The sequence below is a fragment of the Pantherophis guttatus genome, chromosome 8 (assembly GCF_059756535.1).
Source record: "Pantherophis guttatus breed Tessera chromosome 8, ASM5975653v1, whole genome shotgun sequence".
Classification (NCBI taxonomy): domain Eukaryota; kingdom Metazoa; phylum Chordata; class Lepidosauria; order Squamata; family Colubridae; genus Pantherophis; species Pantherophis guttatus.
In genome coordinates, this window is record NC_142070.1 from 15,085,581 (window position 1) to 15,157,669 (window position 72,089).

Below are 72,089 nucleotides of genomic sequence, written 5' to 3' on the forward strand. Positions count from 1 at the left end.
TCAAATGGGCTGACCCATTGGGGGATTTTCACATTGAAATAATTTTAAGTAATTTTTAATTGGATTTTTAATTTTTATGTAATTTTCGAATTTGTTGAATGTCTCTTTGTAAGCCGCCCTGAGTCCTTCGGGAGAAGGGCGGCATATAAATTACATAAATAAATAAAATAAATAAATAAACTTCCAAATCCATAGGTTTATCAAGGAGGAAAGTATATTCGTCAGGAATAGTGCAGGGTTGTTAGAAAGACTTTAATGGCATCTAAATCTGTTTGCTCTATTGCAAGGCTTAGTGCCACGGGTAGTCCCTGATTTTTAACAATCTGCCAAAAGTAGCAAAGCCAACCAGATTACCACATGATGGAATGCAACCCTGATCCATTGTTACTACTTACTTAAAAGGTAGCCTCCATCCAGGCAAAAGCAGAGAGTAAGTAACAACATTGCTGCATCTCATTCATCGCCTGGCCAACCTCATGTATTATTCTGCAGGCAGCATTGCCTGATACTCCAAGTCTACATTGCAAGAGTATACAGACAAGGTATCTTTTGGTTCTTGTTCATCTGATCGTTGTATGGGTTTCATTTGCTGGGGTCAAATTCAGCTGGTCTTTGTAGATATGCAGGTAATCAAACAAAAAGAGACATTTCTTTTATCTGGGAAAGAGGCTTTGCCAACTCTAGAAGAATTTCATTAAAATGCAGCGTATTATTCATGTGCTTCACACACACACAGCCACACGCACTCGCATATAGGGTTACCGTGACAACCACAAAAAACTATAGGTAGCAAACTTTTCGGCCATGGGAAGGCAGGTTTTCAAGAAGGCACATGAACCCAATAGCATGGCTGCAAATAATCTTCAACCATGAATAGTTTGGGTCAGTGGTGAAATCCAATTTTTTTTACTACCGGTTCTGTGGGCGTGGCTTGGTGGGTGTGGCAGGGGAAGGATATTGCAAAATTTCCATTCCCACCCCATTCCAGGGGAAGGATACTGCAAAATCCACATTCCCTTCCTACTCCTTGGTAGGGAGGGAGCCTTGGTAGTACAGTGGTCTAAGGCACCCTGTTATTAAGCTGGTTATTAAGACCAGATGCCTGCAATTACTGCAGGTTCGAATCTCGCCAAGGCTCAAGGTTGACTCAGCCTTCCATCCTTTCTAAGGTAGGTAAATTGAGGACACAGTTTGTGGGGGCAATAAGCTGACTTTGTATAAATATACAAAAGAATGAAGGCTATTGCTTAGCGCATTGTAAGCTGCCCTGAGTCTCCGGAGAAGGGCGGCATATAAATCAAATTAAAAAAAAAAAAACTCCTGGGGGAAGGATACTGCAAAATCTCCATTCCCACCCCACTCCAGGGGAAGGATACTGCAAAATCCCCATTCCCACCCCACTCCAGGTGAAAGATACTACAAAATCCCCATTCCCTCCCCACTCCTGGGGGAAGGATATTGCAAAATCTATTTGCCGAACTACTCAAAATTTCCACTACTGGTTCTCCAGATCCTGTCAGAACCTGCTGGATTTCACCCCTGGTTTGAGTGATGTTTACCTAAAAAGTGTGGGGATGAGGGGAAGATTCATGTAGCAAAATGATAGCATTGCTCTCTTCTCGGGGATAAATGTTTCATATTTTCCAAAGGCACTTGGCTGAAAAGAAAAGGCAATAGAATGACAACTCAGTAGCACCATATAGTAAATAATTAATTGATGAGATCTTCCAACATGTTGGGGGCAAAATGCATTTTATTTTCTGCATATGTTTTGCCTAGGGGAATGTATTGCTGTGCGGTAACTAAGTTTGCCAACTCTTGTGTCCAGAAAATGTGTTAAAGTAGAACATGGCCAAGGCTGAATATACTTCTATTCTGCTTTATTAAATATTAAAGTGATATTTCCTAACAATGAAACTTTTATGATAAGCTAAGTTGTGTACTTGCGTAAATCATCTTAACTAAACACACATTTAAGAAGAACCCTTGTGGATCAGTCTGATGGGCCATTAACATCATGATTTGTGATTTCTACTGTAATCAGCCAAATGTTTCCAAAGTTGCTGGTTACAAACAGCAGTAAAGGCAATTACGCTCCCCGATTCTCCACCAACTGATATTCATTTATATTCTCCCTTTGAAGGAGATTAATGCTACAAAAAAGGTCATTATGAATGCCCTGTTGGGCTAGCAATGATTAAAAACTATTGATAAACTCCTCTACCAACATTTATCTTGTATTACGAAAGCTATTAAACATCCAATACACCTTGTCATTTTACCCGCTGTCATTTCACATGCTGTTTTTCAGTTTAAGGCTTTTAAGCTTTTTAAACTATGAGAACTGCCTTCAGACTATTGTTTGGAAGAGAAGTGGAGTTAAGAAGGGCTGATGATAGACATCAAGGCAAACTGGCGCCCTGATTTATTCCAACATTAGTTAGATAGGTAATCCTTGATTTACAATGGGTCAATTTGAAATTGTGACATCCAGACCAGTGGTGGGTTGCCCCCGGTTCGGACCGGTTCTATAGAACTGGTAGTAAAACCAGCGGGAGGCTCTGCCCACTGACCCTGACGTCATCCGAAGCGATCTGCGCATGCACGATCCTGTTGCGAACCGGTAGTAAAGGAAAGTAGAACCCACCCCTGATCCAGACCTCCCCTGTGGTCATGTGACCAGATTTTGGGTGCTTAGCAACTGCCTGCATTTACGGCCCTTTTAGCATCCTGTAATTGCGCTTTACGTTTGGTCCCCCCTCCCCAGAAACTGGCCTTCACTTCTAGGTTTTGGGAAAAAAACACCATTAGTGTTTTTTTGATAAATGATAAATAGGTTCACTTAATAGCCTCTTTGTTTGCTTAATGGTTGCCACAAAAGAGGACATGAAATCAGATGTCATCATATGGTGACCTGTCATGACTTTTAACTGACATTGTGGGCTCAATTACGGTCATAAATAGAAGACTATGGAATCTGAATTAGGCCTTCTGTAATCTCTGTTTTCCAAAAATGAGCTATAGATGATGATAGATAGATAAATAGATAGATAGATAGATGATAGATGGATGGATGGATGGATGGATGTAGGGGGAGAGAGATGATAGATAGATAGATGATAGATAGATAGATAGATAGATAGATAGATAGATAGATAGATGATAGATAGATAGATAGATAGATAGATAGATAGATGGATGGATGGATGGATGTAGGGGGAGAGAGATGATAGATAGATAGATAGATAGATAGATAGATAGATAGATAATAGATGGATGGATGGATGGATGGATGGATGGATGGATGTAGGGGGAGAGAGATGATAGATAGATGATAGATAGATAGATAGATAGATAGATAGATAGATAGATGATGGATGGATGATAGATAAGAGATAAAGATGTGTGTATATATGTGTGTGTGTGAGAGAGATAGATGATAGATGATTGATAGATAGATACAGATGATAGATAGATAAAGATGTGTGTGTGTGTGTGAGAGAGAGAGATGATAGATAGATAGAGGTGTATGTATGTGTGTATGTGTATTGTGTGTGTGTATGAGAGAGAGACATAGATAGATAGATAGAAATAGATGATAGATGATAGATACAGTAGTGGCCAAAATTGTGGAAACCTTTTGGGAAAAGTGTATGTTTGAGGTTTGATGGCTAATAACACTACTGTTGTTTGGAGAAGTACCATAAAATTATATATCATTGGAAAGATAATTTAATCAAGAATGTAATGCTTTTCAACCTTTGTTTGAGAGATAAAAGTGGCTTTTTTCGTGGAAGTTCTCTGTGTTCACAGCAGCCAACCTGTACTGTTATTAATTTGTGTGTGAAACTAACTTAGGAAGAACACTTTGGGATGGGAAGGATGAATTATTCAGAGCCAATTTAGCAGTTCCTCTTTGAACAGTCAATGTGTTTTATTTATTCCAGTTGGCCATCTTTATTTACAGATACAGGTTAGTAAAACCTATCACAAAACAGTAATAGTCCACAGTTAATATTTATAGGTGCATAGTTCATGCTCAGTTACTTTATATATATGTATATATGTATAGAAATATATTAACAACTTTCACAATGAGGTCATTCTCAGACAGCGAAGAATGACCATAGAAAACATTTTAAAAACTTCCATACCATAAACAATACTAAATTACCAATGATCTATCAACAAAACATTTACAGCTTTCTAAATAAGGAGTAGACACTTAGGTGTTCTTTAAATTGTTTTCGGTGTTTAGAACTTGAAGCCACAATATCCAGACAACAACAATGGTTCTTGGACCCAGGCTCCATTTCAGGCGGAGATTGGTCACAGACATGGAAACTGAACACAATTCTAGATGCTCCATTCACTGTGGATGGAAAACTTCAAGACACTATAAAAACTATAAAAAGTAGTTTACACATTGGAACTCAGCACTTGTAACAGGACAAGATGTTTTCGTTGACAGGGAGCAAGAGATAGAAAGAAAGAAAGAGAGGAAATTCAAGCTTCCGGTTCATAATCCTGGTATTCTTCCTGTTGGAAGAGAAAGAAGAAGGAGAAATTCAAATCTCAATCCAGAGTAAAATGTAGTTGTCACTAAACGGTAGATTGTCAGATCTGAGGTAGATAGAAGATTGGAAGAACAAGAGATCTGTAAATATAGACCTCTTCTCCGTAGGTCTCAAACTGGTGGAATGAAAGGTAAAGTTGGCTTGTTTCTGTTTAGTCTTTATCCTGAGATAACTTTTTCATCCCTTGAACCAGTGGTGAGTTTCAATTTTTTTTACTACCGATTCTGTGGGGGTGGCTTGGTGGGCGTGGCATGGCTTGGTGGGTATGGCATGGCTCGGTGGGTGTGGCAGGCTTGGTGGGCATGGCAGGGGAAGGATACTGTAAAATTTCCTTTTCCTCCCCACTCCAGGGGAAGGTTACTGCAAAATCCCCATTTCCTCCCGATCAGCTGGGACTTGGGAGAGAATAGATGGGAGTGGGGCCAATCAGAATTTTTTACTATCGGTTCTCTGAACTACTCAAAATTTCCGTTACTGGTTCTCCAGAACTGGTCAGAACCTGCTGAAACCCACCTCTGCCTTGAATCCTGTAGAACCTTTAGGAGAACATGGAATTGTCTTGCTAAGAAAAATCTATGGTGAAAAACCAAAAAAACCCTCCAAAACAATACTTTGTCTTTGCTTCCCTACTAGATAGTTTCAGGATTTAGTTGGGTACTTATACAGTAGTGGCCAAAATTTTGGAAACCTTTTGGGAGAAGTGTATTTTTGAGGTTTGATGGCGATTAACACCACTTTTTTTTTGGAGTTTCAAGATAATCATATTCCACCGCTGGAATGGCCTGGGAATAGGCCAGACCTTAATCCAATTGAAAGTCTGTGGAGCCGACTAAAGAAACTTGTTAGTCAGAAGTGACCCAGCAATAAAACCCAGTTAATAGAAGCAATCCTTCAATCTTGGTTTCACATTATAACAGCTGCAGAACTAAAAGACTTGGTTCACTCCATGGGAAGACTTTGTAAATCCGTCATTCATGCTAAAGGTTACCCAACTAAGTATTAACTGATATGGTGAAATTTTTTGTATATCTCATTTTTTCTATGTTTCACTTTTCCTCTTTATACTGTAACTGCTATTCTAATATCAAATCCTTCATAAAAGTTATTGCATTACATTCTTGATTAAATTATCTTTCCATTGATATATAATTTTATGGTACTACTCCCCCCCCAAAAAAGTGGTGTTATTAGCTAGTTTTAGAAAATACATTTTTCCCAAAAGGTTTCCACAATTTTGGCCACTACTGTAAGTTATTGCTTGCAAAAAGGGGCTGATGTAGATTCAAGAAATATAATTCCTTGTGAATCTGAGATAGGTCAAGTTTCCTACAAGATTTGTAAGCTGTGGAGAATAGTATGTGTATGTGGACACATCTGAGGGACATTTAGGAGAGACTGAAACAGGACTCCTTTCTTTTAATGCATGTGTGTGTTGTTGGCTTGTGTGTGTGTGTGTGTGTTTGTGTGTGGTACATAATGCATACTAAGGATCTTGGAATGAGAAAATCTGTCCTAGTTGTGCCTTCTACTAGGAATGCGACCAATGAGATTCAGGTTCTTATTCTCTTCCCTGAAATTCCTTTTGGCTTTCTCATTTCTTTGAGATAGGCTAGTAGAGGAAGGTAGATTAACAAAACAAAACAGAGTCTGGTAGATTGAATATGATATCTCCACCCCATAGTTAGCAATCCATTCCATGAAGAGGAAATGCTTGCTTCTATTCTTGGCTATGGCAATGCATTCTACATGGGCCTTCCCTTGAAGACCACCCAGATGCTCCAGAAAGAAGTAGCATGGGCGGTCATTATATGCCCAGGTAATACCACTACTTTGCAAGATTGCCTGTTGACTTGTGGGTATGATTCAAGATGTTGGTCACTGCCTATAAAGTGCTACATGGCATAAAGCCTAGTTACTTTGTGGATTGCCTGTCTCTCCTAGTATTTGCCTGATTGATTTGATCGAATATAGCTAGTGTTCTCAGGTTTCTTTAATTAAACAATGCCATCTCTTGGGACCTCGGAAATGCGGCTTCATTCACGTAATGTCTGCCTTCAGGAATACCCCCTCCCCCAATCCATATGCTTCTGTCAGTTATACAGAGGAGGAAAAAGATAAATGCCTTCATGCATGATAAATATACACTCCTGAACGGTGCTGGTCCTTTGAAAAATGCTGTAATGCTCTCATTCACAATCTTAAAATCTCTCATTTTGTATTTGGAGGCAGGATATCTTTGTGAAATATTGCTGTAAGAAAGAAGAGGTGAAAATGTTTTGTCGAAATCTATCGTCTGAAACAGCTTTCAGATGTGGCATAATTCGGGTTGTAGGATTGCATCTATATTTCCACATTTAATGGTTTAGAAATTGTGTTGTGGTGGCATAAAGCTGAGACAAGATTCTCAAATTGTTATTGGATTTCAATTTCCTGTCAGTCCCATATGGAATAGTCAATAGTTCAAATGAAGGGATTGTAATTCAACAACTTCTAAATTACTTTGTCTACTGGCTCTACTGTAGTTACATTTTTCATAGAGCTGCATAATTTTTGTTGTCTCCAGAGTGAGTGTAGTAAAGATGTCTACAAAATGTTTAGCTTATTTTTTTTTTCTTTTTTTTGCAGAAAGTCTATTTGCATTTCTAAAATAGAACCTTGGAATAATAATGCACATATTTTTTAAAAAAATTCCATTCATTTCTTGTTTCTATTTCTCTACCCAGTCTACCCAATTGTCTTTTGAATCAAATAGAACTTTTGACAGCAAGAAATAGATTATTTTTGACCATAATTGTCATTATGGCAATTTATGAGCTTCCAGAGATTAGAAATTTCACTACTTGTATCAAAGCTCCACTTGCTTTCCTCAGAGTTCTGGAGATGTTTCTCCTGAACATCCATTTCCAAATTTATTGAGGGTGAATTCACCAACTCAGGCCTTATCAGCTTTCCCCCTATAATTAAATGCCAGAGAGGTTTATTCCCAAAATACAGGTAGTCCTTGACTTACAACAATTCATTTAGTGACTGTTTGAAGTTACAATAACCCTGAAAAAAGTGATTTATGACCTTTTTTCATACTTACAACTGTTGCAGCATCCCCATGGTTACATCCCAAGCATCTCAAAATCCAGATGCTTGGGAACTGACTCACATTTATGACTATTGTAGTGTCCCGGGGTCATGTGATGACCTTTTGTGACTTTTTGACAAGCAGTCAATTGGAAAGCCAGATTCACTTAACAATCATGTTACTTAGAAGAGCCTTGGTGGTGCAGTGGACTAAGTGCTGTTATGTAGCACTTAGCTGCCAGCTGCCTGCAATTAGTGCAAGTTCAAATCTCACAGGCTCAAGGTTGACTCAGCCTTCCGTCCTTCCGAGGTAGGTAAATTGAGGATCCGGATTGTGGGGGCAATAAGCTGACTTTGTAGAAACACCGCTTATGGGGGCCAAAAGCCCTAAAAAGCAGGTATATACAAAAGAATGAAGGCTATTGCTATAAGTGCATTGTAAGCCGCCCTGAGTATTTGGAGGAGGGTGGCATATAAATTGAACTAATAAATAAATAAATAAATACTAAGTTGAACAACCACAGTGATTCACTTAACAATTATGACAAGAACAAAATTCACTTAAATGTCTCACTTGACAACAAAAATGTTGGGCTCAGTTGAGGTCATAAGTTGAGGACTACCTGTATTTCCATCAGAAATAGACAGTGCCACATTTTCTAGTTAGGCAACCATTACTGGAATACTCTGTGGGAAAATGTCAGCAACAGATTTACCTCAGGTGGCATTTCATAGGCCTCGTTTTCTGGATCTGCTGGATCTGTGTTACCGATATTTCCTTCTTCATTCTATGATTAAAATAAAATGTACATATATAAAGATACATATCTCCTCCCATTGCCCCGTTTTCAATACAATGTTTTGCCATTTAGCATGAGAAATGGAGTACTGGACATAAGTGTTATGTATTTGCCACATAGAATGCCCTGTTTCCCCCAAAATAAGACATCCCCTGATAATAAGCCCAATCAGGCTTTTGAGTGCATGGCAATAAGGCCAAGCGCTTATTTCAGGGTTCAAAAAAATATAAGACAGGGTCTTATTTTCAGGGAAACATGGGTAGGAAACATAAAACATTCCCAAAAATGACAAAAAAAATCAACTTTGAGTAGAAGACTCATAAATATATACTGAAATTCTAAGAAGACTAAAGCCTTGATTGCATCATAGCCTTTCTGAGGAGCCATTAAAAATGATAAATTGCCAAGAATGGTGGTTTGATGATACACGAAGTCTAACAATGTACTTCCGTTATGAAAGTTAAAACCATTGTCTTAATGGGACCCAGACTCTGGCTGTTTTTCACTGAAATCCAATTAATGATGTTCATTTTTTATTTCAGTTACTGATATTGAATTTTCTGTTGTCTTAAATCATAAATCTGGAACCTCCTGATAGAAGTATGGATCTTTGGTAATATATAACACTTCTCAGAATCAATTCCCTTATACCCAGAGTCTGGCTGAACAACAAATTACAATTGAAATCTTATCTTACTCACTTCCCAAATGAAATTGGTTAATGACATTCCTTATTCTGACAAACACATGTTTCACATCCTACAAGTACCACATACTTTGTAAGAAACTCTTGATTTACAAATGTACACATTGATCAATATGGAATAATGTATATATTCTACAGTGTGGATTACAAGAGCTTTTTTTCACATCACAACACTAGGATTCGCTTATTAGAAATTCAAATAGACTTCAAAGGAATGAGAATCCATTGATCATTAAAAAAAGCAATTAGCGAGGTGAGGTCAACTTATACAGGGTAAACAGAGACATTAGCAAAATGTTGAAAAGCAACAATTACAGATTTAAAAATATTCTTTAGCTGTAGAGTCTAATGAGCTATTAGGTGCAGTATTAACAAATAACGTATATTTATTTGCAGAGGAGTTCCTGATACAATAGGTTGAATAATCTTTCCTAAACCATCTTCTAATACCGGTAATATATGATGTGAAATAAGAAGAAAGAGATTGAAAATTGGTAGAAGAGTATATTAGCTCAGATTTGAACTGTGGGGTCCTTGGTGTTCTCTGAGTTTGGTGAGGAGATTTTGAAAAATATGACACGCGCACAAAAACCTTGATGTAGATATTGGGGACAAAGAGCCGTATAATTTATAATTTATTTTAGATGAATATAATTAAAGACATGAACCAGAGAACATCATTAAAAGACTACATGGGGGTTTCACCTACAGAGCATTTAGCTGCACAATTAGTCAAATCAATGTGATTCAGAAATATTACGTATGTTCAATGTTGAGCAGTCCAAATCAATTTTTTTTTTGGCAAGAAAACTGAAAATGGCTTTAAATCAGGAGTCTGGAAGGACCATTTCTGATTTACATACATTAGCATAAACATTGCTGAGCTGTTATCACAAGAATGTATGCATTTTCATAAAATGTGTCAGTTGGAAAATAACTATTACCAGATTCATTCTCTCATGACTTTTTGCCTAAAATAAATACGGCATTAAAGAATACATTTCCTTTAGATATATCACCTATTCCTTTCTCTTTAAGTCTCCTGTGCTGCCTCAGCAAGTACATTACAGAAAAAAACAGCCATGCTTTGTGGAACAACAGTGGTTATTGTTCAGTGTATCATGGAAGACACAAGTTAGTATAATATCAACATTCAAATTCCTTTAAAAAATTGTCCTGAAAATGCAATGTCTATATATACAGTATGCACTATACTATACATATATACCACACACACACACACACAATTTAAAGAATGTGGTTGCCATAGCAACAAATACTACTTTTTAAAGATTAGCTGTTTTTAAGATTTAGAAATGTTAAGGAATTTTCTCTCCCAGCAAACTGATCATTTGGCTTGGATATATTGGATATCAATGCTGCTACTGATCATGAAGGTAGCATGATTGCCCTCCTGCATTATTACAGAACAGATTCTGGTTTTGGTTTGTTAGCAATGGAGTAGATCCAGCAAAGCATGCCTATGAAATGTCGTTTGAACTTCCAGCATAAAAAATGTGTGCTATCTATTGCAGTCAGTTGGAATGGGACAACTCGCCACAGCCAACTCGCCATGGCCAATTGACCATAGTGTTGGAGCATTTACAACTTCTGGAGGCAAGTTGTTCCACTGATTAATTGTTCTCACTGTCAGGAAATTTCTCCTTAGTTCTAGGTTGCTTCTTTCCTTGATTAGTTTCCATCCATTGCTTCTTGTCCTGCCCTCAGGTGCTTTGGAGAATAGCTTGATTCCCTCTTCTTTGTGGCACTCCAAATATCTGAGCATTCACATGCCTACAGCAGGGGTGGGTTCTAATTTTTTTTACTACCGGTTCTGTGGGCGTGGCTTATTTTGTGGGTGTGGCTTGGAGGTCATGTGACTAGGTGGGCGTGGCTAGCTGGTCAGAGTCATTTCTGGAAGGTCCTTGCACTTACGACCAGTCCTCACACTTACGACCCGACTCATTTGTTTGCTTTTAACACTGATCAGCTGTAGGGCGGCCCTTTGAAGCCCCGCGGCAAGAGTTTAAACAGTTTTTTTCCCTCTAGTCATCAGCTGGGACTCAGGAGGCAGCAATAGATTGGGGGTGGGACCAAATAAAAGGTAAGAATAATGTGGGTGGGTGGGGGGTGGGAGAGCGGGGGGGGGAGAACCGGTTCAGTGACATCATATCATCACCGTTACCAGCTCGGCCGAACCGGACCGAACCGGGAGGAACCCACCACTGGCCTACAGTAAAAGCCACCTAAAAGTCTAAAACGTGCAACTCTTGTTCCACGTTTGCAAGGTTGTAAAAAGCATGTTTCTGTTTCTGGTTTTCCAATCTTTCTATCCAATTTGCTTTCAAATTTCATTTAGGGATGATTTTGCTCTGGTTTCATGTTTGTGATGTTAAAGAGTGGGTGTTTTCAATTAGACATTCCTTTTTCACACTGCAGACTTCCGAGTTCACCCAGTTTTCTGATCTGTAAAATCCCAATGGGAGGTCTTCCTCCACACTTTTGAGATTTAAATTCAAACATAGACATTAGATGGGGGTTGCAGATTGTTACCGGGTTGGTAGCATAGCAAAACAGAGTCTAGTCACACAGAAATTCCCTTTGATTACACTGTATGCCTGGTCAATGCATTTGACATCCTATCAATGAAAGTCCCAAAGGTGCTTCTTCAAGAGGCAACTGGACCTTCTGGTTTTTCTTATGAAGATATTTCGCTTCTCATCCAAGAAGCTTCTTCAGCTCTGACTGAATGGTGGGGAATGGAAGGATTTATACTCCTTGCAGACAGCTGGTCATTTGCATTCTTTTAGCAAATCATTAAGGCCACCTGGAGGTTTATCTCTGTCATTAGGGTCACCTGAGGGGTGCAAATGGGTGTGGAGCCTTCTTCAAACTATTGAAAAGACTGTATTGTAGATTGGAGATAGATGATGCTGTATCCCTCCCCCTCTGTTGAGGGAGGACCGTTCAATTTTGACATAGATGGCCTCTTTGACCTCTCTTTCAAACCAGCAGTCCTTTCTGTCCAAAATGTGGACTTTGCTGTCTTCAAAAGAGTGGCCTTTGTCTTTTAAATGCAGATGGACTGCTGAATCTACTCTTGATGGGTTTGTTCTCCTATGCTGTGCCATGCCTTTATGAAGTGGTTGTTTTGTTTCCCCAATCTACAGATCTTTCTTGGCTCATTGCAATGTACTGCATATACCATGTTGCTCAGTTTGTGTCTGGGAACTTTATCCTTGAGGTGAACAAGCTTCTGCCTTAGTGTATTCTTGGGTTTGAAGTGTGCATATATGTTGCACATATGTTCCATTCTCCACCAACCAGTCAGAGCTGCAGAAGCTTCTTGGATAAGAAGTGAAACATCTTCAAAGAAAAACCAGAAAGTCCAGTTGCTTCTTGAAAAAGCACCTTTGGGACAACCATGACCTGGATGACTGAGAATCTCCATAGACATCTACCAATGAAAGGTTCAATTAAATATTCTCAGTCCCATACAAAATAGCCATCCATTTCCATTACATTTGAAATAACTGAAAAACTGCACAAAATAGATTTTGACAGATTACTAAACCTAGCACTTAGCAACAAATTTTCTTCCCAATATGCAGTGGTTTTTTCCCCCTAGAATATAAAGGAGTATTCTAAGATTGAATCTCCAATTAAGCTTGATGGCCTTGGAAGTTCTCATCTTCAAGTGGCTGCACGTGTTAATTCGTATAAGCCATAAACATATAGAAATGTTTTTTTCTGTCCACCAAACAAGCAGGAATTGCATCATGCCTATCTACTATTTTATGTTTATTTCCATTCATACCACGATCTTAGTAACAGCATGAAAGCAGCAACAAAAACCATCAATAAAAACCATTACGACCATCAGTGGAAAAAAACAATGAAATGAGAATTCCTACTTGCTTCAGTGACCATCATCAAGTCATAAATGCTTCACACATTAGCTTGGTTATAGCTAGAGGCAGAAATGTCAAAAGAGCTGCTGGTAGATGGGGAAGTTTGGATACCCAATTTTTAGATAATTTATGACTTGCAGAGGAACATGCTGCTCTAAATTGGTCCAACAATGAATAGTGTGCAAATACTGTGCACTTTTCAGGACTGGTGTGATACGATTCTTGATAGACATTAAGTACAGGTAGTCCTTGACTTACGTCCTTGACTTCATTTAGCGCCCCTTCAAAGTTACGGCACTGAAAAAAATGACTTGTGACCATTTTTCACACAACATCACCATGTTGTGTGAAAAATGGTGATGTTGCAGCATCACCATGGTCAAAATGTGATCAAAATTCAGAAGCTTGGCAACTGACTCATACGTATGACGGTTGCAGTGTCATGTGATCACCTTTTCTGATCTTTTGACAAGCAAAGTCAACGAGGAAGTCAGAGTCACTTAACAACTGTGCTTCTAACTTAAGAACGGAAGTGATTCATTTAACAATGGTGGCAAGCAAGGTCGTAAAATGGGGGAAAACTCACTTAACAAATGTCTCATTTAGCAACAGAAATTTTGAGCTCAATTGTGGTTGTAAGTCAAGGACTACCTGTATCTAATCTACAGTCTATGAGTTTCCAAATCATGTCCTAGAGTTGTCTCACACAGAACAACCTTCTATTTAGAACACAAATCACTATGACTGTAGTATTTCTGGGTGTAGCAGACACATCAGCTAAAACTGTGCAAGATGCTTGCTGTCCTGTGCAAGGACAACACACAAAGTTCTTAAAAGATATAGAAAACTGCACCAACATACAGCACATTCCTTTCTGACCCAACCAGTCAGCTGGAACTCAGCAGGAACATATATATGATTTTGTGCTAAATCTTGGGGAGAGAGATGACTCCCTCCTGCCTTCCAGAAACCAGGTGATCAAGACTGAAGTTTCATCTACTTGACACTGATCTCTTAGAACCATTTTTTTTGGTGCACTGAAAGAATACAGATCCATATCTTCCCAAGCATAGCAGTTAATATGTTAATGTGGCTACGCTATATATGAGGTTGCACATACAAGCTTTGATCCTTTTCTGTCAAAAGCAGGGGTGAAATGTAAAATTTGTTACTATCAGTTCTGTGGGCGTGGCTTGGTGGTGGTGGTGGTAATGTGACTGGGTGGGTGTGGCCAACTTTTAAAAAAAAACTTTTCAAAGCATTTTTTCTAATGCTTTGAAAAGCCTCTGACGATCAGGCAACTCAGCTGGGATCGTCAGAGACTTTTCAAAGCATTTTTTAACCACCTCTTCGGCCAAGAGGTTGCAGAAAAAAATGCTTTGAAAAGCCTCTGATGATTGTGCGGCTCTGCTGGGATGGTCAGCAGAGCCGCGCGATCATCAGAGGCTTTTTTTTTTTTACTTTTAAAAGCATTTTTTCGTTGGAAGAGGTTGTAGAAAAAATGCTTTTAAAAGTAAAAGAAAAAGCCTCTGATGATCATGCAGCTCAGCTGGGCATGGGGCGGGGACAGGGATTTTTGCTACCGATTCTCGGAACAACCCGCCGCCATTGCTACCAGATTGGGCGATCTGGTCTGAACCGGGAGCATTTCACTCCTGGTCAAAAGTGAAGCAATGCAGATCACAAGAATGAAAGCTTTCACAGAATAATTAGGTCTGGAACATCCGTTTATGGGTGCGGACTTTACGTCCCCTCTTTTAACATAGTTTAGGCCACACGCCACATCACGTTGTCATTGTGTGACGTTTCGTGATGTTTTTCCCCTTCGCAGAGCTGGGGTGGGCGTGGCCTATGCATGACCCATCCAGCCCGCAGGCCGCTAGTTTGACACCCCTGGTTTAGACCCTTCTTCTGCAAATCATCTGAACTTTTTCTTGAATCCCAGCTTACAGATCATTATGTTTGTGCATAGCATTATTTATGAAACTTTCCTTAACTTGGCAATACAATTCTGGATGTTGCAGACTCAGTGTTTTGATGGAGGGTTGGGGGAGAGCATCAGATTGTATGCACGTTCACCTGTGTGTTTTTACCTGCTGAATCTGACCGTAATTTAATTTCCCTAGTACAGTATTAAAATCCAGATCTTGACTCTTTGGATATTGTCGATCATAGCTATTTAATGAATATTGCTTAATATTGTGGAAAAAATAGAATACATTTTTACATGGGTTAGCCTTTTCAAACTTTATTCTGAGTGAAGAAAGAAGCAAGGAGAAAGAAAGAACAGGATGCAAAAAACAACAACTAAGAACAGGAACATGGGAGGTGGTAAGGAAGGAAGAGTGGGGGATGCATGTAAAAAAAGAAAGAGGCAAGCTTGGATATGTAAGGGGCAATGTGGACTGTTCCCCTTTATAGAGGTGCCCCACCTTGGCACGAAGGAGAACAAACAAAGGCATCTCTGCTCAGAGCAACCATTTTGGCTACTCACCTGCCTTTCCTCTTAGTAGTAGCACAATCAATCAGGAGTAGCATAGTATGGCACTGTTTCTTCTTGCTTATGGTTTGCTTTTCCTTCAATCACTATCTCCTCAACTTTTTCTATCTTCAAAGCTACTATACCCTCTAAGGAGCTGCTGATATAGTTTTACAGAGAAATTATTGAGTCTGTCATCTGTACCTCTATAACTGTCTGGTTTGGTTCTGCAACCCAACAAGACAGACACAGACTTCAGAGGATAATTAGAACTGCAGAAAAAACAATTGCTACCAACCTGCCTTCCATTGAAGACCTGTATACTGCACGAGTCAAAAAGAGGGCTGTGAAAATATTTATAGACCCCTCACATACTGGACATAGATTGTTTCAACTCCTACCCTAAAAACGACACTATAGAGCATTTCACACCAAAACAACTAGATACAAGAACAGTTTTTTCTCAAATGCCATCACACTGCTAAACAAATAATTCCCTCAACACTGTCAAACTATTCACTAAGTCTGCATTACTATTAATCTTCTCATCGTTCCTATCACCCATCTCCTCCCATTGATGACTGTATGACTGTAACCTTGTTGCTGGTATCCTTAAGATTTATATTGACTGTTTCCTAATATGATTGGATTGCTTATTTGTTCCCTACGACTATCATTAAGTGTTGTACCTTATGATTCTTGACGAATGTATCTTTTCTTTTATGTACACTGAGAGCTTATGCACCTTGTGTGTCCAATCATACTTGGCCAATAAAGAATTCTATTTTGTACCCTCTTTCAAAATGAAAGCATCCCTGAACTTTTAGCTTTTTAAAGATTCCAGCAGGATGGGATGTTCTAAAACTAGATTTGTCTTGAGAAATTCCAGACATGGGATAATTCTTTTTATTACATCCTCACAATAGTGTGCATTTCTTAAGAAATCTATGGCAGCAAAAAGCTAATAACAAATTGCTTTAAATAAGAAGTTACATGGAAAGAGAAGATGCCATTTCTTCAGTCATGAGATCAGAAGAACTAGCATAATTTCTCCCGAGAACTTAATAGAAAGCTATTTTCCTTGCAGAGTTTATAATAATGTCCTATCTCCAGTCGTGGCTTCCTGGTATGCACTGAAATATTTAACACCTTGATGCAGCGACAAGTTCAGACCTTACTTAATGAGGCCATTTCATTACATCTTCCAATAGGGACAAATTAGATGTTCGGTTGTGCTTTGAGTGTCACACATCAGATTCTAACTGCCTCATATTCTAATTTAACTTCCAGTCCAGGTCTAGTTTTAAGAGAGAGAGGTCTGTAAGGCTCAAATCCCAGAATCTGCAACACCACAATGTCTAAAAATGTCCAACACCTTTATCATGTGCTTTCTCTACTGATATACTTATAAATAGGTGAAAATGCCACTGAGCATAAAAACCATTAAGATTGCATTGCCGGTCACTAGAACTAAACCAAAGAATTTGGAATGGACAGGGCTTATTTTAAATTGAGGTAGTATGAAACTTTTCTCATTACATTTGGTAAAAAACTTTCATCTTTGTACAAAAGGCCATTGTTTTGGGACTCCTTGCTTCCTCTTCTTTGTTCAGCTCAGTCTTTGTTTCCATCTTCTAATGAACCTCAGTTCCTTGTTTTTATATGAATAAAAATCAGACCTTAGTCTGAAACTATAACTTCTTACTATGGTGAAATTACATCCCTTAGCATTCCAGCTACCAATGTCTACACTGACTGGGAAATCTGCAGTTTTTACTCCAAAATAACTACAGAGTATGGGATTGGAGAAAACATCTTCTCAGGCTAAACTACGAAGTTCCTGCTGAAGAAAAAAACAGCCAACCAATTTAGGCAGTTATAAAATTCCCAGCTGGTGCTAAATATCTACATACAGTCAAAATACATCAAAGTTGAGCAAGGTTGATCTTAATCCTGATAGAGCAGGCCTGTCATACTGGTGGCTCGCGAACCAGACAAATTCCTTGTGTGGCCAATCACACTTGGCCAATAAAGAATTCTATTCTGTTTTGTTCTGTTTTGTTCTGTTTTGTTCTGTTCTGTTCTGTTCTGTTCTGTTCTGTTCTGTTCTGTTCTGTTCTACTCTACTCTACTCTACTCTACTCTACTCTACTCTACTCTACTCTACTCTACTCCACTCCACTCCACTCCACTCCACTCTCCACTCCACTCCACTCCACTCCACTCCACTCCACTCTATTCAGATGTGTCATATGCAGGCCACAGCCACCCTGCCTCTGCGAAGGCAAAAAAGTCACGATACATCACATGATGCAATTGAGTTTGACACATGTGTGATAGAGGAAGCAATCCGGAATTGGTTTGCCTGGGTTCAGGATTGAGTTTTATGCCAAGCCATGGTTCATTTATAAAACCATGGTTTGATAAGCTGCAAACCTGGGCTCATACACATTTAGCCCTAGTATGGATAGCCGTGATATCAAAAAAGTAATAATTGACTGCTTTGCTACCCTCATGTTAAATAGTAAGTTACAATTTACAGAATTCATACAACACACTAAATCAAGTGCTCAGAGACCAGATTATATTTGAAGGCAAAATATAATTAGCCTCTGGAATAACCCTGATAGAAATTGAATTCAAAATATAAATATACACTTCTGATCTCTTCTCAGCAGTGGGTTGGAGGCAGGAAGGAGAGAGGAAAACCTACCATACTTGGTGTGAACTAACTTTCACACATGACTGGATTATTACCATAACCTAGAATATACCAGCAGTTTTTCTCTCTGTCTATCTCAGACCAAGATCACTGGGGGGAAAAAAGCAGGACAAAACATTAATAGAAATGCATTTCCAAAGGCTAAGATTGCCTGACGTGCCCCATCTGCCTGAATGTTATTTGCTATTATTTGTAATTGTGCTTCTCTATGATTAATGGGAGGCAGGTTTTTTTGCAGAGAAAGAGGCTGTAAACTGAGCTAAATTGGGCCACACAGCGGAGTACTGTATGCTTGATTATACATTTATTAATGTCACCAGCAACACCCATGTTTCTTGCTGCCAGGCATGATTAACAGTCCAACACATGAAGCATTCATTACCAATTTTTAAGGATTAAAAATTGCAAGAGTATTTACATCTAAATAGTATTTTCTTTTTTTTCCCAAAATTGCATATTAGTCTCCCAATTTTGTATCTGGTTTTGTTTTTGAGTGATGCAAATGGCTGAAAGTATCATATAGAACAGGGGTAGGGAACTAATGCCCTTTTATGATTTATGGACTTCAACTGAGTCCCTTCGGGGAGAAGGGCGGGATATAAATTTAATAAATAAGAATAAGAACTCCCAGAATTCCTAAACCAGCGTGGCTGGCTCAGGAATTCTGGGAGCTGAAGTCCACAAGTCACGAAAGGCCCATAGTTCCCTACCTCTGATAGCATAACAGAATGGTAGATTTGAACAATGGCAGAGTTGTTTAGGACCGAGTTAAAAACATTGGTTGGTTAGGAACCCTGGATCCTAATTTTTTTCTTTTTAAATGCCAGAATTTCTCTAATGGAGACAGCAGAGCTGTCCAATCCACTTTGTAAAGTTAAATTTCACAACCTCTCTTTTAAAGACATTTTAAAAAATAATTGGCTTAATTGACAAATAAGCCAATTTCTGTAATCTTCCTCAAATTCTATGAAATTTCACAAAATGGCTAGAATCTGATGAAATTCTGGCAATTGTCTGAAAACAAAAACTGCTTCTTACATGGGAAGTAATACATGTTCAGTGATAGCCTTCTCCTCAAAAAAAAAAGGGGGGGTCTCCTTCTCCAAAATTTAGTAACAATTGCTTCTGGAATTTCTAGAGAATTCCTTGCAAGACAATGAGCAGAGGAAAAACAAGGTTCATTGTAGCATGACAGTTAAGGTGGTAGACTTATTTATTTTATTTATTAGTTATATTTCTATGCCGCCCGCTCTCCGAGGACTCTGGGCAGCTTACACCAAAGACAGTATACTAAATATACTGCCCCCAACAATCGGGGTCCTCATTTTACCCACCTCGGAAGGATGGAAGGCTGAGTCAACCTTGAGCTGGTGAGAATTGATCCACTGATCTGCTGAACTAGCAGTCAGCTGAAGTAGCTGCAGTACTGCACCCTAACCACTGCGCCACCTCGGCTCACCTCGACTTTGACTAAGAGACCAGTTGACAACTCCAGCTGACCTTCTGATGACTTCCCCAGACCTTCTCCAGATAACTCTCTAGCTGTCAGCTTGGGGAGGATGAACCAGTTCCTGGCACGTCAAGAGCTGAGTTGATTGATGGCTCTGAGCAGCCAGCTGTGAGGGTGTTGGCTGAAGTGTAGCTGCAGCAGAACCAGTGGTGGGATTCAGCTGGTTTAGGCCGGTTCGGGCAAACTGATAGTTAAATTGCTGGCTGGCTCCACCCCACCCCTCCTTGCCCCTTCCAGGAATCCCCTAACATTTCCAATGTTAATCTCTTTGCAAAGCTGGTTGAGGAACTCTGGGAGTTGAAGTCCACAAGTCTTAATGTTGCCAAGGTTGGAGACCCCTGATCGAGATAATATAAATGTGACAGAAAGCACAGCAAAGTGGAACAAGGCTTTCTGTTCCATCCCCTGATAAATTAGAACAGCTACATCTATTAGAAAACAGCCATACTACCACATATTTGTTTAAACCTGCACTACTTCTAAGGAAAAAATCTTGTTTCTGAAGTGGTTTCCCTGCGGTTATTGACATTATTAGCTTCTTTCTCAATTACTTCCAAAAGTATTTTACATACACCACCCTCTACCTAGTGAGAGTTTGTTCAAAATTTACAGTATATCCGTTGGAAGAAAATTCAACACACAATTGGAGAAAAGTACCTGTGCTGATTATTAGAATTCAGAGGGTCTCTAAAATTGGTAAAACATAACAGACACTCAATGCAGTGAGTAAACAAGTGAATAATCTCTGCATTTATTAATTTTTTGAAACAGCACATTCACAGTTGGAGCTATGCTGTTTAAGGTTAAGGTAAAGGTTCACCTCGCACATATGTGCTAGTCGTTCCCGATTCTAGGGGACAGTGCTTATCTCCATTTCAAAGCCGAAGAGCCAGCGCTGTCCAAAGACTTCTCCGTGGTCATGTGGCTGGCATGACTAAATGCCAAAGGCGCATGGAATGCTGTTTCTTTCCCACCAAAGGTGGTCCCTATTTTTATACTTGCATTTTTTACATGCTTTTGAACTGCTAGGTTGGCAGAAGCTGGGACAAGTAATGGGAGCTCACCCCGTTACACAGCACTAGGGATTCGAACCGCTGAACTGCCGACCTTTCAATTGACAAGCTTAATTCTCCTTATTCTTATGAGCAATATATGAATTTTTTAAATTTTGGGAAAAAATTATCAGAAGCAAACAAAACAAAACCTTCTCTTCTGGGACATAAATGAAACAGGACTGAATCTCTGATTGCAGTGTACAGAATCTAACAGATCCAGAGGTGGGTTTCAGCAGGTTCTGACCAGTTCTGGAGAACTGGTAGTGGATATTCTGAGTAGTTCAGAGAACCGGTAGTAAAAATTCTGACTGGCCCTGCCCCCATCTTTTCTCTGCCTCCCAACGCCCAGCTGATTGGGAGGAAATGGGGGTTTTGCAGTAACCTTCCCCTGGAGTGGGGTGGGAATGGAGATTTTACAGTATCCTTCCCCTGCCGCGCCCACCAAGCCATGCCCACCAAGCCACGCCCACAGAACCGGTAGTAAAAAAATTTGAAACCCACCACTGATCAGATCAGGAAATATCTTTGCTGAACATTTTACTCCTGACTTCTCAATTGCAAATTTTGTTTCCAGTTCCTCTCTGACAGCAGGAACCGTTCACAACAACTCCTAGCATGTACAATTTCCCTGACAAGAAGCTGCAACCAACATGAAAATACAAGTATTAGCAATGACTCTCAGGTAATTTAGGAGATGGCTTCTACAGCTTTAAATAACCAAATATCATTCCCTAGGTCCCTATTAATAATGTAACAGCATTACTGAACCAAAAGGACTATTTCATGTTTCATCAATCAAAACTGCAGACATGAAGGAAGAATAAATCAAGCTTCCCAGATCACAAGTATGATCGGGGCAACCTAAGGATAATAACCATAGCTTTCTCTCCACCCAAGTAACATCTGCGACTAAGTTAATGAATACTGACAAGCTGTCCAGAATTATGCCAAAACACTAGCTTTTAAGAGATAATTGGAGCTATTACAGAACTGAAATTAGCTATGTTGCTCCACATATAAAGGAGATTTATCGGCCGCCCCTATTTATGATTGATATAAGTGCTCTCAAACGTTCAAATTGTTTCAACAATGATGGAATATGTTTAGAATGGCCTGGTGTGTGCTTTCACAATGGTTTTACAAGCATCTCTTGCTAGCTCAGTAAACTTTTTGGAGCAGTTATGCTTCATAAAACTAAAACTAAAAACCACAAAATTGCCATGACACCTATCTTGGATCGCTTATCTTGAGTGTTATGGAACCACATTCAGCAAATATCATTTTGACTCCATGCACATGGAACAGTATAGTACTTATTAACCGGGGTGGGTTCTACTTACTTTTACTACCGGTTCGCAGCAGGAGTGCATGTTTCTGCGCATGCGCAGATCAACCATGATGATGTTGTGGCGGGTTGGCGGAGCCTCCCGCCGGTTTTACTACTGGTTCTATAGAATCAGATAGAACCGGGAGCAACCCACCACTGTTATTAACCCATTAATATATGCCATTTCAATCCCAACACAACCCTAATATCACAATCAAGTAAAAATAGCTAAAAACAATGGAATGGAATCAGTAAAAAAATATATTGAAGAGGAGAAATAACACAAACATGCCAAGCTTCCCTGGAGATTCAGGCAGTCCAAATGAGTATAAAAATTTATTGCCAAGTTTAAGCTCTCTACAAGAATCTGACCAACTGGCTCAGGGGTGAAATCCAGCAGGTTCTGACAGGTTCTGGAGAACCGGTAGAGGAAATATTAAGTAGTTCGTAGAACTGGTAGCGGAAATTTTGAGTAGTTCGGAGAACTGGCAAATGACACCTCTGGCTGGCCCAGAGTAGTATGGGAATGGAGATTTTGCAATATCCTTCCCCCAGGAGTTGGGAGGGAATGGGGATTTTGCAGTATCCTTCCGCTGCCACGCCCACCAAGCCACACCCACCAAACCACATCATGCCCACCAAGCCATGCCCACAGAACCGGTAGTAAAAATATTTGAATTTCACCACTGAACAGGCTGTTAAGGGAAATGTGGAGAGGCATTCAAAGTAGGCTGGACTTAAATTTCTTGCGGGCACGCAGGGATTCGTGACTTATAACATGTTTGACCCCTCCCTTGGGCTCAGCCTGGTCATCTCCTACATCAGTGGTGGGTTGCCCCAGGTTCACAGTGGTTCTATAGAACCGGCAGTAAAACCAGCGGGAAGCTCCGCCCACTGACCCCGACGTTATCAGAACGCTTCTGCACATTCTGCAGAAGAGCACGTGGCCCCATTGTGAACTGGTAGTAAAGGTAAGTAGAACCCAGCCCTGTCATACATCCATCTTCCATCATGCAACAGATCACTTACTCCAGAATCAGTTGAAAGAACCAGAACTTTATGGCTTTATAGAAGCAGGAAACGGTCACTGTGTGGGAAAAGGTTATTTCAAATTCAGAAGGATGCCTTTATACAAATTAAATGGGACTCTGACGCCAATGGCACCTTCACACCCAATACCAATGCAAAAGTAGGATAAACAAGATTGTAGTCTTAGTCCCCTCCAATAAACATCTGTGCTAATGGACTCATACAGACTCTCTCGAAATGTCAATTTTACCTCCTGCGCTAAGTCACGTTTTAACTTCGTGCTTCTTTACACAAATGATATGACAAATTTTTCTTTGAACTAAGGTAGCCTTTGTCATTCCATCCAGGTATCAGGAAAATAATGTCAGGCCAAGGGACTGAAATTAAATAACTCCAAAATGAAATTGCTAAGAGACATAGGCAGTATGAGAGAGAAATTAATGGTTTTCAAATCAAGCAGGTACAGATGTCCAAATACTTAGCTAGTCCCATCCATTCCTCTATTCTCTGGACACATCAAAATTATGAGGTCACAGATTGGGTTCAAAAGGCTGTAAACGCAATTATTACCTTTTGCCAGCTGCAGTGGGAATATTTTGGTTTCTGCTGCAATCAAGCTATTTAAAGAGAAAAGTTCTGAGCTTTTTGTTGTTCAGTGCTCAGCTTTGCATTGTTTTACTTTGAAGCTAGTTAATATTAGTGTTCTATTGCAAATCCCAAACACCTTCCTTTAAGATAGAATTAGGGTGCCTCTCTGTAGTAGCCCAAAGGAGAATCTGCCACCTAAAATATTGGCTGACACAATCCTCTTTTGATGGTACCCTTATCTCTGCCTGGTGGAAAAAAAACAAACTGATAGCAAAGATCTTTCATCGATTTTCTAGTCTATTCTCCATGTTGCTTGGTCTCAACAGAGCTATGGATGGAGTTTAAAAAAGAATCCTTCTTCTGGATATGCCAAATGACGCACTAAATTTCCCTCTGTTGCTTCAAGGACCTCTCTCATAGTTCTCAAGTATCTGTACCAGTGGTGGGTTTCAATTTTTTTTACTACCGATTCTGTGAGTGTGGCTTGGTGGGCGTGGCAGGGGAAGGATACTATAAAATCTCCATTCCCACCTCACTCCAGGAAAAGGTTACTACAAAATCCCCATTTCCTCCCAATAAGCTGGGAGGCAGAGAATAGATGGGGGTGGGGCCAGTCAGAGGTGGTATTTACTGGTTCTCCGAACTACACAAAATTTCTGCTACCAGTTCTCCAGAACTGGTCAGAACCTGTTGAAACTCACCTCTGATCTGTACATTGCCTTCATTGCAGATAATCCTTGACTTACAACCATTTTTTAAAAAAAATTGATTTATATGCCGCCCTTCTCCGGAGACTCAGGGCGGCTTATAATGCGCTAAGCAATAGCCTTCATCCTTTTCTATATTTATACAAAGTCAGCTTATTGCCCCCACAATTGGGTCCTCAATTTACCTACCTTAGAAAGGATGGAAGGCTGAGTCAACCTTGAGCCTTGGCGAGATTCGAACCTGCAATAATTGCAGGCAGCTGGTCTTAATAACAGGGTGCTTTAGACCACTGTACTACCAAGGCTCATTTGTTTAGTGACCATTCAAAGTTACAACAGCACTGAAAAAAACCCTGACTTTTTTCCACAGTTAACAGCTGTTGCAACATACCCATAGTCACGTAATCAAAATTCAGATTCTTGTCAACCGGTTTCATATTTATGACAGTTGCAGTGTCCCTTTTTGATGAGATCACCTTTTTGCATCCTTTTGATGAGCACAGTCAATGGAGAAGTCAGACTCACTTAACAACCGTATTACTAATTTAACCACTGCAGTCGTTTACTTAACAACTGCAGTCATTCACTTAACAAGTCTGGCAAGAAAGGTCATAAAATGGGGCAAGACTCACTTTTGACAATGGTCTCGTTAGCAACAGAAATTTTGGGCTCAATTGTGGTAATTAGTCAAGAACTACTGGTACTTACAGAAGAGTAACCTTTGCAAGTTAGCAACCTTAATATCATTTAACAAGATTTCTGTAGGAGATGCAGTGGTGGGTTGCCCCCAGTTCGGACCGGTTCTATAGAACCGGTAGTAAAACCGGTGGGAGGCTCCGCCCATTGATTCCAACGTCATCAGGAAGCTTCTGCGCATGTGCAGCCCCGTTGCGAACCGGTAGTAAAGGTAAGTAGACCAGGTTGAGCCCGAGGAAGGGGGTCATAAGTCACAAGTCCCTATAAGCCTGCAAGAGATCTAAGTCCAGCCCACTCTGAATGCCTTTCTTATCTCCTGCTCATTTCCCTTGACTGTTAGTTGGCCAGATTCTTGTAGAGCAGGGATTCCCCAACCCCCGGTCTGTGGACTGGCAATGGTCTATGGCATGCCAGAAATCGGGCCACGGAAACAAGTGAAGACCCATCTGCTGGATGCAGCAGCACATGAAACCATGCCTCCTCCAGTCCGTGGAAAAACCTCTCTCCATGGAACCAATCTCTGGTGCCCAAAAGGCTGGGGGCTGCTGTTGTAGACAGCTTAAGCTTGCAATAAATCTTTACACTCATCTGAATTGCCTGAATCTCCTGATTTCCCTGGCGCTTGACAATTTCCCATTTTATATTTATTCTGATTCTGCTATAGAGTCTTAGCACCTTTTTTTTTTTACTCCTTTATTCCTTTTATTATACTTGACACATAAAGCTAGTATTCCCAGTTTCCCTTTGCTGAATAGATTAGTCAGATGTGGAAATCACATGCTTCTTACTTGTAACTTTAATCAGAAAACTCCAGATATATAGCAAAGTTATGCTCAAGCTTTATTGCATTTAGGAACTCTTGGTCCTGATTGTCCTTCAATACAAGTGATCTCCATAACACCTTCATAATTCTATCCTTAATTTGCTTTATTTGTTCTATACTGTTCAGGTTTAAGGTTTAAAACTGTTCTTGGGGGAAACATCCTAAAATAAGCGAATTGGCAAATCCTAGTGAAATAAGCCCCTCCACCCGTCTCTAAAAGGCCTTGTTAGGGTTCATGTGTCCAAGCCAGTGGTGGGTTGCTCCCGGTTCTGTCCGGTTCTTCCGAACCGGTGGTAAAAGTGGCAGGAGGCTCCGCCCACCCGCCCAGACGTCATAAAGAATGATCTGTGCATGCTTCTGCTCATGTGCGAACTGGTAGTAAAGGTAAGTAGAACCCATCCCTGGTCCAAGCTGATTGAGAATGATGAGAACTATAGTCCACCCAGCAGTGGGTTCCACATATGCTTAACGCTGGTTCGCTGCATGTACGGATGCTTGCTTCGCCCAGCCTTCCGTGCATGTGCTTTGCTCACGTGTGTGCCTTCCATGCATGTGCCCGGCCTCGAAAACTTGACTAAATAGGACAGCATTACGTCCGGGCAGGTGGGCAGGCAGTTGCCACTATCGATTTACCTGAACCAGTACGAACCGGCTGAATACCACCTCTGAGTCCACCGAGACATACAAGAGACAACCATGTGGGGAAGGTTGAGCAGACTTTTTCTTCTGTAGTCCAAATCTATAATGGCTTCTGCAGCTGTTAGAAATAACAATAGCACCTAGACTCATATACCGCTTCACAGTGCTTTACAGCCCTCTCTAAGTGGTTTACAGAATCAGCCTATTGCCCCCAACAATCTGGCTCCTTATTTTACCGACCTCGGAAGGATGGAAGGCTGAGTCAACCTCGAGCTGAGTCAACCTCGACTGACAGCAGTCAGTCAGCAGAAGTAGTCTGCAGTACTGCATTCTAACCAGTGCGCCACCACAGCTCTGTTGCTATTTTAAACCATGATATTAATTAAATCATGGCATAAAAATATAAATAACATAGGGAAGAGGGAAGGAGTGACTGGTTCAGACACCATGTAAGAAAGTGATTCTCAACCTTAGCAATATATGAGCAGTCATGGTAGTCACTCCATAACAGGAGCCTGGATAGCTCAGCAGACTAATGCATTGTAATTTAACTCCAGCTGTCTGCAATTACTGTAAGTTCGAATCTCACCAGGCTCAAGGTTGACTCAGCCTTCCATCCTTTCTAAGGTAGGTAAAATGAGGACCCAGTTTGTGGGGACAATAAGCTGACTTTGTATAAATATACAAAAGTATGAAGGCTATTGCTTAACGCATTGTAAGCTGCCCTGAATCTCCGGAGAAGGGCGGCATATAAATCAAATTAAAAAAAAAAAAATGGTCATAAGACTTGACTGTTCATTTTAAATACAGTATATTACCCCTCCAGTTATATCCCGAAAATTAGCACATCAGGTTAGAACAGGGTTTGTCCATTTTAGCAGTTTTAAGATGTGTGGACTTCAACTCCCAGAATTCCCCAGCCAGCATTTTATGTATGAGGTATCGACCACTATGGCTGGATTATCCATTGTGTTAAACCAAAGCTAAACTATCAGGAGTTCATGAAATATATTAACCAGAACCTGTGTTATTCTCTTCTCACTTCCTTCCATGATGTGTGAACTATTCATAATCTTGCAGTGAAAGAAACAAATCAATGGGTTCATCCAAGAGTCTCTATAGTTGGAATAAATTATTTTCCAAATATCTTCATCCTTCCCTTTTGTCTCAAGCTGTTGTTACAGAAGAAGATATGTTTGGCAGTGCCTAATAATATTTCAGTCTTGATCAGGGGTGTAATCTACTTACCTTCCCTACTGGTTCGGATGTGCATGCGCCCCCCACATGCGCTAGCTTCGCTCATGCACATGTGCGCATTAAATGCATTCACCAACCCTCTGTGCATGCACAAACCCTTCTGCGCATGCACAGAGGGTAAAAAACAGGTTACTTCCTAGTTAAAACCAGGAAATAACGATGACTGGGTGGGTGGACGGAGCCTTGAGCTGCCATTGCTACCGGTTCTTCGAACCACCGGCCGTCATTGCTACCGGTTTGGCTGAACCGGGCTGAACCAGGAGCATTTAACCCCTGGTCTTGATAAAACACGTAGTGTTGTACTGCAGCCATATTAACTAAGGATGATAGATATGGGCTGTTTCCCTGATTTAGGCAGAGAAACGTTGGACTATAAATAATTGTCCAATTGTGGTAAAGTGACAAGCCTAAGCAAATGATAAGGCATACAATTTAGCCTGACTAATAAATGAGTGACCCTGCAGGGCAATTTGCATTTTGTCATGGAGCAAAGATGCAAAACACACAATTTATGGAAAGAACATGAAGGTTAAGAGGCAAATATGATTTTAATAATTAGCATTGCTTAACAGGCATCACTGCTATGCATTATGGAAAGGATCTGTGTACGTTAAGATTACCAAACCACTGTATTGTCAATGCTAAAAGAGTATTTCATAGGAATGGGTGCAGGGCTATGGTTTTACACTTCTTGCTCTGTAGAATCAAGAAGAAAGAGAACCAAGTTCTAAAAAACTATCATTACTAATCCAATTTATAGCTTGCAATGAAAGGAAGTGCCTGAATACAGCTGATGTGAGGCTATAGCACTGCTGCTTTTAATTGTTGGGTTTTTCTTTTCTACAGCTGGGGAAATAATTTTACAGAGTGAGAAATCAAGAATAACAGAGCTGGAAAGAACCTTGGAGGTCCTCTAATCCAACCTCCTGCTCGATCAAGAGACCCTATGCTATTTCAGAAAAATGGCTGTCCAATCTCTTCTTAAAAGCCTCCAGTGATGGAGCACCCAAAATTTCTGGAAGCAAGCTATTCCACTGATTTCTTCTTCTCGCTGTCAGGAAATTTCTCCTTGGTTTTAGGTTGTCTCTCTCCTTGATTAGTTTCCATCCATTGCTTCTTGTCCTGCCTTTAGTTTTGGAGAATAGTTTGACTAGTTATTCAGGTAGTTTTCAAAGCAGGAAAAAAGGACTGAGGGCAGTGGTGGGTTCCTCCTGGTTCGGCCCGGTTCTCCCGAGCCAGTAGTGGTGATGATATGATGTCACCGAACCGGTTGGCCCCACCCCCAATCTATTGCTGCCTCCTGAGTCCCAGCTGATGGCTAGATGGAAAAAAACTGTTTAAACTCTTGCCGCGGGGCTTCAAAGGGCCGCCCTACAGCTGATCAGTGTTAAAAGAAAACAAATGAGTAGACCAGTGCCTGCAAAAATACATGAGTAGATCAGTGCCTGCAAAAATAAATGGGTAGATCGGTACAGCTCTGCAAGCAGTTAAAAGCCTGGTAGACCAGTACCTCTGCGAAATCCTAAACAATTGTCACATGACCATCAAGCCACGCCCACAAAATAAGCCACGCCCACAGAACCGGTAGTAAAAAAAAATTAGAATCCACCCCTGACTGAGGGATATAGATCTTGACAACTGAGCCAGGCAGGACTTGCTCAGAATTTATACCTCTCCATGTACATTCAATGCAGAAAGATTATTAGATCTACATGAAGTCCTATCTCCCTCAACACTAGAAGCAGAAGCAGAAGAACTTGATTTATGAGTGCAATCAGGATCTAAATTGCCATTGCTAAGTGATACAATGTAAAGCATGATGGCATGTAACCATGCTGCTTAGCAGTGGCAGTTTTGGCAGTCCTGGTTGCTGTTATTAAAGGAATAACTGTGGGCCATCAAGCAAGGATTTCATGTGGTGGCCATTTGCGATCCCCTTGCCAGCTTCTCCACTAATTTTGTCAGAAGCTGGCAGAAAAAAAGCTCTCAACCACCATAGCAGAACCTTTTAGCATAATCTATGAAATATCTTTCAGAACCAGCTCACCTAATTTATGGTCACTAGCTACAGTCATCCCTATCTTCAAAAAGGGTGACCCCAGCCTAGTTGAAAATTACAGACCAATCTCATTATGTTGCGTCACATGAAAAGTCAGTTTGGCTTCAGAAAAAAATTGTCCTGCAATCTGCAACTCTTACACTGCAAAAACATATGGACATCACAACTCAACCAGGGTAAAGCAATAGATGCAATTTATATAGACTTCTGTAAAGCCTTTGATCCAGTAGTACATGACAAACTACTTCTAAAACTAAAATCTTATGGCATTTCCGGATCCCTGCATAAGTGGACAGCTGTGTTCCTATCAAACAGGCAACAAGTAGTCAAAATAGGGAATGCCCTATCAAACTCTGTACCTGTTAACAGCGGTGTTCCCCAAGGAAGTGTTTTAGGACCCACACTCTTTATACTTTACATAAACGACCTTTGCGATCATATTATAAGCAACAGCATTCTCTTTGCTGATGATGTAAAACTATTCAACACCACCGACAATACTGCTACCCTACAAAAAGACTTTGACTATCTGTCAAAATGGTCAATCAATTGACAACTCCAAATCTCAACCAACAAATGCTCTGTCTTACACATTGGCAAAAAAAATCAAAACACAAAATACAAGCTGGGCGGATACGACCTCGTAGATGACCCTCACTCTGTCAAGGACCTTGGAGTACTCATCTCAAATGACCTAAGTGCCAGAACTCACTGTAACAGCATTGCTAAAAAGGCATTAAAAGATTGCAGATGACCACTATGTGACTGTGGGGACATTGTGATGGTCAGTTCTTTGAGGACTAGATGCAGGTAGCACTTATTCAGCACCACTGCAAGTTAGAATAGTCTAATTGAGAATGTACTTCACAACTAGATTTTTAATAATTTTTAAAAGGTTTGTTCACCCCTTCCCCAAACCTTTGCTAATAAAACTGCAATTATGCCCTAGATATTAGCACCTTCAGTTGATGCAAAAATAAAGTATCAGAACAGCCTTTTGAACCCTTCAATCCCTTCAGACCAGGGGTGAAATCTAAAATTTGTTACTACCGGTTCTGTGGGCGTGGCTTGGTGGAGGGGGTAATGTGACTGGGTGGGCGTGACTAACTTTTTTTTTTTAAAGCATTTTTTCTACAACCTCTTTGACTGAAGAGGTTGCAGAAAAAAATGCTTTTAGAAGCCTCTAACGATCAGGCAACTCAGCTGGGATCGCCAGAGGCTTTTAAAGGCATGTTTTTTTCTATAACCTCTTCGGCCGAAGAGGTTGCAGAAAAAATGCTTTTAAAAGCCTCTGATGATCCCAGCTTAGCCGTGCAATCATCAGAGGCTTTTTTTTTTTTTTACTTTTAAAAGCATTTTTTTGGCAGAAGAGGTTGTAGAAAAAATGCTTTTAAAAGTAAAAAAAAAACAGCCTCTAATGATCGCACAGCTCAGCTGGGCATGGTGGGGGGGGGGGCGCAGGGATTTTTGCTACCGGTTCTCTGAACCACCCGCCACCATCGCTACCGGATTGGGTGATCCGGTCCGAACTGGGAGCATTTCACCCCTGCTTGAGACATAGTTTGAGCAAAACTTCCAGAATTAATCATATAGGCTGTGGATTCTGAGAGCTGAAGTACCAATACATCTGGGCATCATGTTGTAGAAAGCTGAATCAAAAGAACAGATATAAACACTGCTACTCAAACAAATTGATCTCAGATAAATTTCCAGGCAGGGAAGAAATATATATTTCTTTACATAGCTATGGACTTGAGGAATTTGATCTATCAAGATTTCAAGATCTCTACCATGAAATTTATAGCATGGACCTAGCCATATTAATTGCCATTAAATCAGAATTAGCTTAATTAAGTGTACATTGGATTTGACGGTTAGATTTACATCCTGCCTGTTGTTCAGTAGTTCAAGGTGCCTTCTTCCAATGTTTTCCTCACAACCACATTCTTTCATTTATGTGTGACTGAGAATGTGTGACTGGCCAAAAATTACCCTGTAAGCTTCAGTGATTGAAAAAGAGGCTTGAAATGAGTCCAAGTTCTGCACCAGCACACCATTCTGGTCTCAGCATGCAGCTTCAGGTTATAATTCTCTGCAGAGTTTCCAGATAGTAAGTTTTGATGAACACACATTTGGTCTTCTTTTTATTACTTGCTTTTAAGTTTCTTCAGATGGTCTTCTCTCTCCAGAGTTTGAACACTGAACCCTATTTCAATTTCACTAACAGATTGAGTAAGCAGACCGAAACTAAAGTATTGAGGATTAATTTTGCTTGGTTCAAACAAGTAAATTTCAGAGCAAAAAGAAATAGTTTTCAATCAAACTACTCTAGTAAAAAATAACAAACCCTCTGAAAGCTAATCAGATCAGAAAAATATACAGGTGTAGGCAGTGGTGGGATTCAAATAATTTAACAACCGTTTCTCTGCCCCAATGACCAGCTGGATAGGTGTGGCTCGGTGGTCATGTGACTGTGTGAGCATGGCCAACTCAATGTCACTCATGTCGATAGGCGCTTCACCTTAGCTGTTACAATGTAATAAGGGTTAACCAGTGAGGCAGCTTCTGTAAGGAGGGCAACAAAGATTAGGCTAGAAACAACACCAGAATGTTTCATTCCTGCCTTCCTTACAGGATTAGTCCTGTTAAGTGGAAAAAAACAAAATAAGATTTCTTCCAACAACCCGTTCTCCGAACTACTTAGAAAGTTAACAACCGGTTCTCCCAAATAGGTGCGAACTGGCTGAATCCCACCACTGGGTGTAGGGTTTCAGGGAGGGATATCTGTTAGCCATCAGAGTTTAGTTACCATGGTCAAGACCAGGGGTGTCAAACTCAATTTCATTGAGGGCCGCATTAGGGTTGTGTTTGACCTTGGGGGACCAGGGTGGGCATGGCCAGGGTGGGTGTGGCCAGCTTGACATAACTCGTGTTGGAGGTGCCTGTTGTGGGCCAAGCGTTCTGCCAGTGAAAATGGGCTCCTGAGCTCCATTTTGGCTGCGACGGCCTCCTGCAACCCTCTGCCAGCGAAAATGGAGCTTGGGAGGGCTGCATGCAACCTTCCTGAGCTCCATTTTAGCTGGCAGAAGCACTGCAGGCCAGTCCTTCGCTCTTTCCAGGGCAGCCCCATGGACCAGAACTAAGTACCCCACAGACTGGATCCAGCCCCCAGGCCTTGAGTTTGACACCTCTGGTCTAGACAAATTCCCTGAAATTTCACTGAGGTTGGCATTTTCAGAGGTAAAAATACATTCCGGAAGATTACATTATACCTATTTTTTTCTTTTCTGCAGGAAAAACACACATCTCTTTGTTGTTATTTTACTGGGTTTTTTTTTTAACAGTAGCGGATAGTTGCCTTCTAAATTCCCTAATCTTGAATTCCGAAACTTTGAATATTCTTAGATGTGAACAAATGTTTAAAAATGGCTTATAATTTGCATTTGGTTTTTTTATAGATGAATTCCACATGGGAACCGAGGACAACATGTGCACTGGCAAGATATAATTGTTTGGAAGTGGCTGTATTTTCTAGAAGTGAAAGCTAGTGCAAACATTTCTATACTGGTTTTTGTTGGAATAAGGAGTCATGTAAAAATTGCCAAGGAAATGTTGAAAGTTGGTGAAAATTAATTATAGCTTTAAATTGTTTCTGCACTGCGTTATGCCTCTGCCTAAATTTGAGTGACTTTGAGTATTAGAGCAGGGGTGTCAAACTCGATTTAATTGAGGGACACATCAGGGTTGTGTTTGACCTTGGGGGGCTGGGGTGGGTGTGGCCAGCTTGACATCACTCGTGTCAGGGGCAGCTGTGGCGGCCCAAGAGCTCTGCCAGCGAAAATGGGCTGCCAATCTCCGTTTTCGGCTGGGACAGCCTCCTGAAAACCTCTGCCAGTGAAAATGCTTTGTTTTCACTGACAGAGGGCTGCAGGAGGCTGTCCTAGCCGAAAACGGAGATTGGCAGCCCATTTTCGCTGGCAGAGGCACCATGGGCTGGTCCTTTGCTGTTTCCAGGGTGGCCTCGTGGGCCAGATTTAAGCATTCAGCAGGCCTCATCCGGCCTGTGGGTCTTGAATTTGACACCCCTGTATTACAGTGTCAGTAACTGACTAAAAAAAAAATGAAGGAGATCTGTTTGCACATGATTGATGCTATGAGGTAGCCAACTTTGGGAAGACTTACTGCAGTGAACAAAATGGTAACACATCTTAGAATGAATTTTGTGATCAAGTTTGAGATTTGCTTGCCTGGTTAGACTGTTGTCCAAGTGACCACCCTCGAAAGGAAATACAGGTAGTTTTCAACTTATGACCACAATTGAACTTTATGTTGCTAAGTGAAACATTTGTTGAGTGAGTTTTTTCCCCCTTTTCCCCCTTTTTTGCCACTGTTGTTAAGTGAATTGTTGCATTTATTAAGTTAGTAACATGGTTGTTAAGTGAATCTGGCTTCCCCATTGACTTTGCTTGTCAGAAGGTTGCAAAAACTGATCACATGGCACCCCCCCCCCCCAGGACACTCCAATGGTCATAAATATGAACTAGTTGCCAACAATTTTGAATTTTGATCATTTGACTCTGGGGATGCTGCAACGGTCGTAAATATGAAAAACAGTCAGAAGTGACTTTTTTCAGTGCTGTTGTAAATTTGAATGGTCACTAAATGAACTATTGTAAGTTGAGGACTGCTTGTATAGTTTTGTAGTGGGGGAGAGGGAGAGAAATCAACATCTTCTCCTCTTTCTACTAGAAGAAGTGGCTTCTATTCATGCATAGAAATTTTTGAATCCAACATACAATAATTTAACAATGTTCTTCATGGATGAGGGAGAACAAAACCAAAAAAAAACCTGATCCCTTGACCAGCAGTCCTTTCTGAAATCCTTCTTTGTGAAGACAAAGTTACAAAATAATTGAAATCTCCAAAATGAAAAGCTTCTTACATTTTTTTTTAAAAAAACCAATCTTTCCATTGAAATGGCAATAATGTGATTGCCTCCAGATCTGGAGATCTGGACAATGCGCTATTTAGAACTTGTTGGTGTCCTTCAACAAACCAGTGCATGCTGTATGGACAAAAGGGACATTCACAATAAACTCAGATGGCCTGTAGTCGCTTTTTCTAACAAAGTGACTATATGAGAGAGTTTGTCAGATGGTTATTTACGGCATTCAACTGTGTAGGATGTAGCATGTAATTTCTTTTTTGCAGCACTGTTCTATAACCGAGTAATTTACCAAGCAATCTTTCAATAGCCCCACTGGAAAACATTACTCTTTTAATCGTTACCGCCATTTTAGGAAACATGACAGCTTTGGAAGTTAGAAGGCGACCTCAAATGACTCTGTTTTACATGAAGGATCATCCAGCCCTTGTTTCCATGAGATGGAGATGTTACAGATTTAATCTGTTGTCACGTTCTGGTGTCCCGCGAAAGAAAAGCCAGCAACACAAGTTGATGTTAGATTGTTTATCTGGAAACAAGGACCCAGCACGAAGCGACCATCCAAAAGGAATAAAAGTTTGTGCTACTGTGGTTAGGTCACCTGACCCTTATATTGTGCCCCACTCCCGTGTGTATACCCCGCCCCTCCCACTGACCACTTAGACGGCCTCCGCAGTCTGGCCACGCCTCTAGCCTCCCATCCTGGCTCATCCTGACCACTTCCTGCTGCCGCCCATGCTCTGACAATCAGCTGTGTTCCTGATCCGACAAACAGCTGTTTCTCACTGAGCCGGGTACAGCCAGCTCCGTGGATGCAGGACTGGGCAGCTGGTCAAAGTTAGGGGGCACCTAGTCAGGTGGCAGCCTGTGGAGCTGGGTGGCGGCTCCATGACGGCTTGGCCGTTGCCAGCCATGCATGCGCATCCACTCCTCCCCTGCCCAAATGGCGGCCCCGGCCCATCTGGCGGTCCAGGGCTGACATCTGTGGCTTGAAGAACACAAAGCCTTAATTCACAAGTAGCAGACATCCCTAGCATAGTACCTTCTGGAATTTCCCTGGACTTTCAACTCCCAGCCTACTCAAGTAAGATAGCCAGTGGCTATTCTTGTTGGAAATTCAGGAAGTTGGAGTCCTACTCCAGCACATTTGGAGAGCACCAGGTTGGAAAGACAGTCCTATGGAGTCCTAAGTCGTAAACTGGGGCAAAATGCACTTAGCAACTGTCTCGCTTAACAATAGAAATGTTGGACTCAATTGTCATAAGTCGAGGGCTTTATTAGGAAAGCAAGTTTTTAACATTTGGCTGTGCTGGCTAAAGGGGATCGCTTGCAACATCCGAAATGGTCCCAAATTCCAGATAGCAATCTGAGAGATGTTATGGAAAATGTTATGGTACATTGGATTTTTCTTCACGTATATTTCATGCTCATATACCCCGTCTTAAAGTTTCCATTTATTCTGTTTCTAGGGTCTTTGATTTTGCCTATTACCTCCCAGCATCTATCTATTACTGTGGTGGTCTAATGAGGCATTGGCTTTGGACAAGCGTAATGAATATCACTGAAAGTTAATGGTAGGAAGAAAAAGAGTGTGAATAGTACTGAAACTCACAGAATTTCTGGATACTTAATAGACTTTTGTGCTTCTTTAAACTTCAAAAAGCACAATAGGAAGACACAGGCATCTAAATGGCATTTGAAGCTGAGAGGAAAGGTCTTTCAAAATGGTACCAGGAAGTGTACTGCACTGTGAAAATTAATGGATTGGCTTCCTGGCTTTGATTCCTACCAGTAATCCCATTCCCTTGAGCCTACTTCATCAGTTTTGGCAAACAAAGAACAACAGTTCAGAAATGGAACCATTCCAAGCACTCAACAACACACCGAGAATTCAACAGAAACACCGATGAAAGCAACCTTGGTAGGAAATCTACAAAATCATATTCCAAGAATCATGAAATGATGACATCCACTACAGCTCTCCTCAATTATGAACAGGAAATAAGGAGGACAATAAAAGCTCAGCAAAAAGGAACACAAGGGTGGGCCCTTATGGCAAATTTACGACCTGTGGACTTCAACTCCCAGAATGCATGAGCCAGCTCTAATTATATCATTGATTGGCTGCTCTTGCCATGCTCCACTCTTGCCTAAAAATGTGCAGCTATTTAAAACAAATAGGTCATAGGTCAATAGTAGCAGATGATGAGGATACAGAGTGGATTTTATTTTTTACTTATTTATGAGGCTCAGAGACCACCCAAGCTCAAATGACTCAGGGCAGCTGACATCAAAAATAAGAAAATAATGGAAATAATACGAAGGAAAGCCCATGGATATGAACAAACATGCTCCCTCCAAATAATATCACTTACAGCAGGGGTCCCCAAACCACAGGCTGTGGCCTGGTACTGGACCACGGCCGATTCAGAGCAGCAGGCGTTCCACTTGCACAAGAGGTGGGCATTTGTGCTCCTGTGTGAAGCTCCATTTGTGGAGATGACAGGTGCATAGGCCCACCGCTTGCACAAATGGAGCTGTGTCAGAGGTGGGTTGCAGCAGGTTCTGACCAGTTCTGGAGAACCAGTAGCGGAAATTTTGAGTAGTTCGGAGAACCAGTAGTAAAAAATTCTGACTGGCCCTGCCTCCATCTATTCTCTGCCTCCTGAGTCCCAGCTGATCAGGAGGAAATGGGGATTTTGCAGTAACCTTCCCCTAGATTGGGGAGGGAATGAAAATTTTACAGTATCCTTCACTTGCCACACCCACCAAGCCATGCCCACCAAGTCATGCCATGCCATGCCATGCCATGCCCACCAAACCACACCCACAGAACCGGTAGTAAAATTTTTTGAAACCCACCACTGAGCTGAGTGCATGAATGCACTCGCCTGTTACTTACACAGAACCATCCCCCCTTGTCCTCCCCCATCGCTATCAGTCCACACAGCTGGAAAGGTTGGGGATTGCTGATTTACAGGGCTTCACAGGTACCCCATCCCAAGGCTAGAGGAACAAGATTTAAATCCTTCCAGAATATCATCAGGCTGAGAACAACATGGATCTCTTGTTGTTGTTAGTTGCAAAGTCGTGTCCGACCCATCGCGACCCCATGGACAACATTCCTCCAGGCCTTCCTGTCCTCTACCATCCTCTGGAGTCCATTTAAGCTCATGCTGACTGCTTCAGTGACTCCATCCAGCCACATCATTCTCTGTCATCCCCTTCTTCTTTTGCCCTCAATCTTCCCCAGCATTAGGCTCTTCTCCAGGGAGTCCTTCCTTCTCATTAGGTGGCCAAAGTATTTGAGTTTCATCTTCAGGATCTGGCCTTCTAAAGAGCAGTCAGGTTTGTATCTCTAGGAAGGTATTATTGTAGAAAGCAGGTGCGGATGCACTTGCTGAACCTAATAGATGTCCCTGTTTGATTGAAGGGGTACAAAGCCTCAAGGTTGACTCAGCCTTCCATCCTTTCAAAGGTAGGTGAAATGAGGACCCAGATTGTGGGGGCAATAAGCTGACTTTGTATAAATATACAAAAGTATGAAGGCTATTGCTTAACGCATTGTAAGCCGCCCTGAGTCTCCGGAGAAGGGTGGCATATAAATTAAAGCAAAAAAAAAAAAAAAGTTTTGTTCTAAATTGCTACGCTAGCTGAATCAAACAAAATTGTATTAAAATTATTTCCAGTACTTAAGCAAGTTCATCATTCATTTTCTATTCCTACAGTTCATCTTAAAGAACCCCATGTTGTGGCCCAGTGAAGCTGGCGACACACTCGGACGATGAGGAGGTTGGAGAAGAACTTGGGCCAGTTCTGGAGCCAGGGAAGGCTCTGAAGGATGCTCAGTGTTGGACACAGAGATAGAGCCAGGGCTGTCTGGCATTTCCCAGCCAGAAAAGCAGCTGCCTTTGGAGTCAGAGATGAATGAGGAGGAGGAATAGCTGGGGCCTGTTCCAGATGCATGTATGCACAGAGCAGATAGGAGAGGTGAACAACGGAGGACAATGAGCCGGCTCGGGAAGCAAAACAAATTTGGACGCTGACTGGTCCCTCCCTGGCTGGGGAATAAATAGGAGGAAAGGGGAGTGGTTTGGTTGTCACAGACAACCATTTGCATTTCTGGAAAGTTTGCTCCTTGTATGTTTCGTGCGACAAAGACTGCCTTGCCAGAACTGAGATTTGTCTATTTCTCTGTTTGAACTGATTTAATTTGCAGCCTCCCAGCTGGTGGCCTTGCATTTATCATAACAAGCTGATAAGGACTATTGTTTCAGTTAACTCCTTGCAGGGCTCTTTCCTGGACTTTCTGTTGGTGAATGCAGTTCATTCCCAATGTGTAAATAAAGAGGGGTTTTTCTTTGTGGGGGGAGTCTGTTTTTTGCTTCTGCGAAGGCCGGATCAGAATACCCGATCCTTGAGAGTATTAAGGCTTCATTTCCCACAAACATATTCCTCTTTTTCTCTAATTGATATTTGTTATTGTTATTTGATTTATATTCAGGGAACTCTAAATCATGTTCATCAGTGGTGGGTTCCTCCCGGTTCCGTCCCCCTGCCCCACACCTCCCTGCGTTATTCTTACCTTTTATTTGGCCCCACCCCCAATCTATTGCTGCCTCCTGAGTCCCAGCTGCTAGCTAGAGGGAAAAAAACTGTTTAAACTCTTGCCGCGGGGCTTCAAAGGGCCGCCCTACAGCTGATCAGTGTACATGAGTAGATCAGTGCCTGCAAAAATAAATGGGTAGACCAGTGCCTGCAAAAATACATGAGTAGATCAGTGCCTGCAAAAATAAATGGGTAGATTGGTACAGCTCTGGAAGCAGTTAAAAGCCTGGTAGACCAGTACCTCTGCTAAATCCTAAATAATTGTCACATGACCATCAAGCCATGCCCACAAAATAAGCCATGCCCACAGAACCAGTAGTAAAAATTTTTAGAACCCACGCCTGATGTTCATGACACCTCCGATGAATTTGTATGCAGAAATAGGACTAAAAGGACATGCATTTCTGAATAAGTTTCATTAAAGACAATGGGACTGTTTTTGTACAAAATCTTAAGGCTGGATTCCAAATACTTCATTTTCAAACATAAATTAAGACAAGGATAGACTGCAGGTTGTAATCTTATGTGTCATTTATGGGAAGTGAGTTTATTCTGAATTGAATGTTCAGAATTATAAATGTGATTCAGTCTACAAAGGCTATTTCCATAACAACAACCGACATAATATCAAAACAGAAAACATCAGATTTTATTTAATTTATTTGAAAATAAACTAAACTGGCAATAATTGTGTTGTCTCCACTAAAGATTACAAAATAGCACAGAGCTTTTTAAGAACTGGAGGCAGGATACAGAAATATGGCTACTTAATTGAAGCCATGATTTTATCAAGCTATAGATTTAGACAAGGTTGAAATCAGCAGTGAAATCCTCTGAGGCCTGCTATTGGTTCTGTGAGTCTGCTATCGAGTGTGCCCTTTGCATGCGCATGCGTGCTTTGCACACATGTGTGCCTGAGGCGCACCTGCGCAGCGCTACAAAAGGAACATTTTGAAGCCTTCCGAGCAGGGGTGGGTTCTACTTACCTTTACTACCGGTTCGCAATGGGATTGTGCACGTGCTCTCACTTCGCTCACGTTCGCTCCTTGCTTCTGTGCATGCGCAGAAGCTTATGCACATGCTCAGATTGCTGATGATGACATCTGGGGTGGTGGGCGGAGCCTCCCGCTGGTTTTACTACCGGTTCTTGTGAACCAGTCTGAAATGGGGGCAACCCACCAATGCTTCAGAGTCTGCAAAGGTAAGTAGAACAGCGGGGGGGGGGAGGAAATCCACTGCGCCACGCGATTATTAGCTAGAAAGCAGGAAATTCGATGATTCTAGCTAATATGAATCGTGCGTCACAGCTGATCGCATTTTTTACTACCAGTTCGGGGGAACCGATCCGAACCAGTAGCCTTTCACACCTGGTTGAAATATATAACAACTGAGTGGTATCAAATACAGAGTCCTATTAAAGTCCAAGCATTGACCTTTAACGGCTGGATTTTACATTTTTTTTTTCTAAATAGGAGACAGTTGTTTTCATGTTTCTTCTGCCCAGCAAATTTCAGAAAACTTTTGGTGCAACTTGACCCCCTATCTTTAAAATAAAGGGTTTTTTTTTTTTTTTTGTAAAGTTGACATGCAGCATGCCTGGAAAATTTCATCAATCATGTTTGCTTCAGCCCAGAGCAAATCACATGTCCAAAAAATAAACTGCACAACAATCTTCTCAAGAGAACACCAGCAACCTGAAAAACTCATGGTGTAGGAGGTGGAAGGAAAAGTGCTAAATATGCATTAAATCTTGTGAATGCTCTTCACACAACTTGCCCTAAAAATATATGCTAATTTTCTGACTGAATTGCTGAATGTTGCCTTACTGAAGGGCATATGACTCTCTATATTTACTTACCTGGGAAAGTCCAACTGAAATCAGTAGGGTTTACTTTTGAGTAGATAGACTAGGGGTGTCAAACTCATGGCCTCATGTTGTCGTCACGTGACGTAATGTCATCATTTGACGTATTGTGACTCCCCCCCTTTGCTAAACCCAAGGTGGGCGTGGACAGCGTGTGACGCATCCGGCCTGCGGGCTGTGAATTTGATACCCCTGAGATAGACTACAAAATGCGACCAGGGTAGACAGCCTAATGGTCTCTAGATGTTTTGAATAGCAGCACCAAACCCTTCCTTCTGATCATATTACTCGGGACAGCTGGGAGTTAAAGATCAAGTATTGGGAGATGGAGGCACTAAGACACTTGTCTAGTGACACCTTGTAAATGTGGAGACATCTGTTCTTCATATTGCCCTTCTGAAAACATAGTGTTGTTGGACAACTCATTTTCTTGAAGCTGTAACAGACGCAGGCATTCATATTGAATTGCTACTCTTACCTCACTGATTGGTTCTTATCTCCTGAATGGTTATCCATTCCCACTTAAAAGCCCTCTCCTTAAAGAAAACTCCTTCCTTTTTCTGGGAAGGAAAAAGGTACAAGTGACAGGGATTGGCAGGAATTGTTGGCCCGCCAGTGGCCAGTGGAGCTGGCAGCAGATTTGGACAGTGATGAGGTTGGGGAGGAACATGGGCCAGTCCTGGAATCTGGGGAAGGCTCTGATGAGGGCTCTGCATCAGAGGCAGAGAGGGGGCCAGGGCCGTATGACAGGTATCTGCTACCTTCGGAGTCAGACATCAGTGAGGTGGACGAACAGCTGGAGCCTGTTCCCAGTGTGTGCATGCGCAGAGTTGCCAGACGAAGGGAACAGCTAAAGAACAAGGGTCGACTTGGGAGTAAGGCCACAGGTGGACAATGAAGGGTCCCTCCCATAGAGAATAAAAGAGAAGTGAAAGGGGAAGGGTGTTTGCAGGAGACAATTAGTTCATTTCTGCATTCTTGCCAAGTATTGTGGTGTCTGAAAGATATCAGCCTGGCCACTCTCCAAGCCTGATAAAGGTCGGTCATTGTGAACTATCTTGAAAGACTGTGGGAGAGGAAAACTTTGCCAGAGAGGAATTCATTGTAAATTAAATAAAAGGGGTTTATCGGGACGAGGACTCGGCTTCGTGCTGCTGGGGAAGCCTAGGTCAGAACAGGAATGTAAGAAGAGAACTCATAAGAGAATGCAAAAGCAACCATTTTTTAAAAAATGTGCCGAGTTGTTTGTGTTTCCCAGGTATTTAACTAAACTCACTTGACCCTTCAGATCTTACAATGCTTCATTCTTGACATCTGGCAAATTCTCCCGCTTTATCTTTAATTAGACAGACAAATTTGCATGCCTACAGGCAAAGTCTGAGTTCTCTCTGTAGAATGTCTGACTTACTCACTTCTTTCTTTTTGAAGTTATCCATCATAACTCTAGCCACCCAGGCTTGATTGAAAGATGGGTGGGTATATAAATGTCCTATATAAATAAAACATAAATAAATGTCTTATCTGAATATTCCATATTTCCTAATATTCAATCAGAGAGGGACAAAGTTGGTAAAATTTGCTGCTGTCTATGCTTAAATAATTTTACCAGCTTTAAACACTATACACCTTAACATGGGGGAATTAGTGAGAGCATTGGCTCCCACTAATTCATTTTAGGCAGCCAGAAATACTGAAAAAGTTGAGTTGGCAACCGTGACCATTATCCATATAAAAAGAGGGTGGGGCAGAGGTGAAATCTAGCAGGTTCTGGAGAACTGGTAGCAGAAATTTTGAGCAGTTCAGAGAACCGGCAAATACCACCTTTGGCTGGCCCCAGAGTGGGGTAGGAATGGAGATTTTGCAATATCCTTCCCCCAGAAGTGGGGTAGAAATGGAGATTTTGCAGTATCCTTCCCATGCCACGCCCACAAGGCACACCACACCACACCACGCCCACCAAGCCACGCCCACAGAACTGGTAGTAAAAAAATTTGGATTTCACCACTGCAAGGAATTCATGTGAACACCTGTTGCTTGCATGAGTGGGGCCATGAGCGCCCACATTCGATGCTCACACGAATGGGCTGTGAATGTCCATGCAATTGGGGGTGCGAGCACCCATGACACTCATGGTGATGCTTGTATGAGGGGGCTGTGTGTGCGCCCACCAGCCAGCTACTCACACGGCCCAGTGGCCAATAGGACGGGGCCCATTATTGGGTTGCGACCCACAGGTTGGGGACCCCTAATCCGACACATCTGTCTCCAGCCTTAAATTTACAGCCTGTCATGGATAATCCCTAGATTTGTAATCCTAGCACATACATTGCAAAAGGCACTTTCCCAATGTTATTGGACTGATGCCCAGCAAGTTTAAAGATATGAATGCCTTCCAAGTTTAAGCTGTTGGGAATTGAAAGCTATTTTTCATTTTTGAATCACCTTTCCAGCAGATGTCTTTTCAATTTATTAGAGGCATCAATCCCTCTATATTCCTGGAAACATATTTAGTTCTTGTACTTATTCAAGTTCCTTTCATTCAGTTTTCTAACGCTGATGCTTTCTATATATTAAAGGAGAGCCATTAAAAAAAAAAGACTTCAAAGATTTGGACAATGAAACATTACTAGCATCTACTGAACGCCTGTATTAAACTATTATGATACGCACATTCAAAAGCTGTCGGATGCATTTATTTTAATTCATTGAATCATATCATAAGTGCATGCTGATGTGGGTTGAACAAGTACTTAACGATAGATTAATGGTTGTAAAATGGTTGTATTTTAAATAAAAATTAAACAACGGCTCTTCAAAAAGAGGAAGAACCCCCCCAACCATTTCAGATTGAGTTGAAATGTGATAAATTATGAAACTGATATAGCATATTTTAGGAAGATGGTCCATCAAACTGAATCTCAGAATTAGGGAGTTTTAGGCCAAAACAGATGTGAAAGGAAGACCTACTCCAGATTTTGAGTCTTTAAATATAAAATAAAAACTGAAAAGCATGGAGATAGAATAAAAGGGTCAATTCAATTAAAGATCTGCAATGTGAAGTGGTAAAATACCAATATAGATTTCCATCAATAGTGAGAACTAAGACACACAAACAAGTAATCCACAAACTTGAGAGTATTGTATTTTCACTGTCTTTGTTAAATGGCCAATATGGTTTCAAAAAGCTTTGGAGGAAGAATGAATGAAACCACCTTTCTGATGGATACAGAAAGATATCTCCAAGCAATAAAACATTGTGGTTTCTGCCTAACAGCTTTTCATCAGAATCCCCGGTGATTTGCTACATGTTAGTTGTAAATGCTTCTAAATGGCTTATATACCAAAGCTCCTTTTCCATGTAGTCTTTAATCAATATTTGTTTTCTTTAAAAAAAAAAACCATGAAAGGGAAGTGCAAAAAAACAATCCTCTTCAGACAAATGATTTACTATAAAAGTCTTCTTAAAAAAATATTTACCCTAGGTTAAAGCAGCAAACACTGGTTTTTAATTGTCAACAATGCTTTTCACTTTCTTTGCAAACCATAGAATGAAAACAGATGCTTGAAATGCAAAATATGCCAGTTTCAGTCCCTGGAATACCCTGTTCCAGGGATTCACATGGATCGGATAAATATGATCAGAAAGGCTGCTCCCTGCCCTAAAAGGTAAAAGGTAAAGGTTCCCCTCGCACATATGTGCTAGTCGTTCCCAACTCTAGGGGGTGGTGTTCATTTCCGTTTCAAAGCCGAAGAGCCAGAGCTGTCTGAAGATATCTCTGTGGTCATGTGGCCGGCATGACTAAACGGCAAAGGCACACGGAACGCTGTTACCTTCCCACCAAAGGTGGCCCCTATTTTTCCTACTTGCATTTTTTATGTGCTTTCGAACTGCTAGGTTGGCAGAAACTGGGACAAGTAACAGGAGCTCACCCCGTTACGTGGCTCTAGGGATTAGAACCACTGAACTGCCGACCTTTCGATCGACAAGCTCAGCATCTTAGCCACTGAGCCACCGTGTCTCTTGCTCCCTGGCCTACATCTAGGATTTATTGTTGTCAATCAAAACAAACCAGGTAAAATTAATCCATCAAACATTCCGACTTCATAAATGGTATCTGTGTTTCCATACTTCAGTAAACCGAAGATATTAGGCTAAGGCAGTGGTTCTCAACCAGTGGCCTGTGGACCCCTGGGGGCCACAATGTTGTCACAGGGGTCCACGAAGGCTTGCAGAAACATTACGATTTAAATCTTGAGTTAAGTCTTGGGAGTACATGGCCACAACAGGTATTTAAAGTGGGGGGTCCATGGTGAAGAAAAAGTGGAGAATTATTGGGCTAGGCCAGGGGTGGGCAAATGTGGCCCTTTTACAACCTGTGGACTTCAACTCCCAGAATTCCTGAGCCAGCTTGGCCAGTTTAGCTGTCTCAGGAATTCTGGGAGTTGAAGTCCACAGGTTGTAAAAGAGCCATATTTTCCCACCCCTGGGCTAGGGTAGGGCAAAACAGATGTAGGTTCCAATCCATGTTTGGCCTTGAAACTGACAGATGTGACCTTGGAAAAGTCCTCTTATTATATTTAAATATAGAACTACACAACCTTTTGGTAGTCATTTTTTTGTTGCCCTTGATATTTTGAGGAGTACTGAAAGCTGTAGCGGTGGGGCAGTGAGGGCAGGAACAGACCAAACACATAGACAGAGGTGAAGTTTCCTGGTTCTCTCCCATCCTTATGATTTTTGAGGGAAGATCTTTAAAAAATAAACAAACAAAACCTTTGTATCTGAGGGTTTGACGTTATAGGTTTGCTTACTTCCTGCCTCAAAATGGCAGGAAATCATACCACGGTATTTTAGACAGAAGAAAGAGGCACAAAAGGAGCTTGTAGATTATAAGTGGGTTGCCCAGAATTGGAAAAGAAACCACTCAAGCCGTCCTTGAATGATAATGGTTTGATGCATCTACTGTGTCATCCTGAGGTTTTGCATTGTGCTTATCCCTCCAGTGAGCGATGAGTAACTGAGTCAAGTAGGATGTAATGGTAGGAAGTTAGCAAGTAACCAATATAAACAGTGATTTCCCATCATTCAGTGGGTTTACCTACATTCTAAAGAGTTAGCACAGAAAAACAGGTAAGCATTTAGGTAAGCCTTTCCAAAACCAACAAAAAAAGGATGTGGTGGCTCAGTGGCTCAAATGCTGAGCTTGTCGATCAAAAGGTCGGCAGTTCAGCGGTTCGAATCCCTAGTGCCACGTAACGGGGTGAGCTCCCATTACTTGTCCCAGCTTCTGCCAACCTAGCAGCTCAAAAGCACATTAAAAAATGCAAGTATAAAAAATAGGGACCACCTTTGGTGGGAAGGTTCCGTGCACCTTTGGCGTTTAGTCATGCTGGCCACATGACCACAGAGATGTCCTCGGACAGTGCTGGCTCTTCGGCTTTGAAATGGAGATAAGCAGGGGTGAAATCCAGCAGGTTCTGACAGGTTCTGGAGAACCAGTAGCGGAAATTTTGAGTAGTTCAGAGAACTGGCAAATACCACCTCTGGCTGGCCCCAGAGTGGGGGGGGGGAATGGAGATTTTGCAATATCCTTCCCCCAGGAGTGGGGAGCGAAGGGGGATTTTGCAGTATCCTTCCCCTGCCACGCCCACCATTCCATGCCCATAGAACCGGTAGTAAAAAAAAATTGAATTTCACCACTGGAGATGAGCACCGCCCCCTAGACTAGCACATATGTGCGAGGGGAACCTTTACCTTACCTTTACCTTCCAAAACTAAAACCAACCCTTACACAGAGAGAAAATACTCCATTTGAAATCCATATATATATATATATATATTTTGCAAATGTCTATAGCTCCACCAACCTGTTTAGCCAATTGATCCTTCTTGCCAAAGCCGGTGGCTGCAGCAATATTTCCAGCGCCTTCCACCGTCTTGTGGGCTACAGCTGTCACTCCGGTGACAACAGCTCCCCCTACATTTGACACTTGCTCTTTGGTTTTCTCAGCCACTGTAGGGGGGAAAAACGTCAAAGATAAGAGAGGGAGAACATTTCTCAAGTGTCTTTTTCCAAGATCAACATGGATGTTTCTGGCTATCCACAGATGGCACAGGACGCAGTTTTATTAGGCATGCAAAAGAAAGAAAGAAAAAAAAATCACAAAAGCATTTCTCAGTTATATCCAACTTTCCCTACAGGCATACTTTGCCTCTAGTATACAAATATTTTAAAAAATTTAATTTGAAAAATATTTTTAACAAATATATTTATTTAAACTACAGTCGAAATTCCAAAATAGCCTTCCAGCTGGAGCTTCTGGCGGGATAATGCTTGCTTAAATATGCAAAGAATGGTCAGCCCATCTGAGCATTGTAAAACTAATCCTGTGTCCTTTCAATGTACCATGTTTCTCCAAAAATAAGACCGGGTCTTATATTAATTTTTGCTCCAAAAGACGCATTAGGGCTTATTTTTCTGATTAGGTCTTATTTTTGGAGAAATACGGTACTAAATGCATCCATCTGGCTGACAATCTTAACTGGGGCTTATTTTGGGGGTAGGGCTTATATTACGAGCATCCTGAAAAACCATGCTAGGATTTATTTTCCGGTTGGGTCTTATTTTCGGGGAAACAGGGTAGTAGTTGTATTTTTTCCAGATCATACAAGTGTGCAGTACCCATTTTAAAAACTCTTATCCAGTTAGTTCCCAAAGCCATTAGTAGATAATTCAAAAGAGGATGAACGCCTACAAAAGCCAATGAACCTGTTAAAACAAAATTGGGGAAAAAAACTGAGATGCTTTGAGTTTTAAGAAGGAAAGTAAGGGAAGATAATTCTTGTGGTTTCCCTTTTCTCTTCCCCACCCTAAATACCCCCAGAAGGACTAAAATGCCCCACCCTTTCATATCACATTGTCATTTGATGGCATTCTAATCTCTTTAGAAGTCAAACTGACTTAAGTTGTGGCCTCCAATATTTGTACATTCTTATCCCTGGTCTCCCTGATGGATGTTCATCAAATGAGTTGACCATACAATTGCCATCTTGTGATGCTTACAGACTGCTGTTTTACAAAAGTTATACACCAGGGCTGTCAAACTCCTGACCCGTGGGCTGAATGCGTCATGCGCTGGCCACACCCACACCCGGTTTAGTAAAGGGGGGAAAAGTCCCGATACGTCACGTGATGCCGCCGTGATGAAGTGAGTTTGACATCCCTGTTATACACAGTTGCTTATACTGACAAACCTGAACATTAACAGATTAACAGAGTTGGAAGAGACCTTATAGTCCAACCCCCTGCTCAAGCAGGAGACCCTACACCATTTCTGACAAATGGCAGTCCAATCTTTTCTTGAAAGTCCCAAGTGATGAAGCTCCCACAAGTTCCGAAGGCAACTTCTGTTCCATTGATTGATTGTTATCACTGTCAGAAAGTTTCTCCTCATTTCTAGGTTGAATCTCTCCTTGGTCAGTTTCCATCCATTATTCCTTGTCTGGCCTTCAGGTGCTTTGGAAAATAGCTTGGCCCCCCTCCTCTCTGTGGCAGCCCCTCAAATATTGGAAGACTGCTATCCTGTCTCCCCTGGTCCTTCTCTTCACTAGACTAGCCATGTCCATTTCATGTAACCGTTCTTCATATGTTTTAGTCTCAGTCCCCTAATCATAAAATAAACTTAAGTGAATTGAGTCTGCTTCATATAATCAGTTCAAATACATCAGGTTGACTTGATTCAAAAGTTGAACAGATTTTTACTTGGGCGCTAAAGTTTCTTCTGCACTATCCAAATCAAAATGTATCATGCAGTCCAATTTAATGTTTATTATTATATTTGTTTAGTAATAAAAGAAATGAATGATTTAACAAATGAAATCATAGATACTTCATTGAATTAGCTCCCTGTTGCAAATAATTAAAGGCTATTTCAGGGATGCAACAGGTTCATGCTAACTGAATACATAGATGAAAAGAGTTTGGTTCTATTTCCACCGAAGCTAGGATCAACATTATTCACATGTTCCAATGACCCTGTGCACAACAGATCTGTAGCAGTGGTAGGTTGCCCTTGGTTCGCACCGGTTCTATAGAACTGGTAGTAAAACTGGTGGGAGGCCCCGCCCACTGACCCTGATGTCATGAAAACACTTCTGTGCATGAGCTTCGCTCGTGCGCGGCCCCGTTACGAACTGGTAGTAAAGGTAAGTAGAACCCACCCCTGATGTGTAGACAATGAGCGTAGCTCTGGTGGTGTAAATGCAGAAGAGAAACAAAATATATTTAATAAAAGCTGACTAAAAATTAGGGAAGAGACAAGCAAGTTGGGGCCTTCAAATGGTAACTAATTGTTATGGATTAGGTTAGCTATAATCCAAAACATTTATAGGTACCTTTGATACAGATTTTGTAAAATACAATGATTTAGAGAATTAGGTAGAACTGCAGAAGTGCCCCAAGCGTTGGAGCTTCCTTCTTACATCCATATAGGTAGTCCTCAACCTACGACCACAATTGAGCTTAAAATGTATGTTGTTAAGTGAAACATTGGTTAAGTGAATTTGTCCCATTTTATGATTTTTCTTGCCACCTTTGTTAAGTGAATCACTGCAGTTGTTAAATGAGTCACATGGTTGTTAAATGAATCTGGGTTCTCCTTTGACTTTGCTTGGCGGAAGGACTTCTGAACCCTGCAACCGTCATAAATACGAGTCAGCTGTCAAGCATCTGAATGTAGATCCCATGACCATTGGGATGCCGCAACGGTCGTAAGTGTGAAAAATGGTCATCAGTCTCTATTTTCAGTGCCGCCGTGACTTCGAACGGTCACTGAATGAACTTTTGTAAGTTGAGGACTACCTGCATTTTATCAAAAAGGAAGTCACAAAGGAAGAAAATTTGAATTTGGTCTTGTAGCAGCTGTCATGTGATACCCAAGCAAGCTCAAACTTCTGAGATCCAGACATGAATTTCAGCTGCAGCTACGAGAGCCATAAGAAAAGAGTTCCTGGAAATATAATAACAGGCATATACTGTATATCAGTCACTTGATGCTGTTGAGGGAACACAGCCAATGATTGCACCGAAATGCTAAGAACCTATTTACTATTCCAGGGCCATCCTTGACTGCTGAAGATCATATTTCTAGAGTCTAGAGAAGAGATTTCCTGTTGTTTTGCCAACAACTCTGGTCGGCATCTTGAGAGTCAAAATGTTTTGCTATGCTGATCACAGATAACTGAGCAGGGACTGGCTGACTATTTTGCCAGCCACAGTTCCCATGAAACATCGGGAAATCTGTTCTCTTGACCGTGTTCACTAAACCTTGAAGCTCAACAGATACCAACTGTGGAAGTCTATGCCCGCATATTACTGTATATAACTAATTTTTGAACAGTTGGCCAGTGTATCAGGAATTCTAGGTATGAAAGCTGCTTTCAACGTAAGGAATAGATCAGGGGTGGGTTCTACTTACCTTTACTACTGGTTTGCATTGCGTGCGCGCGAAATGAGTGTGCGCACATGCTCTTCTGCGCATGCGCAGATCACCTATGATGACGTCCGGGTCAGTGGGTGGAGCCTCCCACCAGTTTTACTACTGGTTCTTGCAAATTGGTCCAAACCGGGGGCAACCCACCACTGCTACAGATGCCAGATGCCAACCATTAGCAACAGCAATAGCACTCAGACTTAAATACTGCTTTAAAGTGCTTTGTTACAGCCCCCTCTAAGCGATTTACAGAGTCAGCGTATTGCCCTCAACTATCTGGGTCCTTATTTTACCCACCTCGGTAGGATGGAAGGCTGAGTCAACCTTGAGCTTGGTGGGATTTGAACTGCCAAATTGCAGGCAGCCGGCAGTCAGCAGAGTTAGCCTGCAGTACTGCACTTTAACCACTGTGTCACCGAGGCTCATCCATTACACGTTTCTCTTGCAGTGAAAATAATCACTCAGGCCCACAGGTTATTGCCCAGAAATAGATATGGAATCTGGGCCAATACTTTGCTGGCTTTGCATTCCCCACAGATGGCATGTCGTGTGTTTGAATTGTCAGAAACTGGAATTGTACTACAGATTAATATCTCCAAATGTCCTCTCTGCAGGAATGTTCCTCTCCCAATAAGACCAATAATGCTGTTTCCCAAATGCCTGATCGTATCGCAGACATTTCCTTCCTAAATCAGAGCCTACTTTTTAAAGAACAGGCAAGAGATTTATTGATGACTTAGAACTAGAATTGCAATTATGGACTTACCTGTTGTGACACCGTGAACCACGCCCTCTTTGGTCTTTGACCCTATTTATCCAACAAAAATAAAAAAATAAAAATCAGTTTCAGTGGACACTGAACATAATGAGTTTTAGGAAGCATTAAGGATACAGTTCAAGAGTTCACACAACTTGTTGATCCTAAGTTCAACACAAATTGTTGTGTTTTTATAAAATAGTAGCCCACACAATAAACTGCAAATGATAGCTTAACATTAGGACTTAGTTCACACAAAGAGAATAACCCTTCTGCCTTTATTTGCCCAAGTGGGCATTCCAGAAACAGGAACTTAATTGGATACATCCTTTTTCTGGTGAAAAGTATTGGAGTCTTAACAATACAAATTTACATTCTTAATCTCCATCCCTTTTTTCCAATCATTGGTAAAATAGATTCCATGTTTGATAATATTCTCCATCCTCTTTCTGTCTAATTTTCAATGTCAGTCTATCCATTTCTGCACAAGCAGAAATCTTCTGCAGAAGAAGTCTTCCTAAAATCTTCCTAATTATCTCTTCACCTCGTGGTATATCTTCATTTTTCCAGTATTGTGCGAATATAATCCTCGCTGCTGTTAAGACATGTAATATTAAGTACATACTATTCTTATCATTTTTTCCTGATATTATACCTAATAAAAACTATTCAGGTTTAAAATCTACACCTTTCCCTATCATCTTTTCTAGCCACCTATGTATTTTTGCCCATTTTTTTTTTTTTTGCTTTTGCATAAGTCCACCACATATGATAAAATGTGCCCGTTTTTTGGTTACATTTCCAACATTTGCTAGACATATTTTTAAAACATTTTAGCTAACCTAGCAGGTAGTAGAAAGTATTGGAGTCTTTAGAGGTCTTTTGTGGCAAATTACAATTTATGGATGCAAAAAAAATTTGGATGCATGCATAAACCTTCCATATCAAAAAGATGCTTTAAACAGTTGTCTTTTGTGCATTTCAGTGGTGGGTTGCCACCGGTTCACACCGGTTCTATAGAACCGGTAGTAAAACCGGCGGGAGGCTCTGCCCACCAACCCCGATGTCATCAAAACGCTTCTGCGCATGCACGGAAGAACACGTGTGTGCGCAACTGCGGCCCCACTGCAAACCAGTAGTAAAGGTAAGTAGAACCCACCCCTGGTGCATTTGAATGATATAAGTGTGCTTAGCTGGTTTACGGTGACAGATGCAACTTTCTTGGAATTAGCTATACTTTTAATTGCCCCATGCTGTGAAATGAAACAACATCTATGGAAAATTCAGCTTTCCCACTAGCCGGGAAGCATGGATCACATACAGATACTGTATCCGGTTGGGCATGGCTAAATCTGCTGGCTCAGTTTTTTTAATGACTGGGATTCCATCAAAACAAATCTCTAAAGAAGTCCAATATAAATCTATTTTTTTCCAATTTGACTTCAAAATTAGCACATTATTAAAGTGAAGGTATGGTAATCTAAGCCAGGAATGGGAAATTTATAGTTTTCAGGAGTACCCCTTCCAAAACATACACGCATATCCCTTAAGTTTGCACCAGTAGTAAAATAGCTGCATTTTGTTGTTTTATCCTTAGAGAAGTAACCATTTGACTACTGTTTTTCTTTTTTTTCTGGAATTTTAGGGATTGGAATAGAACTGGGAAATTACTGGGAGGAAAATTCATTCATAAGCTCCTCTTAAAACCATGAAGAAACTGCTCTATAAGGACCCTCAAAAAAAAAAAAGGGGGGGGGACTCAGCCTTTGGTGTAGATGGAATGATTCCCTTTTCTTATCCTTTAAAAAGAATAACAAAGCCAAAAGATGGGCCAAAATATTTTGGCCATACTCTTCCTGATGACATGCTCACATTACTAGATGGCCTCCTCTGAAAGGTTGGTTTTTTAACAGATTAACAGAGTTGGAAAGGAGGACCTTGTAGGTCATCTAGTCCAACCCCCCCACCCAAGCAGGAGACCCTACACCATTTTTGACAGATGGCAGTCCAATCTCTTCTTGAAAGCCTCCAGTGATGAAGCTCCCACAATTTCTGAAGTCAACTTCTGTTCCATTGGTTGATTGTTCTCACTATCAGAAAATGTCTCCTTATTTCCAGGTTGAATCTCTCCTTGTTCAGTTTCTACCCATTATTCCTTGTCTGGCCTTTAGGTGCTTCGGAAAATAGCTTGACCCCCTTCCTCTCTGTGGCAGCCCTTCAAATATTGGAACACTGCTATCATGTCTCCCCAGGTCTTTCTCTTCACTAGATTAGCCATGCCCAGTTCCTGCAACCATGCCCAGTTCCTCAGAGAGTTGCTTGCCATATGTGGACAACTCTTTTTCTCAACAGTAAACCAGCCTAGACTATAATCTATTCTCAGTTATGAATGAAGGCAAATATATGTATCCCAGGATAATGTTGCAGGATGCAATCTGGATTGGTCACCATGACCAGAGGTTTAATCTTCCGAGTTTTCATACTCATGCTGGAGCCCATCCTCAGGGAACTTCTCTCTAGCAGAATGTCTGCTTTGGGCTACTCTATGTATAATATTTATGTGGTGCCTGGTTGTGTGTGGCTTTTTAGTTGTTGACTGGGGTGTTGATTGCTGGCTATTAAGTCATTGGCTGTTGTTTCCTTGTGCTGCCAAGCACTCGGTTCTTAAGTACTTGATTAGCTAGTGGTAAATCAGCACTCCTGTTGACTGACAAGCAGCCCATTTCCCAGGCTATTTTTGTCTCTGCTCAGCCAACAATCTTAGTAGCTGCAAAATTGAATGTATGTCCTTGTTCATTGCAATGTGAGGCTACCACATTGAATTTGGATCTCCTCGTCTGACTGCTTGCGTCTATTCTTGAATTCTATTCTCAGTTGGGTGAGGAGGATATGACCTATTAGAGCAAATTCGAGTAGGGGTAAGTATTAAGACACACGTGACCATAAAGTCAGGGTTCATCAGTGTCCATCTCGGTTAGCTCTACAAGTTAGATCTGGGCCAGATGATTGGATAGCAACCATGAATCTACTCTCCACAGGTGCAATGCATCCCTTTTGAATTTCTTTAAAATTTCTTCAAGGTGTCTCGCTGAAGAGACGCAAGCAATCCACCAATACAACAGTTATGGCATTTTTAAGTGGAATAAATATTATTACATCTAAAGTACATGCACTTAGTAGAAGTTTTAGTTATTTCCAGTTCTAAAAGTTTGCTATTCAAACAGTGCAAGAAATGTAATAATGTGTTTGGTTTAAAGGAGGAACATATTACCACAGGTCATCTTGATTGCTCATTCTGTACAGAATAGCAGCACGGAAAACAAATTCGGATTGCTGTCATGGTTAAAATGTTGACTCGAGACCAAGGAGACCCAAACTTCAGTCTATCTTCAAAACAACTTTTCTCCCCAGATTGTTTTGGGGAAGGTAAATTGAAAAAAAGGAATGCAAGGAATCTCACCTTGGGTTCCAGGACAAAAAAAAAAAAAGAATGAAAATCTAAAGAATTCTACATACATATACAAATTGACAGCCCACATCACATTAGGAACGTCACAGGTTCCTAATGAACCTTGAATCTGCATGAACCTCCAAAGTCTCTCTAGTTGCATCAAATCTTAATTTGACTGGGACACATAGGAAAGTGTGTATCCCACTAAAAATTGAATTTAGATCTGTAAGGGTCACCTGCTTGACTCGGGGGCTGGACTAGAAGACCTCCAAGGTCCCTTCCAAGTCTGTTGTTCTATGATTCTGTAAGGGTTTCCTGTTCGAGCAGCGGGTTGGACTAGAAGACTTCAAAACTCCCAACTCTATTGCTCTATGATTCTAGATTTCATTCAGTTTCATTCATATTTTCTTTCGGTCTTGGCTCCACCCAGTTCTTGACATCAGGGTTCCTGATGTGCCAATCAAAGGCTGTGTGGTTCTTGGTTCAAATAAAATAAAAATAAAATAAAAACCACACGCTCCAGATTTAGCGTCTCACCACTTACCCATATAGAGGACTCCTTCTTTTGTTTTCCCTGCTGCTTCTGCCACACCTTGCTTGGTTTTCTCTGCTGCTGCTACCATGCCTTCCTTGGCTTTAGTAAACCCTTTCATGAAAACGTCCATGGCCAAAATAGGTCAGTGTCCAGAACTGAAAAGATAGGTAACTTTTATTTAGTGTGTTAAGTCATTTAAGAAAGAATAGCATCGTGTTGTTTAGGAGGGAATAGCACATCTATCCATGCATCCTTAATCATCTTGGTCTAAACCAGGGGTCTCCAATCTTGGCAATGTGAAGCCTGGAGGACTTCAACTCCCAGAATTCCCCAACCAGCTTTGCTAATAAATATCCTAATAAAACTCTGATCCTTAAGCAGCCACTGAGTACATTTTTATTGATTTCTCTTGTAATGCAGGTAGACAGCATATTTAGGCCTGAGGAGATGGCTTTAGAAGAAGAGGGAAAAAAGCCCTCTTCTTCTATGAGCTTTTATTTATCAGAATTTGTGGGCTAAGGCAGCAGAGCTTAGGCTGCGACCTTGGCCTCTTAAGCAGAGGGACAAGGCAAATGACAAACTAGAGCAGGGGTCTCCAACGTTGGCAACTTTAAGCCTGGAGGACTCCAACTCCCAGAATTGGAGGACTTCAACTCCCAGAAGCAAAGCTGGCTGGGGAATTCTGGGAATTGAAGTCTTCCAGGCTTCACATTGCCAACGTTGGAGACCCCTGGTCTAAACTATGCAGATGGCTAAATATGGAGATAACCAAAGCATCAGGGAGTTGAAATGGGACAGAATCGTGCTCATTAAAACCACTGTCCTTCATGTATATAGTCAACAAAAACAACGTGATTATTTCCTGCGGACGAATGAGTGGCTTCCATCAACCAGGTATCTGTTGCATGTCATCCTGGCAGACTGCAGTTGAGTGCATTATCTCTTCGGCAAGGGTTTTCAGGTGCCCCCATTTCCCAAAGAGATCCACCATCCTGCAGCTTTTTAGTTCCTTCAGGGCAACATTCTTACGGGCTTGTAACTCTTTGCATTTTGGTGTTGTGGCGTTATGCATCTTTAAGTGGTTTACTTTTGTAAACGTTGCTTTAATTCATTTTTGACCACCGCCCTTGTTTCTTGTTTTAAAGGGACTGTTTCACAGTGGTGTTATTTTTTGGGGGAAGGGTTATGCATAGATCGTTGAACATTTCATTTCCGGCTTCATTCTAGCCTGAATTTTTAATTGTAAATATTAAAATTAAAATATTAAAATTGTAAAAATACCATTTTTAAAATGGTAAACTCATACTATCTCTTCACTTCATTTGACCCATAGTAACTACAGCGTCCAGTGATGGTTGTAGGGAAAAAAAAGCCAACTTCCACAAATAAAATAGAAGCACATATATTAGATTCAGAGGTTCGTTCATTTTTTTTTTTTTTTTTGATATTCCTGGAATTAAACCACCAAGGGAGTGAAAGGACCAATGCAATATCATTACACTCACATATTATATACTCGTACACTATGTCATTGTTTCTATAATCCTGGCGTGCCAATAAGCACAGATGGATGACTTCATGCAACATGCTAAACATAAAACCTTAGTCCAAAAATCGGGCTCATACAATCTGCTTAGGCTAGAATCATGATTTAGAAACCATCATATCAGGAAACTGGAGTCATGCAACATGCTAACGCAAAACTCAGCACACTACATTATGGCTCAATGTGATAAGTGAACCCAGCACAAATATTTCCTACATTGTAAATGTTTTTTATGAAACACTTGTCAGATAATATCAGATAATGGACTGGAAATGATTGATCACTGCCACATCTTGGGGTATATTCCAGATGGTACATTAACAACCCAATCCAAGCTAAATTTAGCAAGAGATTAAGTTTTAGTAATTAGTAATTTAAATTATATTTTTAATAAGTGAATGAGGTTACCAGCATGTAGCCTATGTCATGCATTGTGACTCACAAATAAACCTCAGAACAAACTTTACTCAAAAACAGAGACATATGGAATAACAACTGGAAGTTGCTCATTCCAGAGTGGCTAAAACATTAATCTTAAAGACTACAACAAATTCAGTTTTATCCAGGATTCTCTCACTAACACCCCAATCTCTTTTTTAAATGGTTGGGGGCTTTGTAGCTCATTTGCCTTTCAAAAAGATTTTAAAAATAAATTGGGGCTCCCGATTCTGCCAAGATGGCAGGAAAAGAAACGTAAAGCCATAATCTGGTATCACAGCAAGTTCTTCTGAACCACAAGCTTGTGAGTAATTCTTTTAAAATAGGAGTGTGAACTCAAAGTGGAATGAGGTGATGAGGAGGAGCCTCAGTCTGTCTCAAAGGGAGGATTCTAACATTAGCTGAGATCATGTTCAAAACCCACAATATGGTTTGTTTTTAAACGAGCCCTTATTGCAAAATATCTGAAAAACAACCAAAGACCCTTTTGTATCCTGAAAAAGTAGAAAGACCTCTTTGCTTGCTCAGTCACTTTGATTCATTTCCAATCACCAGTACAATTTAGAAGACAAAAATGCAACAATCATCTAAACTCACAGAAACAGTCATTATTTTGCTTCTCCCTTAAATTACTGGAGAAATTATTAATGTTGGCACCAGCATACCAGTGGGCACCAGCTTGGAAGCTAGACTATCAGCTCTGAAATAAATATCTGCCAAATTAATTGTGGGGGGGGTGAGGGAGGAAGAAAGTAATGGATGGACATGTGTGTGTGTGAAATGAGGTTAAGAGGATTTTTTTCTCCTTTGAACACCAAATCATTGAGAAGGCAAATCTTCAGATTTGCTTGATTATCTTGATTCACCAAAGGTTCCTCCAGCTTCCTAAAATAGAGAATTGGCTTTTCCTCTTGAAAGAGGGACAATATAAATCATAGGCACTTGCTAATTCCTATTTTTTTTCTCTTTCTCACCCACACAAGTCTCTTACACAAGAGAAACAGTAAGATATGATCATTATTTAACGAACTGGAAGACTGAGATGTTTTTTGCACCCCAGATTTCTAGCAGAATGGGTGCAACTGAATGTCCAATACGTTAGGCCACCTTCACTCTTTAGAGTCAAGGTCTTTTTCATTGGCAGCTAAAGAGCCTTAAAGGAGCTTTTCTTTGTATTCCTGCATTCCAGGCTACTATGAGAAGAATACGGGGCATATTTCAACCATCTGTTGAAGAGCTTACAAACCACTCTAGCTTTTCTGACATCCTTTAGATGCTCTCCAAAACAATTTCCATCACTCCAACCACCTAGGCTGGCTGAAACTCTGGGCATCTGGAGACCACCATGGATTAGAAGGCAGTATGCCTATTAGCATGGCTTATTTTTTCTCAGAATTCCAAGGAAACAAGGCGATTAAAACCAGAAGGAAGTTTGCTTATCCAGACATGATGTTTCAGCTAGAATATACATCAATTCTTCTCTGCCCTTAAAGATGCAGCTGGTAAGGCTGGTTCAGCATCAACAAGGAGATATATTTCCCCAGTTTCACTGCTCTGGCCATTCTTGAGATGTTCACTAAGACATCTATTATTACCAGCCTCAATTTTTCTTTCTCCCACAGCCAAATCTGTCTGCCGATTATTTATTTGCCTCTGTGCCAAAGCTTATTTAAGAATCTCAGATACTTCCTCCAAAGTCTTGCCCATGTGGAAGGGATTACTCCAAAAGCGAGCACGCACCGAATCGGCACAGTTTTCTTTGCACACTTACATAATAGCCAGATCCAAATAACACAGTGAATCAATATCACACCCAGCAAGGGCGATTGTCCTGTTGCAGCAGCTCCATCCCCAGTCTTTTCGGAAAAAAAAATATATCCCTACTTTACCCGCATTGATCCCCGGGATAGGGCACGCAACGAACCCCTCCCTTAGCAGCTTCCTGCGACCCCTCTTTCCCTAGAGATGCCTCTAAGTTACTTACCCCTTATGGTTTTATTTGCTTCGCGCCTCGCCTTGATTGCTGGAGCGATCAACAGTTAGTCTTTTTTTTTTAAAACAACTGTTTGATTTTGTAGAGCGAAGAAGGAGGTTCGGAAGAGAGAGAGAGAGAGGAAAAAAAAGAGGAATGGAAGCAAAGCTCCCCAAGAAATGCCAAGGAGGCGCCCAGCGCTTCCTTTCCACGGTCAGTACATCCCTGCCAAGGTCCGCCTAAGGATCAGTCGGTGGTACCCAGGCTCCGGTCCTTCCCAGGCGAGGCAAGGATGTCGCTGGGAAAAGGCAGGAAGGCTCCCCTCGCGGACCGGAGAGAAAACTGCGCCCCGCTTCGCAGCTCCAACGTGGGGCGGGCGAAGAGGGGAGGGGGTGGGAAATGTGGGGGGGGGAGAGAAAGCAAGTGTGTCTCTTCTCCCTCGTTCTTTGTGCTGGTTCGTCAGGTAGACGGGCGGCGCCCATCCTGGTCCCTTCCATCTTCCCGTGACTCCGCCCGGTGCCAAGTGGCCCCCCTCCAAAAATATATATATATATTTTAAAAAAGACAGCCGAGCTCTGGTTTCCCAGCTCTGGACTGGACGGCCTTATTTTGCCATCCCTGCCCACCCCTCGGGAAACCCTTGGAGGGGAGGAAAGGGATGCGCTACCTGGTTGGCTCCCGTGCAAGAAGGGTTGCGGGAGGGGGGGGGTTGGGGGAAACCGGGGAGAGGAGTATTTGGTGGGTACTGTTGCTTTTAGGGGGTTAAAACTCCTCCCCTTGGTCGCTAACCACGCCCTTTGGTTTCTCTCTTCGTCTATTTCCACCTGTTAAAGCCACAGGCTTATTATTGAAAGAGCCACTCTGGAAGGACACAAATATCCTTTTCGTGACTATAGAAAACTGAGGTAAACCTCAGGGGGAAGGTTTTTGAGGGGGGGGAAAAACTGAGGTAAACCAAAGGGTGGGAAATTGCAAGGAAGACATATTTTTGGGGGGAGAGAGGAGAGGAGAGGAGAGGAGGAGAGGAGAGGAGAGGAGAGGAGAAGAGAAGAGAAGAGAAAAGAGAAGAGAAGAGAACAGAAGAGAAGAGAAGAGAAGAGAAGAGAAGAGAAGAGTCGGAAAGGACCTTGGAGGTCTTCTAGTCCAACCCTCTACTTCGGCAGGAAACCCTACACCACTTCAGACAAACGATTATCCAACATCTTCCTAAAAACTTCCAGTGTTGGAGCATTCACAACTTCTGGAGGCAAGTTGTTCCACTGATCAATTGTTCTCACTGTCAGGAAATTTCTCCTTAGTTCTATGTTGCTTCTCTCCTTGATTAGTTTCCAGCCATTGCTTCTTGTCCTACCCTCAGGGGCTTTGGAGAATAGCTTGACTGCCTCTTCTTCCTCCTTCTTCGGACTACCCCCACCCTATTGGCCTTCTGGAAAGCAGTGAAGACCTGGCTTTTCCGGCAGGCCTGGGGTCGTTGATCTCGCTGTTGCAATCTTGCAAGATCCAGCCATGAATGGTGTGCATGGGCTTTTAATGTTTTTAAAATGTTTTTATAATGTTTTTTAATAATTTTTCTATGTTCGCATTATTTTTGCTGTAAGCTGCCCAGAGTCCCTTGGGAGTTGGGTGGCATAGAAATGCGATAAATTAAATTAAATTAATTAAATTAAATTAAATTCTTTGTGGAAACCCCTGAGATATTGGAACACTGCAATCATATCACCCCTCCTCCTTCTTTTCATTAAACTAGACATTCCCAATTCCAGCAACCATATGTTTTCTGCATTCTGCTCCATCCCATAATTGGGTACACCAGGTTGCCCTGACAAAAAAACACTTAATCTTTCCCCTAGTATAGCTGACAAAGGGAGGAGAGCCCGTGGCTTAGAGGTCTACCTAATATGCAAGTAGCCCAGAAGGGTTCAAATCCCAGAAGGGTATGACTAGCTGATGAGAGCTAAATAGCTTGAAATAGATCTATACTACTCTCCCTTTATTTCTTTGTCAGTAAAACATAAATTCAAGACATGTAGGGTTGACTTACAGCTGTAGCAGCCAATGCAGATCTGATGGTAATGTTGTTCTTAGTGTATCCTTGACCACTTGGACTGATGCACGAGTTGAAGTCTCTGAGAATTCTCCAAGGGCACTCCCATAGAGAGCAAGCTGGTTTATTCCAGGCATAAGGATATGATGCTATGTGAACCTAGGCAATGGGTTGAGTCAACTTCGGTTTCATTACTTTAACTTAATTAAACAAAATACCTGGTTTTAATTAATGTACAGCATGAAAAATATTGCCCCTTTCCTTCAAACTCTGCATATATGTGTGGCTGATTCCACTTGTACTCTTCAGAGAAGCAGCGACTTGATTGCTCCATGAAGCCATGGTTCATTTGATCATGGTTTGTTGAATAAATTTCTCTTATTTCCCAGGAGGCATTCGCTAAAGCGACAAATCATTTTGCAAGTCAGCCTTCCTAAAATTCATTTATGTATTTTTAAAAAGCAATTGTCTTTCATAAACTGTATTTCTTCTGAGAAAGGCATTTTGGTGGAAGATTTATCTTCTTCCCACGCTGTGGGAATAGAACGAATAAGAACCGCAATGTTTGCTGTTAGACAGGATCAAAGCACACTTTCAAAACTCTCTCTCTCTCCCCCCCCTCTCAAGCTTAATGTCTCTTAGTTTCCTGTTCATCTAATTTGGGCAGGATGCATTTATTTTTTTTCTTGGTTGAATTACCATGTCATTTTTTTTTTCCTGAAATGAAGTAGGCAGAAATAAACACTATATTTACCACATGGAAAGTGTAACTCTGAATTTAAAGGAAAAAAATAGGCAGGAAAAAGTATTATCAATAGAGATTGAAATTTGCTATAATGTTTCCTCCTCCTTTTCTTTGCACTGGTTGATGGGGGTCTTTTTGCATGTCTATTCTGTAGTATTTATTTTATTTTATTTATTTAGTTTGTCATGAGAATACAAGTATAAGTATAAACATAACATATAAACTTATAGGTATAAACAGGTATAAGTATAAACACAAGAAATGAATACGAATAAATGGGGACAGTAGGACAGGGATGGTAGGCACGCTGGTGCGCTTATGCACGCCCCCTTACAGACCTCTTAGGAATGGGGTGAAGTCCACAGTAGACAGTTTGAGGTTAAAGTTTTGGGGGTTTGAGGATGTAACAACAGAGTAAGGTAGTGCATTCCAGGCATTGACCACTCTGTTGCTGAAGTCGTATTTTCTGCAATCGAGTTTGGAGCGGTTTACTTTGCGTTTGTATCTATTGTTTGTCTGAGTATTATTGAGGTTGAAGCTGAAGTAGTCGTTGACAGGTAGGACATTGTAGCAGACAATTTTGTGTACTATGCTTAGGTCAGACTGTAGGCAACGTAGTTCTAGGTTGTCCAGGCCCAAAATTTCAAGCCTGGTGGCATAAGGTATTCCATTGCAAGCAGAGGAGTGGAGTACTCTTCTTGTGAAATACCTCTGGACCAGTGGTGGGATTCAAGTAATTTAACAACCAGTTTTCTGCCCTAATGATTTCTTCCAACAACCAGTTTGCCAAACTGCTCAGAAAGTTAACAACCGGTTCTCCCGAAGTGGTGTGAACTGGCTGAATCCCACCACTGCTCTGGACTCACTCAATTGTATTAATGTCCGATATACAGTGTGGATTCCAGGCAGACGAGCTGTATTTGAGAATTGGTCTGGCAAAGGTTTTGTATGCCCTAGTTAGCAGTACAATGTTACCAGAGAAGAAGCTTCGTAAAATTAGGATAACAACTCTTAATGCCTGTATGTCCCACTGAGTTCAGTATTCTCGTTGACAGTCAACGAGACTAAGTATGGTTAGTAGTTCTCCACCTCTTTAATCAATGAACCAGCCTCAGTGTCCTCTCATGCCCCTCCATGCAAAGAGGGTAAGAATCTGCAATGGAAGGCCTCTCCATACATAGGAATTCTCTTATCAATTAAGGATGAGGATTTCATGGATTTTCATTCACAAGGAGCAGCTCTGTAGGTTAAAGGAAGCTGTGCCTTGTGAATGCTCACTCTCTACTATAAAGCTATACCACCTTATCCGAAGAGCCAGATTATTACTAGATGACAACAAAGAGTTACAGAAAACTCTTGGCTGCTATCTTGTTTGCATTCTTGAATCTAAATCTGGTATTCCTACTTATAGTAACTGTTCAACGGGCAGCTTCCTCTGTATACCTTCAATGACTTGTTTTCATTAGTTACTCTTCCCACTCATTCGCTCCTTTTTAAAACTGTCTACTAATCAATCAGGATAGATCTGGATGGGGTTGGTCTACTAATCCAACCCCTTGCTCAAGCAGGAGAACCTATACTATTTCAGATAAGTGGCTCTCTGTTTTTTTCTTAAAAACCTCCAGTGGTGACGCACCTACCACTTCTGGAGGGAAGCTGTTCCACTAGTTAATTGTCCTCACTGTTAGGAAGTTTCTCCTTAATTCCAGCTTGCTTCTCTCCTTGATTAGTTTCCATCCACTATTTCTTGTCTTGTCTTCTGGTGCTTTGGAAAATAGGTTGACCTCCTCTTTTTTGTGACAGCACCTCAAATACTAGAACACTATTATCATGTCACCCCTAAGTCCTTCTTTTCTCTAGACTGGCCAAACCCAAATCCTGCAACCGTTCTTGATATGTTTTAGCCTCCAGGCCTTTAATTATCCTAGTTGTTCTTCTCTGCGCTTTTTCCAAAATTTCAATATTTGTGTGTGTGTGTGTGATGTGGCAACCCAAACTGGATGCAGTATTCCAGATATGGTCTTACTAAGGGTTTAAAAAGCAGTACTAATACCTCATGTGTGATTTTGATTCTATGCCTCTGTTTATACAAACTAGGATTATATTCGCTTTTATGGCTGCTGTCACACATTGCTGGCTAATTTTCCATATTTAATTAATGACAGCTTTCATTAAAGAATTCCATCATTAACCACATTCTCAGCAAATGTAAATTGATGACGTATGCACCGATAATTTTGAGCAACTGTAGGTAAAACCATTTTTATTTTTTAAAAAATCTAAAACTACGGTATTTTTTGGAGTATAAGACGCACCTACCTTTTTTGGTGAGGAAAAGAAAAAGAAATCTCCCTCTCCCTCTGAGCAATTTTGTCTCGTTGCAGCAAACAGCAAACAGCCTGCTTTACTTTCATTTTCATTTTCAGCATAGCTTGATTAGCACAAGGGGAAAAAAAAATCTGCTCCAGCAATTTACCTCTTTGCAGCAAGCAGCAGAGCCCTGCACAAAACAGCTGAGAGCAAATCAGCTGAGAGTCGGGAGGCCGATCCAATCAACTTGTGCTAATTAGCCTGTGCTGAAGCTGAAAGGAGCTGTTTTTTCTTGCTGTTTGCTTGCAAGAAGGTAACTGCTGCGAGGCAGAGGCCAAAGGGGGGCGGGGCAATGGGTGGGTGGGGCTACATTTGGTGTAAAAGATGCACCTAAATTTTCACCCCCTTTTAGGGGGGGGGAAAGGTGCGTCTTATACTCCGAAAAATACAGTATACTAGCTACAATTTAGAGAGAAAGTTGTAGTGATTTTTCATGTAACATGTTTTCAGAAGTACAGGTAGTCCTCGAGTTACAACCATTCATTTAGTGACCATTCAAAGTTATAACAGCACTGAAAAAAGTGACCTAACAACCAATCCTCACACTTACAACCATTGCATCACCACGTTGTGATCAAATTTCAGGTGCTTGGCAACGGGCATATATTTACGACTGGCAAATACAACTCAGAGTTATGTGATCACCATTTGCGACCTTCCAAGCCAGCTTCCAATAGGCTAATCAATGGGGCAACCTGAATTCATTTAACGACTGCATGGTTCACGTAACGACGACAAAAAAGGTTGTAAAATCAGATGTGACCTACATAACAACCAACTTGCTTAGTATCAGACATTCTGCTCCCAATTATGATTGTAAGTCATGGGCTACCTGCATTCTCAGCCTATAATTATAATTAAATTCCTTGCCTGCTCATTACCAATAGTTTCCCTAATATTGAGAGCAGGGGTGAAATCCAGCAGGTTCTGACAGGTTCTGAAGAACCAGTAGCGGAAATTTTGATTAGTTTGGAGAACAGGCAAATACCACCTCTGGCTGGCCCCAGAGTGGGGAGGGAATGGAGATTTTGCAGTATGCTTCCCCTGGAGTGGGGTGGGAATGGAGATTTTGCAGTATCCTTCCCCTGGAGTCGGGTGGGAATGGAGATTTTGACATATCCTTCCCCTGCCATGCCCACCAAGCCACACCACGTCCACCAAGCCACACCCACAGAACCGGTAGTAAAAAAATTTGGATTTCACCACTGATTGAGAGTCACATTTCTTTTTTTCCGAAGATGTTTTCTTTCTGAAAAAGAAAGATATGAAAATTTAAAAATCAAGGTAAAATGCACAACAAAAGCAATCCTCACAACGTCCACTTTCTACAGAGAAAACTTCCTTATTCTGTTGCCATTTAATTCTTCAACAAAGAATGGAATGAAAACTTAATGACATTTAACTGCTTTCATAAATAACTTTCTATCTTAAAATAAAAAACGTGAAAAGGAGTCTGAGAAAACAACACAACTGTCTCCAAGTAGTTAGATTTGTTCCAGACCATGCCAATTTGGCTGATCAGTAATCTGGTAATTTTTCAGAATGAAATATTCTGGAACAAGAAGTAATTATCATAGAATTGTGCAAAATTATAAATAATATAGAAAAAATGGACATGTCTCTCTCTTATAACATTAGGACAAAAAGACAGAACTCTACATAACTCTATTGTTGAATTAACAGTTTAACAGTTTAGCAGAGTTGGAAGGGACCTTGTAGGTCATCTAGTCCAACCCCCTGCCCTACATCATTTCTGACAGATGGCAGTCCAGTCTCTTCTTGAAAGCTTCCAGTGATGAAGCTCTCACAACTTCCAGAGGCAAGCTGTTCAGTGGTGGGTTGGCCCCGGTTTGCACCGGTTCTATAGAACTGGGAGTAAAACCGTCGGGAGGCTCCGCCCACTGACCCTGACATCATCAAAACACTTCTGCGCATGCGCAGAAGAGCGTGTGCGGCCCCGTTACAAACCAGTAGTAAAGGTAAGTAGAACCCACCCCTGAAGCTGTTCCATTGGCTGATTGCTCTCTAGCTGTCAGAAAATTTCTCCTTATTTCCAGGTTGAATCTCTCCTTGTTCAGCTTCCATCCATTATTCCTTGTCTGTCCTTCAGGTGCTTTGGAAAACAGGTTGACCCCCTCCTCTCTGTGGCAGCCCCTCAAATATTGGACCATTGCTATCATGTCTCCCCTCATCCTTCTCTTTACTAGAATAGCCACGCCCAGTTCCTGTAACTGTTCTTCCTATATTTTAGCCTCCAGTCCCCTAATCACCTTGGTTGCTCTTCTCTGCACTTTTTCTAGAGTCTCAACATCTCTTTTATAGTGTGGTGAATTGTAGTGAAGGTCACAGAGTTGTCAATTTTGAAAAGGATTAGATTAAATCTTAATAATTAATGTCAATGGATATTAATCATCTTGGCTATTTAGACCGTAATGTTCATACCTGGTCTATAGGCTACATCTAAGCATCTGCTTGTCTGCTGATCTGATGCAACACAATTATTTTTGAGTTCTTTGAGTACCTCTGGGAAGGCAAGAAGATCTCAGCTTTTTCTCTTTGCTTGTCCCTTTAATTTAATAATTAACAGTTCAGCAGAAGATACTAGGCTAGGCTAAAATAGGGTTAGATAGTTAGAAGTTCAGCATCGTTGGAAGAACTCAGCCATTGTATCATCATGGTTTGTATCCCAAGTCTTCATGTTAAGCCATCACCCAGTTTCTTCATTATATTAGTACAGAATTTGAATTTGGTTATTTGTTTTTAGGATGCAACATGTTTTTGAACTCAGAAAAAGTTGTGGTTTCTTTAAAAAATGAATATGAATGTTTGATTTAGAACTTGCTTGGTAAGTTCTATAGTTGTCATACCTGCCCTTGCTTAGTTCCCCAGATCTCATGTATGATGAACATACTTTTCACACATTGGCATAACATACATATTCTGTGGTAATTAGAACTCTAACAGTTATTGGCAGAATATCAGAAGGCAAATTTACTTGGAGATCAATCTCCCTTGTTAAAATCAATGACCTCTCATTCCAGATATAAGTGTTACTTCCCAGCAATCATTATTCTTGTGTTCCGAAAGATTGGTTTATAGATGTCCAATCTTTTTTATTGTGGACTGCCCAGAGTCACTATCTGTGAGATGAGCAGCCATATAAATATGAATATAGATGAGATAGATAGATAGATAGATAGATAGATAGATAGATAGATAGATAGATAGATAGATAGATAGATAGTTGAGTGTTGCTGTCAATTCGCAAAGCATCCCTGGCCTGCTCTTGAGTTGCCATAGGCAAGGGGGATGGGAAAACGGTGAAGCAGCACGGCAGCCAAATACAAAAGCACATTCCAGACATATCTCTCTCAAGGCTGTCTCCTATGGTTACCCACAGCAGCCGGAGGGGAGTGATCTCTACAACCCACGAAATTGCTCCATTGGCGGATGTGACTGATGACACACCCTGGGGGGAGGGGGGGAAAAGGGTCAAGTCTGGGCCATAAATTACATGGGGTCAGAGTTGGCTTCACCTGGAACATGCCGACATGAAGCTCCTAATAAATAACTGGATTTCTTTTGAAGCTTGGCTCAAGGCTCATGATTTAATTAGGGCATCCGTCGGAACCCTGACAATTGCACCATTTAATTTTCTCTTCTTTTCAAAACTGTTACTTAACTGAATATCATAAATGCTACTAGAAAATAAATGTAATTTTTTTTTTAGTACTGTTCTATTCAGAATTAACAAGCTCTCCAGGGAACAATTGGAGAAATTTAATTCACTGGTTATCTCATACCTCTCCCTCAGGGGAGAAGGATAATCCTTAGTGTATTCTAATATAGGAAGTGAAACTACATATATATATATGTAGTTTCATATCCTTGTCTCTTGATGTATAAATAGTAGCTTGAAATGCTCCTTTGCCATTACCAGAGTTTCTACATGCATAATCCTCAGTGGAAAAACAAAGGGATATATGTGCACACAGCAATAATTACCAGAAACATTTTTGCACAACAGCTTTTAATGAGGTTCTCCAATGTGTCATTTCAATAATTCTGGTTCCCTGAGAAGACCACTTTTTGAAAAGACACTTCTTGCTGGATGTTGTTTCCTGAAAAGTCACAGGAGGGACACCGGGTGCGCTTCAAGGTTTTGGTTACCACCTTTAGAGCACTCCATGGCTTAGGACCTGGCTACTTACAGGACCGCCTACTACCACAAACAGCCTCCCACCGGCCGGTACGCTCTCATAGAGAGGGGCTCCTCCAGGTGCCGTCAGCCAAACAATGTCGACTGGCGGCCCCTAGGGGGAGGGCCTTCTCTGTGGGGGCACCTACTATCTGGAACGAGCTCCCCCCGGAGATACGGAGGATCCCGGATCTGCGCACTTTCCGCCATGCTTTGAAGACACTCCTATTCCAGCAGGCCGGCCTGGCCTAATTTTTCCCCTTCTTTTAAATTTTTAAACTCAAATTTTAATTTGTTTTAAATTATTGGGAGTTTTAAATTGTCTCAGGCAAAAATTATTTAATTAGGTTTTAATCATGTTTTAACTTTCGTATTTATGTGTTTTATTTCATGCCTGTTCACCGCCCTGAGTCCTTCGGGAGTAGGGCGGTATATTTAATAAAATGAAAATGAAAAAATGAAATGACACATCACTCGATGGGCAGTACAGCTTCTAAAAAAGGGATTCAGTTTTCCCAAAATGGTACACAGTGTGGCTATAATCCCAAAAGTCATAATTTCTGTTAAAGGTGCAGTTGACCTCTGTGCTGGGTGTACTGTTGTTAGTTACCAACTATGGCCTTTTTAGGAATGACCTACTTACAGTTGTTCTTATGCTGCTCATCTCATGTTTAGTTTGTAGGATGCTTGATCTGGAAGTTGCTGTCAGGGTTCCAAGTAACACCCCCAACGAAATCAAGCTCCGAGGCTTGAAGTTCCTCAAAGCTAACTTTTATTAGAGATGTCATATTGGCACATCTGGGAAACCCGAATCTGAAAGCTTCTGGGTTTTCCTCACCCAAAGGAAAGTTCAAGACCTTGCCCACATCTTCCACATGTCCACCACAGCTCCAAACCATTCTTTCCTGAACAGAAGACATCCTCCAATTTCTTCTTTGCACAGCTGCCGGACACCATGGCCTTGAGCTTCTCTTAGAGATGTTTGTTATGGCTATCTCTACTTCACTCATGCAAACCCCCCTCCCAACTTCCCACGGTATGATTGTGGCAGGCCTGGATCCTTAAGACACACAGGTAATATGGCTTCCAGGCATGACAGTTGCAGCCTATTAAGATTCAATGACCAAAGACCTGGCCCCACATTCCCTTCACTCGGGGAAGCCACAGGCAGGCAGGGAAGGGGCTTGTGAGCCCAGCTGAGCCTTGACCGGGCAGTGACGAGGGTTTCGGGGTCTGGGAAGGGTGCGTGCCTGGAGAGGCCAGCGGATGGAGCCCTGGCGGGCCGTTGGCCCCTCGTTCTCTGCCAAGAGCTGCTTGGCCCCAGTTGCCATGGGGCATGAGGAAGGGGCGTTGCCTGGTGCTAGCTCTGCTGTCCTCCAGTGTGGGCGAGAGGAGGGGGCTTCCCTTTTCTTCTTGACCTTGTACAGCTTCTCAGTCTTTCTCAGAACGCTTCTAGATGCTGCTTAGCTGTTGTGGGTGCGCAAAAATGCTGTTTTAACCCCACTCGAATGTGCCACTGTTGCAGGAAGTGTAATCTTTAATAAAGGACTATTAGCGGCAAAAAAAGAAAAGAAAAGAAAAGAAAAGAAAAAAGATTCAGTGACAAATAATAATATGGCCTATGTACAGGTTAATGCTTGCATGCATGCACGCAGCTTCAGAATCTGCCTAAATAGGATGGCATAGCGCCGGGACGGGCGGGTGGGTCCACCTGCGATCTCTGCTACCAGTTTGGGCGAACCGGTCTGAACCTGCTGAATACCATCTCTGCAGGAGCTGCTACTTAGCTCCAAAACATGGTTAGATTTAATTATGACATACAAAACTCTGAATAACGTGGAAACAGGATACCCATCAAGATCACGTTCATTGTTATAGACTTGGTAGGCACCAAAAGCCACTGAAACCATATTCCCTTCTAAAATAACTATCAAACCAATCCATCTTCTCATAAGGAGAAGTTTTTACTCCACTAGTCCTTGCCAACTATAGGGGGTGGCACTCATCTCAATTTCAAAGTCATGAACCCAGAGCTGTCCAAAGACATTTCCATGGTCATGTGACCAGGCAACTAACCCACCGAAGTGGTACCCATTTATCTACTCGCATTTGCATGCTTTTGAACTGCTAAGGGGGCAGGAACTAGGCAAAGATGGGCACTCACCCTGTCACATGATACTCAGGTCTCGAACTTATGATCTTCTCACAAGGAAATAATATTTTAGTCCAGCCTTAAATATGTTCTTCTGGATTTGAGAGTTATCACCACTTTGAAAATGGATAGCCAATCCTGATCCTTCACATTACCTGAAAATTTTCACCTGGTCCATGCTAATTATAATAGCAAGAAAACTACTTTTCTGCCACCTACAGACTTAATGACAATTTTCAGAAATTTGCAGCCCCCTCTTCTTCTGCATTACATATTCAACTCTAAAATAGATACACAATGCCTCTGCTATGATTAAAGCAGCTGTTTAGAGCTCTGTGGGCAGGGATGAAATGCTCCCAGTTCAGACCGGATTGCCCGATCCGGTGGCGATGGCGGCGGGTGGTTCGGAGAACTGGTAGCAAAAATCCCTGCCCCCTCCCATGCCCAACTGAGCTGCGCAATCATCAGAGGCTTTTAAAAAAAATTTTAAAAGCATTTTTTCTACAACCTCTTCGGCCGAAAAAAATGCTTTTAAAAGTAAAAAAAAAGCCTCTGATGATCGCGGCTCAGCTGGGATCGTCAGAGGCTTTTAAAAGCATTTTGAAGAATGGACTTTGAAGGTGGCCAGTTTTGCAGAAATGGCGAAGATATCAGCATACTTAAAAGACCGGACTCAAGAGACCTATGCACGGGAGTGGAAGAAATGGATAGATTATGTGCAGAATAAATATCAAACTAGGAAGTACCAGATAGCTTTTAGTTGAATGTTGTGTAGAAATGTATAGTATACAGTGGGTAGAATAGTTCAATGTCATCTAGAAATGTATAGTACACAGGGGGTAGAATAGATGTGCGGTAAAGTATAATGATATAATATGATTTGGATTTGGATTTCACCTTGGGGAAGTCATGGGAGGAGGGGAGGGCTAGGGAGGGTTAGGGAGGGAAAGGGGGGGGAATGGGAAAATTTGTACTTGTAAAACTTTTTCAATTAAAAAAAATGTAAAAGCATTTT

General features: G+C 41.3%; 1 protein-coding gene across 1 annotated transcript; it reads right to left on the minus strand.

Annotated features, from left to right (window-relative positions):
* Nucleotides 1-3,901: 3,901 nt before the first annotated feature.
* Nucleotides 3,902-59,939, minus strand: SNCA (synuclein alpha). Its single transcript, XM_034440481.3, has 6 exons — nucleotides 59,578-59,939; nucleotides 55,619-55,764; nucleotides 51,633-51,674; nucleotides 47,243-47,388; nucleotides 8,366-8,437; nucleotides 3,902-4,539 (listed from the first exon to the last, which is right to left on the minus strand). Exons 2-6 carry the CDS (start codon nucleotides 55,737-55,739, stop codon nucleotides 4,507-4,509), a joined length of 414 nt encoding a protein of 137 aa, XP_034296372.1. The 5' UTR covers nucleotides 55,740-55,764; nucleotides 59,578-59,939; the 3' UTR covers nucleotides 3,902-4,506.
* Nucleotides 59,940-72,089: the final 12,150 nt, after the last annotated feature.

Bases quoted from the DNA above. Each gene is read 5' to 3' on its own strand.
- SNCA (XM_034440481.3), bottom strand. From the start codon at position 55,739: ATGGACGTTTTCATGAAAGGGTTTACTAAAGCCAAGGAAGGCATGGTA. The intron at 51,675-55,618 runs GTAAGTGGTGAG...TTGGATAAATAG, and splicing joins AGAAGGAGTCCTCTATATGG to GGTCAAAGACCAAAGAGGGC. The intron at 8,438-47,242 runs GTTGGTGGAGCT...TTTTAATCATAG, and splicing joins AGGATCAATTGGCTAAACAG to AATGAAGAAGGAAATATCGG.